The sequence below is a fragment of the Solanum stenotomum genome, chromosome 2, assembly GCF_019186545.1.
Source record: "Solanum stenotomum isolate F172 chromosome 2, ASM1918654v1, whole genome shotgun sequence".
Lineage (NCBI taxonomy): Eukaryota > Viridiplantae > Streptophyta > Magnoliopsida > Solanales > Solanaceae > Solanum > Solanum stenotomum.
The window spans coordinates 11,391,839-11,454,763 of NC_064283.1; the positions used below are offsets into that span (position 1 = coordinate 11,391,839).

The 62,925-nt window shown below is 32.8% G+C and overlaps 6 protein-coding genes and 1 pseudogene across 12 annotated transcripts; 2 read left to right on the forward strand and 5 right to left on the reverse strand.

Moving 5' to 3' along the window:
- Positions 1-2,431: 2,431 nt before the first annotated feature.
- LOC125855488 (protein PHLOEM UNLOADING MODULATOR) lies at positions 2,432-6,867 on the reverse strand. Of its 3 annotated transcripts, none has more exons than XM_049535210.1 (5): positions 6,455-6,867; positions 3,979-4,373; positions 3,546-3,742; positions 3,016-3,451; positions 2,432-2,689 (listed from the first exon to the last, which is right to left on the reverse strand). In XM_049535210.1, the coding sequence occupies exons 1-4, from the start codon at positions 6,760-6,762 to the stop codon at positions 3,056-3,058; spliced, it is 1,296 nt and encodes a 431-aa protein (XP_049391167.1). In that variant the 5' UTR covers positions 6,763-6,867; the 3' UTR covers positions 2,432-2,689; positions 3,016-3,055. The 3 variants fall into 3 exon arrangements, with proteins under 3 accessions (XP_049391167.1, XP_049391168.1, XP_049391166.1); XM_049535211.1 differs by having other exon boundaries at positions 2,457-2,698; XM_049535209.1 differs by lacking the exon at positions 2,432-2,689 and having other exon boundaries at positions 2,802-3,451.
- Positions 6,868-14,792: 7,925 nt separating this feature from the next.
- Positions 14,793-15,131, reverse strand: LOC125855680 (60S ribosomal protein L35-like). The gene has a single exon (XM_049535424.1). The coding sequence runs from the start codon at positions 15,093-15,095 to the stop codon at positions 14,793-14,795; it is 303 nt and encodes a 100-aa protein (XP_049391381.1). The 5' UTR covers positions 15,096-15,131.
- Positions 15,132-15,422: 291 nt separating this feature from the next.
- On the reverse strand, positions 15,423-26,864 carry LOC125855499 (sterol 3-beta-glucosyltransferase UGT80B1). Of its 2 annotated transcripts, none has more exons than XM_049535218.1 (15): positions 26,804-26,864; positions 25,755-26,215; positions 23,785-23,933; positions 22,604-22,840; positions 21,621-21,732; positions 20,476-20,646; positions 19,196-19,259; positions 18,309-18,366; positions 18,040-18,217; positions 17,596-17,726; positions 17,067-17,169; positions 16,369-16,445; positions 16,093-16,140; positions 15,816-15,965; positions 15,423-15,712 (listed from the first exon to the last, which is right to left on the reverse strand). In XM_049535218.1, the coding sequence occupies exons 2-15, from the start codon at positions 26,014-26,016 to the stop codon at positions 15,509-15,511; spliced, it is 1,944 nt and encodes a 647-aa protein (XP_049391175.1). In that variant the 5' UTR covers positions 26,017-26,215; positions 26,804-26,864; the 3' UTR covers positions 15,423-15,508. The 2 variants fall into 2 exon arrangements, with proteins under 2 accessions (XP_049391175.1, XP_049391176.1); XM_049535219.1 differs by lacking the exon at positions 26,804-26,864 and adding an exon at positions 26,631-26,701.
- On the reverse strand, positions 18,670-18,914 carry LOC125857286 (U2 spliceosomal RNA; annotated as a pseudogene).
- A 13,146-nt stretch (positions 26,865-40,010) lies between the features above and the next one.
- Positions 40,011-41,204, reverse strand: LOC125855566 (UPF0496 protein At1g20180-like). The gene has a single exon (XM_049535298.1). The coding sequence runs from the start codon at positions 41,195-41,197 to the stop codon at positions 40,130-40,132; it is 1,068 nt and encodes a 355-aa protein (XP_049391255.1). The 5' UTR covers positions 41,198-41,204; the 3' UTR covers positions 40,011-40,129.
- An 11,109-nt stretch (positions 41,205-52,313) lies between these two features.
- On the forward strand, positions 52,314-55,113 carry LOC125855402 (probable mediator of RNA polymerase II transcription subunit 26c). Of its 4 annotated transcripts, XM_049535123.1 has the most exons (8): positions 52,314-52,823; positions 53,039-53,107; positions 53,185-53,267; positions 53,362-53,420; positions 53,560-53,606; positions 53,694-53,769; positions 53,948-54,085; positions 54,905-55,113. In XM_049535123.1, exons 1-7 carry the CDS (start codon positions 52,506-52,508, stop codon positions 54,049-54,051), a joined length of 756 nt encoding a protein of 251 aa, XP_049391080.1. In that variant the 5' UTR covers positions 52,314-52,505; the 3' UTR covers positions 54,052-54,085; positions 54,905-55,113. The 4 variants fall into 4 exon arrangements, with proteins under 4 accessions (XP_049391080.1, XP_049391081.1, XP_049391082.1 ...); XM_049535124.1 differs by lacking the exon at positions 53,948-54,085 and having other exon boundaries at positions 53,548-53,606; XM_049535125.1 differs by lacking the exons at positions 53,694-53,769; positions 53,948-54,085 and having other exon boundaries at positions 53,548-53,606.
- A 3,591-nt stretch (positions 55,114-58,704) lies between these two features.
- LOC125856852 (G-box-binding factor 4-like) lies at positions 58,705-60,629 on the forward strand. Its single transcript, XM_049536499.1, has 3 exons — positions 58,705-59,699; positions 59,803-59,874; positions 60,478-60,629. Exons 1-3 carry the CDS (start codon positions 58,956-58,958, stop codon positions 60,496-60,498), a joined length of 837 nt encoding a protein of 278 aa, XP_049392456.1. The 5' UTR covers positions 58,705-58,955; the 3' UTR covers positions 60,499-60,629.
- The last annotated feature ends 2,296 nt before the right edge of the window (positions 60,630-62,925 follow it).

Sequence of the window (62,925 nt, forward strand, 5' to 3'; positions counted from 1 at the left end):
TATTTTGTATAATGATGTATAAAATACAAAAATAATATGATGGAAAAGTGAGAATGAAATATAAAATTGAAAAAGAATACGAGAATATTTGTTGCAAGCATTCTTAAATAAAATACATAACTAGTTGGCTTACCTTTTAGATGAATATAAATTAGGAACAAATAAAGATTCATAAACTATGCAACATGAGATTTTGAATGAACACAAATATTAATAGCATACATATTGGTTTGAATATGAATTGAGAAAGGATACAAAATTTTGAAGAAAAAACTATAAAAACAAAATAAACTAATAGAAAGTTGTTCTTCCTATAAATAAAATACATAACTAGTTGTCATATTTTTGGGATGAATATAAATTAGGAACAACTACAAGATTCATAAACTATGCAACATGAGATTTTGAATGAATACAAATATTGATAGCATACATACTGATTTGAATACAAATTGAGAAAGAATACCAAATTCTAAAAAAAACTATAAATACAAAACAAACTAATAGAAAATTGTTCTTCCTCATATTGGTCTTGAACAAGTTTTTCGAAATCTTCTGTAGCCAATTTTTTTTTTTTTATTAGTAGTGTTTTTACCTGCTGACATTGTTATCTTGAACTTGAATGCGGGTAGAATCATGAAGAAACTTAGATCTCCTCTCTTGACCCATTTTAGTCGCACAACCTACATTTTCGAATAATCCTTGAGTAATGCATAAATCAAAGACTTAAAATCCTCCAAAAAGTTGATGATTATATGTGATACTTCTTATAGTCCTCTTTGAATCAGACATTAGATTGCAATTTTTGTGTTTTCCCCTTATTTGAAATCCTAACTGAAAATAGGGAGATTGAAAAACACAAGAACACACAAAAATCTAAAAAACTTCAAACGAAAACATAGAACAGTAGAATACAAAAATAAAATACTTCATGACAATGTATTTATCTGTATCAAAGGTTGAAAATCTTTTGAATGATTACTAAGATTTCTTAGAAAAATGGAGGAATTTCAATTTAACAAGGAAAGGTTTAAGTTAATTGAGATGAGAGAATATGGGTAAAAATCGTGAGAGAAAGGAGAGAATGTGGGTAAAAAATTGAGAGAGAGAAAAGTGGGCAATGCAGTTTTTTTTTAGCAACTTTCACATATAGCAAACACAAAATTCATATTTGTATGCTTTAACAAAGTTTGCATAATTGCNCGTTTGTATAAAAAACGAGAGAGGCAAGGGAGAGAACGAGAGTGGCGAGAGAGATTCACTAGGAGAGAGGTGAAATAACAACAGTTTGCTATGAGGTACAATTAAATCAAACTATATTTATAGCATTTAATTTGAATTAATAGTTTGCTTATTATATACAATTTTCCCTTTTTTTCTTCTTCTTTGTCAACGATAATGAAGTTAAATTAAGTCAAACGTGGGCCCAAGTTGAGAAATAAAAGGAAGGTAAATGAATGGGAAAATTACGCGGTTAAGCAAACTTATACTACTTAATTACTCATCATAGCTATAGTTTGCTATAATTACCACTCACGACTAACATTATACATTAATTACGCGGGCTGACTTCGAGTTTGTATAATTAGTCATGTTTGTATATGTATAATTCGTCAGAATATACAAATACATATGTATAATATACAATTATCTAACCTATATACATATACAATTCACCTCTCTCCCACTCTCTGCCCTCTCTCGCTCGCGTCTCTCCTCTCTCTTCCAATCTCGCTCGCCTCTCTCCTCCCTCTCCCAATCTCGCTTGCTATAAATACAATTGCATATGTATAATATACAATTATCTAACATATATACATATACAATTCACCTCTCTCCCCCTCTCTCTCTCGCCTCTCTCCTCCCTCTCCCAATCTCTCTTGCCATATATACAAATATATATGTATAATATACAATTATCTAACATATATACATATACAATTCACCTTTCTCCACTCTTTGCCTCCTCTCTCTCGCCTCTCTCCTCTCTCTCCTAGTCTTGCTCGCCTCTCTCCTCCATATAACATGTAGCTACAAATTGTAATTATCCAACTATAGCTATGGAGAGTAATTAGACTATTTTTGAGTGGCTATATGTGAAAGTTCCCCTAAATGAATTATATCAGGATACACTTTATTTTCTAACATATTGACATTTTGACATTTTTAACAATTATTTTAAACTATAGATATTTTTAATAATTATGTTAGGAATATTGACTACTTAGCTAATTTTCCCCATCTATTGTTCATGAGCAGATCCAATTAATACGAAGAAGACAAAAGTGACTGGATCTCTCCATTTGTAAATAGTTTTCTGTATTAACGTACAAACTTGATCTTCTAATAAATAATATAAAAAGATGCGATTAATAGATTAAGTGCAAAAGCTGAATTGGCAACACGTGAGATTTAAGCAAAAGTCAAATTTAATAGAAACAGTAATTCTGTAAATGGATTTATTTGTGATGATTAAGTTGTAATATAGAGTACTACACTGCAACTAATTCGACATTTTGGACCAAACACATTTAAATTGTTTCTACAATAACAATATACCCGGTATGATCTCACACAAATGAGATTTTGGGATCCGAAGATAGGGTTGCAAACCTTACCCTCTATGTTTGTAGGGTAGAGAGGTTGTTTCTGAAAAATCCTCGGCTCTCTCCATCAAAACCCCCGCACCCTGCAGTCACTCAAAAAGGGGTAAAGCGAGTCCATCAAAATTATACGTAAAAGGGAAGTTTTTTACTATATCACAGGGGTCAAAAGCATAAAAGGGCCCTCAAGTAAACAATTTTAGTAAACAAAAGGCATCCAATAAAAAGTCAATTTTCTCTTCATATCTAACAGTAAATGAGCAGATACTATCTCTATTAATACCACTCCACCAGGAGAGAAAAAAATTGAAGCCAAACCATTACATACAAACAACAAAAACTCCAGTTGAATGCCTATTCCGGCCTAGGCCTAGCCTAATGTTACAAATTCTGTGTCTCGTAATCATCTTGCCTGTGGTAGAGCATTTTGTGGGAGTTGAAAGTTGGCTGTCTCATCCGTCGCTGGTCAATGTGAAGGCAAGAAGAACCATACTAAGAGTAAAGATAATGGTTCCACCTGAAAAGAGCCACATTGCTTTGCTACTGGAGTTTTCCCTAACATGGCTGCTCACTTCCACCTCCTTAAGAAGTTCACGTATTTCCTCTATATCATCGTCCTTTGCTGCTCGCATTAGCCTACCCTGAATCTTCTCGAGCCTACGAAGCCTCGTAGCCTTTGACTGATCCTTCATTGGCCAGAAAAGACCTGTCATCTTCCAGAGCATTATTCCCACATAGATGGCCACAACGACATCTACACTGTAATGATGGCGTTCTCGTATTTCTCTTTGAGCACTATGAATCACAAAAATCCAGATGAGTGCTGAGCTATAGCCACCATAGGCTTCCTGCATGTGTTTATCAAGTTTTAAGCCAGATGAGATTGGTTGGACACAGGAATTTAGACTTCAAATTTAGGGAATGACAGACGCATATATATACCGTCCATGCCATAGCTGTCAGCACGGCAACAAGCATGTGGCCACTATATATAAGGTCATTGCAACCCCCTGACGCTTTCTTTAGCAGATGATACCAAGCAGATGATCCCTCAGGAGCTGTAGGCCGAAGGAAATCAATCAGAAAGCTCATTGAACCCCAATCTGGTCGAAACTCCGGATCGTATTCCCCAGGATCAGCTGAAAGCGAAAGTAAACATAGAAATGAAAGATCAATACTATGTACTAGAATTCAACCAACAGCATCAAAGAGCTAAAAGAAAGTGGCTTTATGAGCTTTCGTGATCGCAGGCAGCATTTCTTATTGAACAAATGTATAGAGCTTTTTCAATTTTGGATCAATCTGACTGGCAGTTAGTAAAGAAGAACCAAGTAAAAATTTCAGGACAGAAGAGAGGATCAGAAGGGAGAAATACCATATGCTGTGTCCCAGTTTATGACGTTCCGTATGGCATTTGAATCTGTGGCATATGGTACATAATATTTCTGAGCCCAAGGATGAGGGTGCTGAGGAACAAGGAATCTAGCAGATGCACACCATGGTCGAGCAGATGGTAGAATTGTGGAGATAAAAGTTATGGCCCGAAGTAGCCTTCCGATTCCCATTGTGAACATGAATCTTGCACCAAGCCCAAGACCAGGAGCTTCAACCGATTCAAAGAGTACAGAGAAAGCAAGCATGATAAACAACATCAGAAAATGATGTAATCCAATTATACGAGCTCTCAATATATTAACCACTGTTTGAGGTAGTTTCTCATTCAACGACAGCACCAACCACTGACCAACATCAGGAAGAGGTGATGCATCACTGTCAATAATTTGCAAAGAGAAGAACTTGTAAAGACTATAGATGGTCATTTAAGAAAGAGAGATCAAATATAATGAAGCAAAGTTATAATTGCTATTTTTGCTTACAAAAGGAAAAAGATACAATTGAGATACAATTGTTAATTTTCTTTTCTGGACACAAGCCAAACATTATAAATTGGGACCAAGTATGCATCCTCTCTTCTAAACTTTCAATCTTCTAGGAGGCAAAACAAGGTTGCATGCCATGATTGATAACATAACCACTTCAGGGCATTCTGATCGTGTCTACATATATCCGTAAGACTTGTTGAAAAAAATGAAATTTATCCATGTTTCAAGAAACCTTTCACCACTTCACATTGTGCTTCAACGATAGACATATTTCTCAAAAACAAGAACAGAAAAGGAAATCAATGTCAAACTGTTAAACTTCTACTAGTGGTGATACTGGAGGCAAAGTTTGTTAATTGTGATGATGCAAGCCAGATTTTCCTTTATGTTACTTGCCTTAGACAGCATTTTAGAACTATCAATTCAGCATCTTGTGAAATTCTGCTATTAAGAAACATTGTCGTATTGTATCTCACTAGAATCTAGACCATGTATCCTTACACATCTAGATGACATTAGCATATCTAGAATCCCAAGAAAGATCACACCTAACCAATCCAAGCTAACCAAGACATGCAACATAGGTTCATTTATGATTTTAAATACAGCACAATTAGTTCTCTCTTTTGATTATGACGTTACTAGCTATCTGTTTTTATTTTGCTTGAAGTGTCTCAGTATAGAAGCTTTGGAAAAAGCTCAAAAAGATCCCTTTTTTTATCACCTGACATCTTCATCCTTACCCAGTTTTCTCTTTGCTTCCTTAGTTTCCAAGCTCCCTCTCCTCTTTATCAAATTTCTCACAGAGGTTCCCATCCTCGATTTCCTAAGCCTTATACCTTCCCGGTTTTCCTCCACTTCCTCTATTAGTTTCCAAGCTCCGTCTACTCATCTTGAATTCAGTCAGAGAAGTCCCCAATTTAAAAAATCCAAAAAAGTCGCCCATTCCCAAATTCTAACAATCTGGTGATATGGTACAAACTCAAACAACGTATGCTTTGTCATTTCCAAAAGATGTATCTAAAAAGCAACAGTGCCATGATTCCAGTCTTATTTGGATCACTTGGCAGAAGAATGTGAGGATTTAGTTAATGATGATCATCACGTACATAATTTAATTAATCACAAGAAAGAATTATACGCAAAATACCATTATTCACAGACACAAGACATACCAAGAGCACAAACTAATCCACTTAAGATTTTCATTACTTTTGAAATCTAACAAAGGACTACCCATACCAATGTACTGCACTATGTAGCTCGAACTCTTCAAAAATGTTGTCCGGATGCATGTTGGATCCTCCAAACATAGTGCATTTATGGAAGATCAGTCATGGGTGCGGCAGCATTTTGGAGAGTCGGAGCAACATAACTTAAGCAAACCGAAGCAAATAGAAATGCATCACTCTTAATTCTGTCTACAGGATAGATGAGATTGACCTATACAAATTTTTTTGGTCTGATCTATCAGCTTAATATTCCCAGTATAGAAATCCAAACCTTGTCTTTTTCCCATAAATGGATATTTGCAATCTTCAATATAAAAATTCAAAAGTATGTCTGTGTGATTTGGAAGCTAACTTAATACACAATTTCTTATCATTCAGAGTAAAAATGATGTAGCTCCAAATTCTCTCTAATAGTTCATCCAATTTCTGCATCTTGTATGTGAAGAACTCTGCTTAGATTTTACAATGTAACAAAATCTATAGAGCAATTGAGAAAAAACCCAAATTAGATCACATTTGGGATGCAAACAAGAAATAACCATTTCCATTTTTCACAATACAAACTCAAACTTACCATTAACAAGCTCAAAAATGCACTCAACCCCAAGTCAGTTCTCCCATCCAAATCTGAAACCCATTTACCCAATATACACAAATTTGCCAAAACTGCCAAATATTGAAACAAATCCATAAAATTATGAATAAAAAAAGAACACTACTTTAAGCATATACATACCTGTTCCATTCAAGACCAAGAACGGCAGTGACAGAGCGGACAGAAATGGCTTCAAAAAGAAGAGCAGAGAGCAAAAAAAGCATTGCGAAAATAAATGGTATAGCTGAACGGAGCTCTGATGACCAGTATTTGTAAAATGGAACCCGAATAATAGCAGCGATCGCCAATATGGTCCATAGCGCCGGCTGTAACCGGTCATGCCATGCCGGAGAAATAAACCGGAGATAGTCTACTCCGATGTAAGCAATTGCAGCAAATCCCAAACCACCTCCTCGCCGGTTTTTCAAGATCGCCGGCGACCGCTTCATTTTATCTTTTTGGTCGGTCGGTGCTAGTGAAGTACTAGGATTCTCGCTGACCGGAACAAGTTTGAAGCTTTCTCAATTTCCTTTTCCTTTTTCTTTTATTCGTGCATTATTAAATTAAAGATCTCAAAAAAAAATAAAAAATCAGAGTGTATTTTTGGTGGTCGTGGAGTATATGTATTAACATGAAAACCAAAATAGGTAGGTGAATTATATCTGTTCCTTTTTAGTAGTCATATTATTTTAGAGTCCAACAAAATAAATTTTAACTAATGTTTAAAAAGTATTTGATATAACAAAAAAATAAGTAATTTATAATACTTTTAGTATAGTTTTTAAATATTTAAAATTTTATTTTAAAATATCGAATTAATATAATCTAATTAAGTTTCGAAAGTTGGTTAAATTGATTTTTAGTTTAATGTACGAAAGAAGTGTATTGTGGATGTAAATGAGAGCTATAAAAAGAAACAAACTATTTTTTCTATTATAAAAAATAAAAAAAATATAAAAAAAGATGAAAAATAAAATTAACATGGTTGGGAGTGGGAGTGTTCACAAGTTGATTTAGGTCAAACCAATTTAATCGATTTTAAAATTGTCAAAATCAAACCAAATTAAATATAATATATATTTATCGGTTTGGTTGTTATCCATTTCAGTTTGGTTTGGTTCGGTTTTTCGGTTATTAATCATACACAAAAATAAAAGAAACAATTCATTCAAAACGTGAAAAAATGACTACAATCCATTCAAAATGAAAAATAGTTAAAATGACTGACATTACAGAACTTTCGATTACTGAATTCACTATGAATAAGACCTCTCATAATATTTGTCTATTATATTATCAATTTCTATGTATTTTTTAATATATAGACTTTATTTATGACACATTATCAATAGAGGCATATCCAAAATTTCAAGAATATTGGGTACCAATCTATCGTACTATATAGTTTTATTGAATATAACATTTGGACCAACAAGGGTTGTGATGGAGTGGTAATTATTTTTTCATCCTTAACTTGATACATAGTCGCTTGTTTGGGAGCTCTTTACCAATCCGGAATTAGTCGGACTCCAATATGGGTATCGGATATCGAGTGGAAAAGCAATATATATATATATATATATATATATATATATATATATATATATAACATTTGAATAGCTTGTATTGTTTTTCGTTGATACATAACGTCAAAAGTAAGATACTTAGTAGGCGTTTGGCCATGCGATACCATATCACGATATGGTATCGTGAGATGGAATCAACGTTTGGACATGCGATTTTACGCTGATTCCATCTCATGATTTCATATCATGAGATGTGATTCCATATTCTCCAAAAATCATGATATGGAATTATATGGTAATTCCATATCATGATTTCAGATATTTTAATACAAAAATTGATCCACGAGTTTATATTTTGTTAAAACAACCCCACATTTATATCTACTAACCATTTATTTCATAAGTAAATAAAATTTATAATCACATCATTACTTTTTAAAATTGATTATTCTCACCGACATAAAATTTATTATTCTCACCAACATATAGTCACTTTAACTCACACCAACCGATTGTTAAAGTGATGAAATATTTATGGTCTATGAGCATGAAAATATAGTTGCGGATGATATTGACCAATAAATGGCTCAAAGTAACAATGTTGGTTCGTCTTCTCGGTCACATGATCGAGAAATGCAAGTTCAGCGTGATGAAATTGTCCGTACTATGTGGGAGGATTATATTAAAGACTAGTACACTACAATTTATGTTCAATTTTTTTTATTAAATTAAAGTTAGATGAAACAATTACTTAAGTGGAGAACAAATAGCTTTGTAATATATTTATTATGCGATTTTATAAATTTTTGTTTATTTGATAAGATTGAATAAACAATTGGGGTTATTTTAATAGTTTTACAACTTATGAGATTTTTATGTTTATGAGAAAATATACAACACAAAAATTCCATATGACATGTCCAAACAAAACTTCAATTTCATCTCATGATTTCATATCATGATATCATATCGCATGGCCAAACGGGCCCTTAGTAAATATAAACGAAGGAAAACAAAAGAAAAATGAATTTGATCTTTTTAATAATGTTGAGTAGTATTGTCAAGTTATTTTTAGTGAGTTTTGGTGAACCAACAGATGGGTTTATAGAAGTTGCACTAACAGATGAAAAATTTGAAATTCAGGAACCATATGATATTCCACTTGAAAAATGTTATAGTTTCGAAAATGGAATTCATCGACTGTGGGTTTAATTTATGCGGTTGACAAGCCTCATGATCCTAATAGCCTTACTCAGCCTCGCACCGAATGAAATTCGGATTCATGTATTTATATTTATAGTATATTATTATTTTAAAAATATTTATATATAATCTAGACAAAAATCGATCCAAATTGAATTATGAAGGGACTTGATTAGGCAATTTGAGGGTTGTGCCAAATGGGACATCAGGAGCAACAATTGTACAAATTCATGAAGCCTCACATGGTAACACAACAATAATATTAAGAATTTATGATGAGTTATTATAATGGACATATTTTTGCTACTGGTCTATACGACCAGGTTAATTTGATTCATGACGTAGACGATGGAGCCAAAGTTACAGTTTTTATTGATGGAAAACAAGTATTTGAGACCAAAGATAAATGCCCTGGAGACATATTTCAAATGTGGAGTTTATGCTGCACCTGACAATATTAATTAGTGAAAATTTCATATATAACATATATTATAGTATTATTTCGAGCTATAGCAATAGAGTTTCAGTTTCAAGTTATAGCATTTAAAATTTCAGATTTTAACAAATTCACCAAAAAGAGAAATGTTTTATTAATTGGGAAAAAAACTGTAAAATAAATAAATAAACAAACAAACAAAATTGTTTTTTAAAAAACGGAATTAAAAAACAATAAATTAAAAGACTGAATTTGTGGGCTGTTATTTAATTTGAAATTATTATAGATAATTAATGATTAGCACTAAATAAGGAATCCAAACAAATTAACATTATATTTTATCCTTAATTAACTCAATTCCGTTAAAATTAAATCTAATCAGATCATTTCCTTCTTTTCATCAAAGTTTCTCTCTCTTCATTCTGCATCCAAAAAAAAAAAATCTCAGGAACGAATAGTTGAATATTTTTTTCATTGAAAAAAAATGATTTCATTGATATGGACAATTGCGTATCAATTTTAATTAAACACGGTGAAAGATGGGATCATTCGGGTAAGTATTTAGTATTGTTTATTGTTTGTTTTTAAGTTGAGTTGAAACGAAAAATTGTTTTGTTTAACTGAAAATGTATAATATTAGTGATTTTAAGTTTTTGTGATTGTTTTGTGTCTTTTTTCTTAAATTATAAAGTGATTGTATATTTGCGAATGAATTTAATAGAATTTTTGGAAAGAAATCTGTAAGAAAAATGTGTTAAGTTATATGTAAACAAAATTATTTGAATTTTTTGACAAATTGTATGACAAGTGGTTTTAGTTGGTATTAAATTCTAAATTTTACTGGATCATATTAGATGTTGTCATCGCTGAAGAAATTAGTGAGTTAGAAATTAATTATCTGGTACGATTAAAAAAATGTATTTGTAATAAGTGAGTAATTGTTGTATGAAATGTGTATTAAGTGTGTTTGAATGTTGGCATGATATAAGTTGTCTTTGCGACATGTGTATGAAATGTATATTAAGAAAGTATGAATTTCGTTTGTAGTCGTGTCTGACGAAATGTATGAAAAGTTTTTTTAATGTTGTATTGAAGGTGAAATTTTATGTAGACATTTGTGTATAAAGTTTTTTGTTATTAAATAAGTATTTGTTGTATGATTTATGTATTATAGTAGTATGAAAGTGCTTGGAATGTACTATTTGAATGATATTTGTAAGAATTGTTTGTTTAATTAAATATAAAAATTGTTTTGTAATATTATGTCTGTCTGAATGATATTTGTATTTCGAATTGTTTGTTTATAATCTGATACCTTTTTTTTTTTTTAATGAAACAGGGCATTATGTGAATTTTCAAATTGAAGGGGTTTTATATGATTCTTCTAGTCTTTATAGTGGTCTAGTAAGCGTGATAACATCGCAGCTTATGATAGATACTAATATAAATGATTTAGAGATAAAAATTTTAGTAGATGATCGATGTCCACCTGTTAGAATACACAATGATATTGGTGTGCGTGTTTTCTTAGATAAAAAGAAAGTTAATTTGGATTTCTTTACTAAATATCCATTGTGCATAACTTAGTTTATTCATTCGGTGATCATACAGAATGCATACTCTTATAAATTTAGTTTTTTTATATGTGTTTCAATTTATACAAGATTCTTTCATTCAATACACAAAATTCATAAAGTTGTTAATAAAAATTGTTCCTAATTAAATGTATTGTATATATTAGTAATACTTATAAAAAGTTACTCATGTAATTAATTCAAACACTATTTTATGGTTTAATCCATTGTTTTTTTATTTGTGTTTCAATTTATTCAAGATTCATTTATTAAGTACACAAATTTCATACAGTTGTTTCTAAAATTTGTTCCAGATTTAATGTATTGTATATATTAGAACTACTTATAAAAAGTTAATTATGTAGTTAATTCAAACACTATTTTTATGGTTGGGCATACATATATTAAGCATATTTATGTAATTCAAACACTAATTTTAGGGGTGATAAATGTATTGTAAATATTAGTAATACTTATAAAAAGTTAATTATGTAATTAATTCAAACACTATTTTTATGGTTTAATCACTGTTTTTTTATATGTGTTTCAATTTATTCAAGATTCATTCATTAAGTACACAAATTTCATACAGTTGTTTCTAAAATTTGTTCCAGATTTAAATGTATTGTATATATTTGGACTAGTTATAAAAAATTAATTATGTAGTTAATTCAAACACTTGTTTTATAGTTGGTCATACATATATTAAGCATATTTAATTCATGAGAAAATAAGACAGACGCATACACTGATCAAGTGATCATTGATTAATCATACATAATGCATATTGTAAGAATTTTTTATTTATACACTATTCAATAATACCAAATCTGTCGAATTGTTTATATTTAAAATTGTCTCATATTTAAGATATTGTATATATTAGTGACTAATTTAAGATGTGGTCATACATATAATAATTATGTTAAATTCAAACTAAAATAAGAAAACAATGAAAACACAATTCGCGTTTTTAATAGTAAATTCATAATCATATTGATATAACTGGTATTTCATACATGTTTCATACATTCAGTATACACATTACTGCTTAAAAGATAGTGTATCCGAACTGTATGAATTATGTATAGTATTTTGTCCTGAACTTATGATACCCAAACATTATATAAAAAAAAATCATACCAGACACTATGTGCACAGTGTTAACTATTTTATAACACTCAAACAAGAACAAAAAGGTGCAATCAATTGTTTTGATAACATATTGTAGTATATATCATCAAATACTTAAACAGTAAAGAATTATCCAAAAGTTAAACATGAAAATATTATCCAAAAGTTAAACAGAAAAAATTATCCAATCAACTATTTTGACTTTTTAATCAGTGATGTTGGTGTAGGATAATCGGTTGTATCCGGAACGTGTTATTTTGCTATCCGAGGTCCACCATATTTGCTAGCAACTATCCCCGTAACTTCACTTTCGCTGATCACGCCATTTTCAGACAGTATGTTAAAAGGATAGAGCATGAGCATCATCGATTAAGGTTTCATCAAATCTGAGGCTCTTTCTTGGAGTTTCCATCGATTTCTTAGACATGATTAATCGGTTTGATTTTGGATTGTTGGTGGGTTTTGGCGGTTTGATTTTGGAGAAGATGAGAAACAATGGAGAGAGAATGATAGTGGGTGGTGGGTTGAGGCGTGTGTGAGTGAAGAAACGTGTGGGGGTGGGGTGGGGTGTACGCGTAACGATAAACAAGGAAAAGATATTGAGTAAATCCCTAAATTTGGGTAACTGACATTTTCTTTTTAAAAAAGGAAGTAAAAATCAAATTAATTACCTATTATTAATTAATATTAAAAACCTATAAATATATTAATGATTTATTAAATAAATATAATTTAAATTTAAAATAAAAATAATTTTAACTGATATGTCATAACCAGTAAATATTCTGTTATAATCAAGCAATTTTTAAAAGTAGATTTAAAACTCGTAATATTTACTCTTAAATGTGTATATGGGATGATTTTTCCTATTAATTATGACATGGAATCAAGATGGAAACACATCAAAATATACAGAAAAAAAAAAGTATACTAAAAGATTGTCATCGAGTTAGTAAATAAATGATGGGATAAAATATCTTAGTATTTTGCTGAATAATCGAAAAAATAGAAAAGAGAAAAAAGATGTCTCTAAACTCTAATGATCTGTTTGGATGGTTTGTTACGTATTGTTTTATAATGTATTGTATTATATCGTACTGTATGCTTCAATGAATATAGTGTTCGTAGTAATAAAAAAAATTCAAATCTACCTACTTCCAAATAGTTTCAATTTTTTTTTGAAATTTCATATGGTTGAAGTTCATTCATTTTTATCTGACATTAAAGTACATATTGAGTAAAGTTCTTTTGCCTAAATCACAATCATATATGACTGAATTCAGTCAGTTTTGTCTATACTTCAATCATTTCACCTAAAATTCACGCATTTTTTGCTTGAACTTTATTTGTTTACTAATGAACATAGTTATTAATTTCTATGTGATTTTATGTAATTAAGGAGAGTAACAAGTGATGGATGGAAAGTGATTCTTAAAATAAGTATTTAGATAGAAGTACGGATAATAACGTAAGTACAAAGTTTAAGTCAAAATAACCACCTCTGTGACTCTATCCCTCCATTGTACACTAAAATGAACAAGAGCATGATGTTATTACAAGAATCACTATGAAAAAAGTAGTAATAAATGTCTATAAAGTTTTGCCATGTAACCTGCTTTATTATTTTACAAGCCAAGAAAAAAAAGGCGAAATGGTCTGGTGGACCCTTATACTTGTATCAGTTTGTATTATGAATCCTTTTACTTACACATTTGTCATCTGGACCCTTAAACTCAAATAAAATGAGACTTTTATGCCCCTCCAACCATGTGTGTAGCTCACTCTCCTTTATATAATTGGCATGTCATATCCACGTCACATATACTAATGCCACATCATAATTATTTCATAACTATTTTTAAAAATTATTAACCAAAATTATTTAATAAAATATAAAATAATAACATTTTAATTTATTATTGGCATTTCTAATTCTCCCTATTTTCACTATTTCACTACCAAAAGAAAGCCACCGGCGTCGCCATTTTTGCCGGCGAATCACATATACTTTCTCCCTTAAGTAGTAATCTGGAGCCTCGCCTTGGTCAATGAAAGTTCCTGAGGCCATTAAGGCAGCAATAGCAAACATCTCAGCAATAGCCAAAGACAAATTGGACAAAATCCCCAAAACTTTTCTAGGTAATTTCTTCACAATCTCAAAACCAACAACACCATTCTTCGTCTCCTCCACCTTCCTTCCACCATTTCCTACAGACCCTTCTTCCAATTCAACAACTGGTGGCGCCACACCATCAGAACCTGGAACTGAAATTGGTCTCTTTTCCTTGTTGGGTTTATTCCCTTTTACTGTTTTGAGCTTACATGTAAGAGTAAAAGCAAAAATACGGCCTTTGTTGCGGTAAAACACCAAGAATTCGAGAATTGTGGATAAATGGACAAACCTGCTCGTTACACCTCCATACATGGACTGAAGCAAACCTCTTGCCTCTGCAAATTTTTACCTCCAAAAACTCCAACATCAATGGAGACTCTCAAGAATTCATCAAGAATCTCACTTGTGCAACTTTCTCCCTCACCCGTCTTCATCTCGGTCGCATACCATCACTATTTTTCTTTCCTCCTCCAACCTCCATAGTAACAACAACCTAAGCCACCGCACAATTAGATCTGGCCACTGCACAACCAGATCTGGCCAAACTTTTTGTAAGAGGCAAGTACTTCTTGTTCTTGTAAACTTCTCTAAGAGCTGACTTTTGCCTTTGTGAGATGACAATCAAAACCTGTGCAATTGACAACCTTACCACATTGATTTTGGATAGCTTGTTAGGAGCACCACCGGTGACCTTTGCAACATGGAGAAGAGCAAGCTCCGCCTTCAGATCCTTCAACTGAGCCAAAAGGTTTGTCTTCAACTTGTTCCTCAACTCATGAACCTTTATTCTCGCCATAGCTGTTGCTCCTTTGAGGTTACTGCTCAGACGGCGATGAAGATAAGCAATTAAGCTTGGAAGAAGAAATAACTTTTTAATTAATTGTTTTCTTAAAAAATATATTTCTTTTATAATTTTAATATTTTCTTAACTTAAAAAAGTTGTTCACTCGTCTTAAGATGCGTGAAGTCACACACTTTCGTCAACTCAGCCATCTTAAATACACATAAGCTTGGTCAATGGTCAGAGGGATTTGTTAAATTGTGTTTTATTGAGTTTAAGGGTCCAGATGACAAAAGTGTAAGTAGAAGGGTTCAGAATACAAACTGATACAAGTATAAGGGTCCACCAGACCATTTCGCCAAAAAAGAATGATGTGATGAACCAATTAATAAATAAAATATGAAACAACTATGAATGCAGTATCTGAGCTAAGAACCACAAGGCAGGCAACAGATTCTTCCAATCCTTGTGAAAAGCCACTGTAACGGATTTGGACCATCGATATCCTCATGATAAGACGGGGTTGGCAATGGCATTTCTGAAGGCAAATGCTGGTGGAAAGCATCAACTGCACCTGCAACACCATCTTCGTTCTCTAATAATACAGCTAGTTCCATTACTCGTGATTTCACCTGTATAAGTTAATTTCCCATCAGCACGAGCATTTCCAAAACACGTTTGTGTTCTGCAGTGACCGATGTCATTAGGTAGGGAGATGCATATATAGACACTTACATCAGGTTGGAGCATAAATGTTATAGCATCAGAGAGTCCTTGTACACTAAGCTGGTCAATAGGAATTGGAGCAGGTCCCAGTCCCTTTTGATGAATTCTATCGCCCCAGAAGAATTGATCACCGAAGAATGGTATTATAGTTGTTGGACACTGGATTAAAACATTGCATAAGACCATCTGAGCTTTCTATATAACTCAAAGGGGAAAATCTGATTGACGTGTATGCCCTACACATTTAGAATAATACTACTGATATGAGATTGAGAAATAACATTACCCCAGCACGTAGTCCCACGGCTGTGGTTCCAGCTCCACCATGATGAACCTGCAAGCAGGTATTTCCCATGAGCACATCAGAAAATAATATTTTTCAATTTCCAGATATCGACAAGACTGGAGTTTAGAAGGTCAGTTATACTAGAGTCTGTAAAATCCCTAACAACCAACCATTGACCATCAGTTTATCAGAACCAATCCCATCTCCCAGTCTGCTATCCAGAAAAGCATTCAAAAAATATATAACATGAGTAAATTGTAAAGCAATGATACTCACAACAGCTGCGCATTGAGGAAAAAGCCAATCATGAGGGTACTCAGCAACAAGAAAAACATCTTCAGGAATATCTTGAACTGGAACAGAATAAGAGGAGAAAAAAAAACAAGAAAAGATGTTTCTTGGTGTTAGAATATTCTCACATGCAATCCAATCACAAATGAACGGAAATATCCACATTATTTACCAATACTACAGAATTGCACTTGTGTATGTGGTGTCCATCCAGTAATATAATGACAAATAAACTGTTCTCTTGATCTATCCACTTAATGTTTATGTTGTTGTGACCCCAACTCCATACCACCATCATAGGCCTCATATTTTCTCAAGCAAGTTATTGGCCTTGGAACTGGTTTTTCGGTTGTATGTTCGGGGTTAGGGGAAGGCCAAAGGGGGAGACTTATTGTGCCAGTTAAATAACTTAATAGAGAATTTTATTTAATAGACCATCCCCTCCAAGGTTCTTCTTTTGAGGTTCATCCAGGTCTTAACCCTTCTAGTGAACGCACAGTAGAGCACTAGAGCTTCAATATGCTATATGCAATAAATTAGGAGAGTTGGTGCCTATATCTTTTTCTTTTTTCAAAAAATTTAACTTTATTTTGCAACATACAAATGATCAATTTTATGGTCAGTCAGAAACATGCAGAAAGTAATAAGATGAACAAAAAAATGCAAAGGATGAGAGAACTTACGAGTACCAAGATCTCCCCAACCTCGGTCTAGAATTCCCCTCTGCCCAGTATTCCTTAGTGCCTCCAAAATTATATCTGTAGTTTTAATGGTATCTTCAAGAGGCTAAAAAAAGAAGAAAAGGAATGAACAAGTTGGATATCTTCAAAAACAAAAGTGAAGTAAGAGACCAAAGTGATAATAATTGATCAGATTGCTAAGATCTTAATTGACACGAAGCACAGCCACCTTACAGATCTATTTAACAATTTAAGTTGTGTGAGACGAAAATGCAGTTAGATTGATAGAAGCTGGTTTACATCCACTATTGCAAGTTTATCAAGTACGAATTAAATCATTCACAAACGGATACTGTCACTAGACTGCCAGTAGAAAACTAAGAATTCCACCTACAGTAATAAACCTAGTCATAAGTTGCTTCAAAATTATAAAAGACATCAGACTGGATATATCTTGCAAGAGTGTCTGAGTGGGATAAAGGATCATCTAATACTTCTAAGACTTCTGGGAGTTCATATTAGAAAACCTTACCATGCTCCCAAACCCAATATATACAGGTTTAGGCCCATTTTGGATCCACTTGATAAATTCTTCAGGAGGTTGGTAGTTACTCCCAAGGTTTAAGAAACAATAGCCAACAATATCAACCAAAGAGCCCCAATCTGCAAAAAATGAAATTGCTTCAATATTTTTTATGATAAATCAAGTGGACTGATGGTATGAGCACACATTATTACTAAGCCAATGGGTGAAGTAGAGCTAGAAAAAGAAGAAAAGATCTTTACATGAATTCAGGGACGGGGAAGGGGATTAATGGGAATGAAGAAAGAGAGACTAGCACAGAAATACTCCACAAGAAACTGATCCGTTCATTTTGACATTTATAAGTCATTAGTTTTGCTTCAACAAGAGAAGTGGAAATGACCAATATGACGAAAACAAGCATCCAAATACCATTTAGGAGCTGACATATACCTTTAGGCTTTGGCACAACATGTGGACTCCACATGTAGCCAGTTGGGAAGTGAGAAAGTGATCCGTGGTATGTACTGAAGTAGGCGATAGGAGGAAGGTTTAGCTTCTTTTTCCTAAACTCGTTGATCAAACCTCTTATGCCCCACCAGATCAGTAAATCCACGACTATGTAGGAAAGCTGAAATGTGCAGAAGACAAAATAGAGTTTAAACAGGAATCAGAAGCATTACTGGAAAAATATTTTTCAAAAGAAGAAACTGATAACATACCCAATACGCAGCAGGTTGAGGTACACGAGCCAACGGATGAGGAAATTCATAAGTTGGCCTGTCTATTAACAAAGTGTGTGAGAAGGTACCTTGTTGAAAATATTAAATGGGAGAATTTAATGAAGAATGACATTGAACTCAGCAACTGACTCACATTATATTCTATGTGCATAATAGTTCTTCCAATTGATCTATAAAACTTCCTAATTCAGAAGAACCAACTACTCCAGAAATTGAGCACTTGCATCTAATCTTTGTATGTCACAGACTAAGGTGTTCGATTTGAAATATTGAATAGCAGTTTCTGCAAAAAGTTTTTCAAGTTACAGCAAAAATTGTGTTAGATGCAGCTCCACCAAAGAAAAGTTTGAGTCTTTTCGAAAGTTGTGTTTCAACAAAAACTCCATCAAAATAAAGTAGCAAAACTCATACTTTTCTTTCGTGTGGTTCTTGTAACTAGAAGAATTTTGCAAAAACTGTTTCTCAATTTTTTGAATAAAATGCCATATGGTTGATATCATGTGGGTCAGTGGTCCATGTATCAGATATTAAGCTGGTGAGAACAGAAACTACACTTGATCTTAACCACAAGGCCGAGTAAGGTCTCAAACGCCACCTTATAATGGTCTATTCAACATCAAATCTAAAAAGCATTCACATAAAGAAGAACAATCACCTATTACAAATTGGCTTTTCTCAAAGAGGAAACTTTTGTAGAAAAAAAGAGAAATCAGATAGCGGTATTTTGTTTCATCAATGATTTATAAGAGGAATGGACATTACAAGGTCACATATTGACAAAGACAGCAATTGCAGGTGCATCCACTTGTCCAATTGTTAATACGAAATTTCCAATATAATAAAGTTAAGTGTCAATCAGAGCTTACGTCCAGGGCATTGTGAAGAAGATATGGAGGGGTACCCCAAGAGCTTCAGCAACGTGTGCATGTCCTGTCCAAAAAAATAAAACAATACTTATAAGTTGACTTGGACTAAATCGCATCCTGTTGACTAATCCTGATAAATGTTATTAACCAAAATAGCAGCAAGAGGTTGCTGATATCTGTACAATGATGGACTAGAATTATCTATGATACAACGAGTCTATAAAGTCCAGGAAAGCATAAAAATGAATATTGTTTTGGGGACCATTGAGGAAAACCATATAAAGCAGTTTATTTTATTCGACATTTATTTACAGAGCACAAGCTCAAGATTAGGTCTTCTTCCATCTAAGCTCTTTGTTTTCAATGATTTCCAAAAAATGGAATCTGCTTGTGCTGTAATTACTAAACCCAAACCGATATGCAACTTGCCAAAGCTGTGCAGAATACACACCTCCATAGATTCAGCTAATGACTTCTCCCAAAATAAGTTTTTTAGTTTGGAAGGGCTTTTACTTGTTCGAAGCAATTTAACACAGCTCGTGAATTTGATACAGAAAATACAATCAGGTGGATTTCTGTAAAGGCCAATAACGACATAGGTCTACTCTAATTGAAAAGAAGCAGAGGAGCACTGTGAAGACAGTGTGAGATTAAATATGTAACATACGAACAGTCAAACTCAGCTAAGGCGGAGGAGTAACTTTTCAGACTGAACTCCTCCCAAGGTCAAATCTAGATAGCTTCTGGTCTCCACATTAGAAGTGTCAAATGAGATTAAACTCGTAGTAAGTAAACAGAGTTATTTGGCCAAAGACATTTCAAACGATTCTAACCTGAGTATGATTCAAGGTTATCTTTGAGATTCTTGTGTCCGGAGCTTACAGTGACCCATCCCTCACTTCATACACACTAATATGTTCATTTAATTGATATTTGTTGACTTCATGTTAATCCTTTCTAAGATAAATTCCACAATGCGACTAACAGACCATCTCAGAATATAGTAGCTCCTCTACTTATAGTATCTCACAATATATCTTTCTAATTTAATCAAACATATGTTCTCTATGATGGCAAAATATGACCACCACCACCCGCCACCCGCCACCCACCCCACCCCCACCCCCGAAAAAACAAGAGAAGACAGAAATGTATCTTTTGGAGAACAAGAAATGATATTACAACTCCATGTGATAAATCATGGACGAAACATGAATTAGATGTCCAGATATCAAAAAGGTGAAATGAGTGGTGAGTACAGAGATTCCTTCCGAACTCACCATAAGCAGGAGGATTTGCAATAATCGCTTGTGCTCTGAAAGGTTCACCAGTTTCAATATCTGGCTCAGTGCAAGCCGGAAGAAGAGATTCAATTATAGCCTTTAGCTGCTTTCGTTGTACAGATATCTCTCGTGGTCCCGAAGGAATGAGACCTTTGTTCCTAGCCATATCTGCAATTCCACAGAACATACAAACTTAGTCCATATTAAGTTATTTTATCAGCAAACAGGAATTCCATATTACTACTTGTACAGGTATGTGAATGAGACACTTATTTCATACTAGATTCCAGTACAAATTTGACTGTTAAGTATGTTGAAAAGTTCCTAAAATTTTAAGAGAAATTTTCAAACTGTGCATTAAGTAACTAAAAGGAAAAAAACAGAAGCTTGATATAACCACAATTGCTCATAGGATTATGTTAGTGTTCATCATTGGTTGAAAGTGTGGCTATAGTCTCCTAGTGATTTGGGCAACCCTTACCGCATGAACCAACTTTTGAGATTGAGTTAGGCCTAAGCCCATCTTCTTAGCTTGGTATTAGTGCCAGCGTTGTCAAAGGCACCCTGACGCGAGGCTCAAAAGCGTTTCGCCTTGTTTAATGTGCAATTTTGTGTCCTCGTCAAGGCAATACGACATACTTTTTCTTGCCAATGAGCCTCTTTAGAAGAGGCGGCACTAAAAAATTGATATTTTACTTTATCATATTATTTTTTTCAATTTCTTTCTTCATATATTTGTCACACATTCATGCTTATAATTATTACACAGATTTGTATTTTTTTCTCCCTTTGCTCCTTTTTTCATTAAAGCCCACACTATAGTTGCACTTAAATCCCCAACAGATCTTAGAGATTGTTTGCGCTTTCTGCTTTTGATAACACTAATTAGAGCCACACCCATCACCATTGTTGTGTTACCTAATGTAGGGCACTATGTTATGATATCCATGCTTCATCTAGTCTTGGGCGTGCAGGAAGGGGGGGAGGGGCGTGTGCCCAAAATTGCAGAAAACTATGTTTACTCATACCGGATACTTCCCCACCCAGGCAGAAAGGCCTAACACATACCCATAGCAGAGTACACATAACATAGACAAAAACAAGAATGAGAAAAACAAATAACCATGCCAAAGACCTCTTACATCCTGTCAATACCCGAGGATCACCACCCAATGGGTAGAAGTCTATGCCTCCTGATTTGACAAAATCGCGGAAGTTAGAATGAGTTGCCAGCCTGACATGATGACCAAACGCCTGTCAATGCATAAAACTGATTAGAAAAGGAACAAACGATTTACTCTACAAATGAACAATTTCTCAACCAAAATACAAAGATATTAAGGTGCACAAACATCAACAAAATTCTCTAGACAGTGAGTGGAAGATAAAAAAACATACATAAACTACTACAAGAAATATGGAAACACAAAATCTATAGTCGAAATATAATCAATTATTTCACATGAAAGTCCAATATTGGCCACAAAAATGATGAGAATATTAAATAATAAGCAAATAAATAATTGTGCACCAGAAGAGGCAAACAGCAAGAAATAAAGCTAAACCAACCTGAGACAGGAAAAGAAATTAATCCAATGGTACCCACACTGGAAAGAGCATATTTAGAATGTTTTACCAGTCAAGCAACAAAAGACATCAGCTCTCAAGCAGACAAAATTTTCCTTGCGCAAAGTAATTGCAAGGTCCAAGTGACCTTTGTTTTTAATACTTGCTTCAACCATATAGGTCCAATTTCACCTCTAAAAATTCTCTCTGTCAACATATTCTCAAATGAAATCTCAATTGGTTTACCCAGGTCCAAGGGGCACAATCTAATCTTTTTACAGCAACTCAACAATCAATTTTAAAAGTTGGTGACTAAGAAGACTTGAAAAGTGGAGAAACTAAGTCTAGTAAAATAGAACTTAGAAGTCCATCTAACAGACCTCTCCAACAAAGTGTCATTCAAAGCCGAAATTTGGGTTATTCTGTAAAGGATGCTTGAAAAACATAGAATGCAATGATATAATCATAAAGGCAAGCACAGATGGTTAAGAAGAAAACGATACAGAACATATATGACCAGTACAGCTATAAACATGGTGATTTAGAACTCCCAACATGCCTGAAGTCTCTTGGCCATTGCCAAAAATGGTTGAACATCTCCCCTGGTTCCAACAATAAGCACAACGATTTTCAACTTTGGAACTGACTTATTAAAATCTGTGATAATCCTGTCTACAGTAAGAGTGGGTTCTTCAACAGATCGCAGCTCCAACAATTCAGAAGTTTCAGGCGTACTCGTAGTAAGGTCGACCTCTACTGTTCCATCCCCTTGAATCTTTATCAGCTTGAGCTTTTGCTGGTGACATTAAGAACAGAAGGAAATATGAGGAAATGGTAAGTGAATAACAAGGAGTCAGCAACTTAACGGCAAGAAAATGAAAAGGTATATCATTTTCCAGATGCATTAAGTAAAAAAACACATGTAAGTAATTCATGGTGGTTCTTTCAGACGCTGCAGAGGGGCAGTCCTGGTTCTCCATAGTCCATACTTACATAGGCAGATAGTAAGAATTCTTAGCCTGTTTAATTAGCTGCTACTTGTACATATACAGGCATGGACAACCTAATGTATGAAGCGGTGATTCAGGACGGAGACATGTGATTATGTGCAGAAAAAATTGACTTTATTAAAGAGGGTGGTTTTCTTTCAGCCACTTATTAAATAGCAACTTGACTCAGCAGAGCCCTACAACATACATATCAACTCCATCAGTTAAAAGTAAGAAACTAGCTCAAAAACCAAATGGTCAAAGTAAATTTTGCATCAGTAAGTTTAAATAAGTACTTGGTCAATACAATTGCCAGCTTCACATGGTCTAAGCATCATTTGTAAACGTAATGCTCAGCATTCTAGGATTCTTTTAAGTTTTATTGGTTTAGGTAAATCATATTTCTTCAGATAACAAGCAGTCTCGTTATTCATACACTTATCACTTCCCATATCAGCTTTTCTACTCCTTATCACTCTCCAACATTAAAGGATCTTTCCATGCTTCCAGTTTACAATCAAATAAAACAAATTCAAGCCAAAACTAGTGTCAAGGACAAAAGATTAAACTCTAACAAGTTGCAACAACTTTTGACACATTTACATGCATATCATAATCAAGACTAGTAATTCTATTCAACTCTTACGCCATGTTGACTATAATAGAATCTCACAGCAAAGCACTACACAATTGGTTGTCAGATAATAGGCACTTCAAAGCTGGAGACATCAATAAATTGTCCAAAATTTACCTTTCCACGTTCAGAAAGTCTATCCAATATTAGATTATGTCTTGGACTAACCCTCCTCTCAGTCAAAGATCTTGAAAATGCCATATCCTGGCCTTCAGGGAAAAGACCTCCTCCAATAGTCACAGGTGCAGTAATGCAGTGCTCCAAACCTACAAGTTAAACAAAAAAATAAAATGCAAAAGTCTTGTATGAGAAAGAAATACATCTAATCCAGTAAACCACAACGGTCAGCTTTATCCCATCAACATAGAGATAAATGTCTAAGCCCTTCTGAAGCAAGTACGGAAAAGAGAAGAGAAAAGAAAAGAAAAGAAAAAACAAAGAATCATATGCAGCAACGATTTCCTTCAATTGCTTATAGAAGACCAAATCAATATTTTCTTACTACTAAATTTTCAGAAAGACAACGCTAAGAGGTTCCCAAGTTTAATTCATGAGTATTTTGCCACTCTAGACATGAAATCATTGTCAGCAACACAGCATACTGGCAGAATATCCTAAATGTGATACAGGAGATAGCTTTTGCTTTGGAGGGAGGAAAGTGGAGATGATGTGAGAAGTGACATAGGAGGAAGTCTATAATGTACCTTAGCTTTGAGGGAAGCACAGAAGAAATCGTGAGCACAAGCATTTTTCTCTCTTGTATGGAGACAGAGCTGTTAAAGTAAGTACTCTGGAGACTTTTGGATATTTGATATTTTTCATGTTTGGTGTTAAATCATGGTTCCATCTTTTAGTAACTTGGTTTGACATCGTTATCCCCTGTCCTCCACAAACAATGTTAGTTTTGTTTGTCATTAATTTCGTTGATGTATTGATTCTCCTTTGTAGGGGTAGTGGTGAAACTTGGAAATATAGAGCACTGGAAAGAATTCTTGACATTTGGACCAAAAGAAGCAGGTGAATATAATTTACCTCATGAAACTCGAGCAAGACACTGCAGCCCCAAAAAAAGTTCAGTCTCTTCATAGAATATGTGACCCTTAAAGTAACTTGAACCACAATCAACAAGCAGATGGTAGATTATAAGGAAGCAAGACTTTCTACAGATAGCTGTACAGAGATGAATTAGCTCAAGGAATTCCAGAGACAGATAAGGATGACAACAGGCATAATTTCGACCTTGAGATGAAAAATGTCAATGAACCCTCCTTTTAGAATAGAGTTGTAAGATGAGGCACAGTTCTATACTTAAACTTAGAGCCAGAACACTTTTATTTATTTATTTAGGTCTATGACAGGAAAAGTTACTCTCATCTTTTCTATAATACTTGCTGAGTAATATAGGACAAGCCTTAATAGTCTGAGATTCACAACTAAGCTTACATGTCGATCTAGATAGGACTATTTGAACTCCTTCTAGGTTGATTTCATAGATGACAACAAGTAATGAGAGAGCATAATAAAGGAAAGGAACCAGCCCGTTTGGTGGGACAGAAAATAATAGTTCCATTCATCAAACTGTTAGCCAGAGGACAACAATGATGCTTAACATTGTAAATAAGATAGTTTCCTAGACCATTTTGTCATCCAAAATAGAATAAATACACAAACATGATTCACTTTTTATCAAACAGAATAAAGATACAACACAAGAAATAGTTTTACTATCAATCAAAGAAGAATTATACTTATTAGTATACTCGTCCCACAAAGACAAATTACACCCCAGTGAACAGCATTATGAAACAAAAACCAAAAAAGTTTTTTTTTTTTTTTTAAAAAAAAAACACAGGATCATTCTGAAGTCCTACTATCCCAGTCACTTGGCACTCGCTCATTCGTTTCCCCTCTAACAATCATTTACATCCTTGTCAATATAACATTTTGCCAAGATCATGACTCCTATTCTAAATTTATTGGTTTAAGAGAAGACTAAACTAAATGCACAAGGAAGAATCTGTTGCAGGTTTTCTCAAATTCATTAATTTATCAACAGAGAAAAGCTTAGGAAGATGAAAAGCACTAACCTCTCCGAGCTTGAGGTGGAGGACTAGAACTCCGATTATTTGAATCAGGATGTAGTAATGGATGTGTTCTCTCATATTTCATTTCTGGAGTCAAACACTCATCAGCATGCTCATCTGAAGACCTAATGTCCTTAAGTGATGAAGAACTTGTTCTCCAGTCATCTAATTCATCGGAAAAAGTAGCTTCACGCCGCTCATCAGCATTGTTCGGTACTTCTGAATCCCTTGTGCTCTGATTGCCATTAAGCCCATTACTATCCATTTCATCTGATGAACTCCAAAACCACTTAAATTCACCAAACTGACACACCTAGTGTTCTAAAATTTCAAGCTTCGCAAACAACTGTTAAGAGAACTAAAATTCAACTTAACTCCAGATTCAGCAACAAACATAAAAATCTGCTGACAACTTGCAAAATTCAGCAACTCCAGAATTCATAAACAATCCTGTGCATCAAAATCTGCTCAGAAATGGGAAAATTTCAGCAACCCCAAAATGCACAACACTTTCATTCAGCAACCCCACAATGAAAAACCAAATCTTGATCTAAAGCTAAAACTTTCCAAACTACACCACAAGCAATGTGAAAAGCTAATCTACCCTCTGCAACAACCAATTACTAGAAAAAAAGAAACACAACCAAACAGTCAACGGCACGCATTGTTTAAAATCAGCACAAAGTTCAAAAAGAGTAGTAATGATAACAACATCTACAGGAAACTGACACAATACACACCCTAATTCTATTTATTATCAATAGAGAACACTACAAACAACAAATAAGTTAAGAAGTTGAAACCCCACAAAACAGAAGATACCAAAAAGGCTTATTCTTTTGGCGATTCAATAATTAATGAAACTGAATACTCAACTACCAAGAAAGCAACTTTACTTCTTTCGTCTTATATATTGAAAAGAGTCTTTCCAAGTTTGAGCTTACTATCATCAATTATTGGTTTTTTTGGAAGCTAAAAAAAAACAAAGATGGTGTGTGGTTGTTGATAAAAAGAAGCTTCACTCCTTTGTTGAGTTGTGGAAGAACACTTACTTATTAAGAATGTTCATCACACAAACTATTCTTGAAAATAGTCCTAATTTTTCTCTTCTTTACTGTTCAATCCAAAACTTAAAAAGGATGTATTCTTTGCAAAATATTTCTTACAAAATACTTTCTCCGTTTCATATTAACTGGATTTTTTAGTATTCTTTCATTGTTCAAAATTATAGAATTGTTTATAGTTAGAAGATGGATGTTTTAAAAAATTTCATAATTATCCTACGCAAAAATGAAATTAAACTTGCGATAATAATGAAAAATATGATTTAAATTATGTTTTTGAATTATTTTTTTAAAATAAAAGTGCATTGCCCACAAATTCAATTAATATAAAATAGAGGCAGTAAGTTACTTAAAAGTGAGGAAAGTATTGGTATCGAAACAGAAAAATAAATTATATAAATGACATTCAAATTTATTAGTATCTCGTTACTACTCACATGCAACTCAACCCACGAGCTTGAACTCCCACTCCTTCTCCATCTCATCCTTATAAAATTTTACTATATTATATATAAATATATTTTTTAATTTATTAAAAATTATTATTTTCCTTCGTTCCAAGCACACTTGTTAGTGAACTCAACTTTGTCTTCCTCCTTTTTTTTTCTTTTTTTTTTAAAACTATTTTAACAATCTGCCAGATCCTTTCTTGTCCTTAGTGCATTTCCAATCTAATCCTCTATTTTACTCTCCAAATATAGAGTTTTCTATTTTTTTCAGACAATCAACTTAAACCCAATTCTCTATTTTACTCTCTAAAAAGAAATATTTTTCTCTCTCCTTAATATTATATTATTATTTCTATTTCATTCTTATTTTCTTATTTCATAATATAAATCATTTATTTCTTTTTCCCAAATAATTACTTTATATAATTTTTAATGTGATATGAAATTATATTTTATTCTAAATTTTTAAATAACATAAATTGCAAGAAAATATAATATAATACATAAATTAGGGGACAAATTCAAATAAAAGTGACATACAATTACATAAACATTCAATTTTCAAAATTATTATGTTGCTCCCATAAATGCTCTATTAATGCATTACAGAGTTCAAAATGAGCATTTTTGTCCTTACTTTTTTTATGTATAGCTAAATATTGTTAAAACCGGAGATTTCATCTACCACCATTTCTATAGTTGGAGTTGGAGCCTCTACGACATCTTGAATTGGTGCAGTATAATACATGTAGTCATTATATCATGTAGCACTTCCTTTCTCTAAAAACGTGACGGTCCTGCAATAATTGCAAAACGTGATTGCAAAAAGTTCGAGGACAAGGCTCTACTTTGCAATCATCAGAGTCCGAGGTTCCTAATCCTACATCACCTATAGTATCATCTCCTAACTTATCATCTTTTTCACTTAATTTAAATGAGAATTTTTCAGGTCATTACACTTCATCTGAACGACCTATTGGGGTGAAGAAATCAAAATTAAAGAGATCAAAAGATGAAGGTCTTTCGTCAGTTATGAAACTTTTCGAAATCGAAAATAATTGACTTGGGAAGATGTTATCAGAGTCTGCTACATCCAAACAATAGGAAGGCGAAAGGCTAGATAGATCTATCAAAGCCAAGGAATTTAGAGACGAAACTAAAATTTTAATGAAAATTTTAGAAACTATTAGTGATCCAAATGTTTGTGATTACCTGCAGCGAGAACAACAACGAATACTTGAAAAAAGAAATCGATAATCACAACCGCAGTCACAACCGCAATCACAACCACAATCACAACAATTCTCAGAATCATATCCTAATTTTTTTTCGAATAGTGCTAAATCTGGAAACGACCTACCGAATTTCTAAATTATTGTTGTGATCAATTAATTATTATGTTATGTATTGTATTGTATTTTATCTTGTATTTAAATTATTATGTTATGTATTATATTGTATTGTTATCTTGTACTTAAATTATTATGTTATATATTGTATTGTTATCTTGTATTTAAATTTTTATTGTGTTTATCATATCATGTATTGTATTTTTAAATTAAATTTTTTCATCTTGCCATTTTAATTTTGCGTTAAATTTTTTCATCTTGCCATTTTAATTTTGCGTATTCTTTATAATGAAAATTAATAATAAAATAAAATTTTCTTATTCACGAAAATTAGAAAAAAAAATTAAAATACTATTAATTTGAAATTAAAATAGTATATATTAAATAATATATTTTTAAAATATTATATTACATTTAAAAAAGAATTATGAATATTAGATATTTAATTAATGGAATTATATGTAAAATAATATGTTAATTAGAATGTAATAGAAATAATAATAAAATAATGAAAAAGTGAAATAGAGAGTGTGAATAGTAATTCTCCAAATTTGGAGAACTACTATTCAACTCTCTAAATTTGAAGAATAGAGGGTGATTTGGAGGTGGGTTGGAGTGTTCATTCTCTTTTTTACTCTCCAAATATAAAGAATGGAGAGTAAAATAGAGGTGGATTGGAGATAGTCCTACATCTTCAATTATTATTGTGTTTCTCTCTCTTTGGAAAATTAATTATATTAAAAATTGATTATTTTATTCTATATAGTGGTGCTATTTGTCACTACACCTTTCTGTCTTGTATTGACACGATTGGATTAAAGATTACAATGCCTTTTTGGCTTCAAAATCATCTAAATTTTCATCCAAAAACAAAATTACCTTTCACTTTTCTTTCTTATTTTCTTCAAATATCTTTACTTTCTTCTTTACTTTACTCATTTTATCTCTCATTTTAGGAAATGTTTCTCAATATTCTCATATTTGATTGGATTAAATGTTTTTCAAATCAACTTATTTTTCTTAAATTAATTTTTTTTCTTACCTCACTCCGTGCCCTGACCCTCCCCATTCAAAAAAAATTAAAATTTTTATTTTTATTTTTAAAAAATCAATTTATTGTGTCCCTACCCCCAACAAAAAAAAAAATTAACAACTTAAATTATTTTTTTGAAAAACAATTTAATTTTAGATTTTTTTCAATTTTTTTACCCCGCTCAACCCTGACTATCCCTACCCTCGCTTCCCACAAAAAAAATAGAAGTTTGTTTTCTAACAAAAATAATTAAATTTTCATTTTCTTAAACCCACACCTACCACCCTCTCCCAAAAATAAATAATTAAAAGTTTTTTAAAAAAATATATTTTTTATTTTTATTTTTCTTCCCTACCCTACGAGTCGTGTGTGATTGGGTCCATGTTCGAAAGTTGGGATCGAAATTCTTATTTGAAAGTTGAATCTTCGGTCTCGCATCTAGTGTTGGTTGTCGGGTCCGATGTTGATAAGTAAGTCGGGTCTTGATTCGAGTGTCGAAGTCGAAACCTAAATTGATGGGTCATGTTCAAGTTCGGGTGTCGGGGTCAGGTCCTAAATCGTATATCTAATCTCAATTATCGGGGTTTGGTCCTAGGTCGAATTTCAGATGTGTCGTCGGGGTTATGTCCTAGTTCGCTTGTTGAGAGGTCATGTCCTAGATTGATTGTCGAGATTGGTTTTCGGGTCAAAAATTACTTTTTACTCACTAGTAAAAAAAGATACTTGATTAAAAATGTTTTTCATTCACAAATGAAACACTAAAAAAAATTTCGGAAATCATTTCTGCTCACCAACCAAAATATGAAAAAATAAGTCAGAAATCCAGTTATTTTGCAGGAAAACATTTTTCCTTCATAACACTATTTAATAACTTTATCAAATTTGAAGTGAGACACATTCCTCTTTCAAAATGGCCTACGATAGAGTCCATATGTATCTACACACTTAAAACACACCCCTAAGTAGTCGTTTAGTCATGCGATATCATATCACGATATGATATCGTGAGATGGAATCAGCGTTTGGACATGTAATTTTACGTTGATTCCATCTCATGATTCCATATCATGAGAGGTGATACCATATTCTCCAAAAACCATGATATGAAATTATATGGTGATTCCATATCATGATTTGAGATATTTTAATACAATAATTGATCCACGAGTTTATATTTTGTTAAAACAACCCCACATTTATATCTACTAACCATTTGTTTCATATGTAAATAAAATTTATAATCACATCATTACTTTTTAAAATTTATTATTCTCACCGAAACATTTTGTCAGCTTGTTAATTTTATCAAACAAAATAACTTGTTGCCAATTGAGCATCGGACCACGTGGGTTCAAATAGAGGAGGCTTTGGGTATTTTTCTAACCATCATTGCACGAAATGATAGTCAACGCTACAAGTGAAACTTTTCAACATTCACTTGAAACAATTAACCAGCATGTTAAAATAGTTGTCGAGGCAATTAGCAAGATGGCACCAACATTTATACAATCAAAAAATATGACTGGTGTACATTTCAAAATTCGACATAATACTCGATTTTGGCCTTGGTTTAAGGTAAAATTTCAATCACATTAATAAATTTATTTTATGGCATTAATAAGTGCACATTTATATTTTATGTGTAAGTTATTAGTATTTAGTTACATATTTCCTATCAACTTTGTTTAAAGAGATAATATTTATTTTATGACTTTGCATTGTCTTGGAAGCACTATTTTTATTACTCTTACAAACATTATTTTTATGAAGTGCATTCTATACTGCTTTCAATTTATTTTATGTTCACTAAACTAATATTGATGTATTTTTTATTTGGTAGGATTGTGTTGGTGCGATTGATGGAACATATATAGAAGGGGAGGTTCCTAAAGCAGTGCAACGAGCATATCATAATCGCAAAGGAAGAACATCACAAAATGTCTTATGTGCTTGTGATTTTGATATGCAATTTACCTTTGTTGATGCTGGTAAGGTACTGCACATGATAGTAAAATACTTGAGAATGCACTTGTTGAACCAACGTCACAATTTCCATTTCCGCCACATGGTAACTTTAAATTACATCCTTAGAATAAATATTATTTATTTACACAAAGTTGTCTCATTTACGTCACATATGCTTTTAGTAATTCTTTATAAAATATTTTTTGGTAGATAAATATTATGTTGTTGATGCTGGTTTCCGAAACATAAAAGGATTTTTAGCTCCATACAAAGGACTACGCTATCATTTGCAATATTACCGAGGAAGTGAAAGAGAGCCTCAAAATGCCAAAGAACTATTTAATTATAGGCATTCATCTCTGCGCAATGTGATTGAACAAACTTTTGGAGCTTGGAAAAATAGATTTAGAATACTGAAACAAGGCACGAACCATTATGATATTGATACACAAGTGAAAATTGTCATAGCTTGTGCAGTGTTACATAATTATTTGAAGGAATACCAAAGTAGTGATGAAATATTTATGGTCTATGAACATGAAGATATAGTTGCGGGGGATATTGACCAACAAATGGCTCAAAGTAACAATGTTGATTCGTTTTCTCGGTCACATGATCGAGAAATGCAAGTTCAACGTGAGAAAATTGTCTGTACTATGTGGGGGATTATATTAAAGACTAGTACACTACAATTTCTGTTCAATTTTTTTATTAAATTAAAGTTAGATGAAACAGTTACTTAAGTGGAGAACAAATAACTTTGTAATAATTCTCCACTTAAGTAGTAATTTATTATGCGATTTTATAATTTTTTATTTATTTGATAAGATTGAATAAACATTTGGGGCTATTTTAATAGTTTTACAACTTATGAGATTTTTATGTTTATGAGAAAATATACAACACAAAAATTTCATATCGCATGTCCAAACAAACATTCAATTTCATCTCATGATACCATATCGCATGGCCAAAACGGGCCCTAAATCCGTTCAGTCACTCACCAATATTTGAATAAAATTAGAGCACTACAAAACAAAAAACAATGATTATTCAAGAAAGTAACATAAACAATCAAGAAAGCTTGGCATAACTTCTTTTACTAACTCACATAATCTGGAATTTTGTGGTGTATCCACTTTGTATATGAGTTGTACCAATGATGTATCTGAGAATATATTTGAGATATACATGTTATATCTTATATGTATTTGTGTTTGTGCATTTGCTGATTTTACTATGTATATGTCATGTATCTAAGTATGTACCTGATCTGTACTTATGGTGTATTTGACATGTATTTGAATAGCTATTTAAATTGTATATTCATGTATCTGATGTGTATTTGGACTCACGTATCTGTTGATTTTATCAAATAACTATTATCTATTTGTCAATTTTTGGAATATCTTAATAATACAGTTATAGTTGTTATTGTGACTCTCAAATATAACAAATTTCAATTAATAGAAAGAACGACACACAATTAGTAATTAGCAAAGAATTATTAGGAAGAAGCCCTGGAAACCTTCCTAATACTCGAAGTAATGGAAAAATTATTGGAAAATTTAAAGTTTGTTTGGACTAAGGATACAACATAATTGTTGTTAGTAATTTGTGTTTAAAACAGAATTACTGATTCCAATAAACTTTGCAGAAACACGAAGTAATCTAAGTTTTAATGAACCAGTAAGAACAGAAAAACATAAATTAATTAAGAACAACTAAAATCTGTAAAACATACCAGAATCTGGAAATAGACAGAACAGAAAAGATCAAGCCCACTGAATGCACAGTGTTCCCTTAAGGAAATTATTCCCCTCTAGTATCCGAGGTTTGATTTGGAATATGTCCTCCCAGGATAGAAAGATCTCAATCACCAGTGTATTGATACCCAAAACTCTGGTGTCAGCGAACCACTTAACAACAGTAAAGTACACAAAAAAACTTTGTGCAGAAGCAGAAATCAGAAAAATTTGTAAGGAAAAAGTTTGAAGAATCAGTGGTATTTACAGCCAAAAGGAAGTGATTTCGAAAGGTTGCAACCTTTCAGAATCCACACGACCATTAATGAAAGTTTGCAACCTTTCAAACGGTCATGGTTGTTCCTGAAAATTGCAACCTTTCAGAACAGTCATTTCCAACGGAGGGAAATTTAAATAAAACGGGAAAGTTTAAATAAAATGGGTCGCACGCGAAGCCGAGCCGAGCGACGACGACGCGAGGTGGGTCCCTCTTTCCAACCCTTTTAACAATTAATAGAAGTGTTTCTCTATTTAAACTCTTCTATTTTTCTTTCCACCACTGATGAGGGACAAATGTTTTTTTACTAAAGCATAAGAGGACTTTTCAAGTTCCCAACTTGACTTTTCAAGTTCCTCTCTTTTCATCTTCCCTCTATTTCCCATTAACTCTTGTTATATACCCAACAATCCCCACATGAATAGGGAATGGTTATAAGGAATGCACGGACGGGTGTGTACTTTACAAGAAAGAATCAATTGCATCTGGATAAGTAGGTTTCTCTTTGGACTTTCCGTAGTGCATATGTCGGATATACTCGGTCAATCGGTAGATGCAATATCTTTGAACCGTCGAGCTTTAGTGTATACCTAGACAACCATATGTCACACAATTAATCTTTTACCATTTATGGTTCTTACGGTTGTGTTCGTTTCAGCCATGAAAACCTCCTAGTTTCATGAATGTATAGAGAATAGGCTTTTGACATAAAATTCTCTTTGAAACGGCTTGCACTTCACACTCATATAGGTGATTTCTAACCGTGTCATCTCGTAGAGGCACTATTTGGTTAAATCTGCCAAACTTAGCAAATTATTAAAAACTTTAAGCTTTATTAACTCATTAACAAGCCTTAAAGTCTTAACCTTGTTCCTGAACATTGTCTTCATCATGAGAATGGATTGAGTTGATTGGCAATGTCGAACTGTCAGTCACAACTTTGTTTTTCTCCTTGAATCTAGCTCTTGGGATCTCTAGTCTGCTAGATAGAGTTACCGCCATGATGACTTGTCCTAAGCCGTAAACCCATTCCCTTAGATGATCTTTCAACTGTCTCTCTCACTAGGCCTTTCATTAGTGGATCTGACACATTATCGCTTGACTTCACATAGTCAATTATGATAATTTCACTAGAGAACAGTTGTCTTACGATGTTATGTCTCCGTCGTATACGACGAGACTTCCCGTTGTACATGACTCTCTCTGCCCTACCTATTGCTGCTTGACTATCACATGAATGTATGCAAATAGGTCCCACGGGTTTGGGGCAAAATGAAATATCCTCTAAGAAATCTCGGAGCCATTCAGCTTCTTCACTTGTGGAGCAAGCGATACATGTCTGTTTGGACGATTTCCAAGAGACTGCTCCTCCACCAAGTGAAAACACATAACCACTTGTGAATTTTACTTCATTTGACCTGGTGATCCAATTTGCATCACTATATCCTTCAATCATAGCAAAATATTTATTATAATGCAAAGCATAGTGTTGTGTATGTTTCAGATACCCCAACACACGTTTCATTGCCATCCAGTGAGTTTGATTCAGATTACTAGTGAACTGACTCAGTTTGCTAATAACACATGTTATATCTGGTCGCGTACAATTCATAATATACATAAAACTTTCCAATACTCTGGCATATTCCAATTAAGAGTCACTTTCACCTACATTCTTTTGAAATGTAAAGCTTAAATCAATTGGAGTTTTGACAACATTGAAATTTAAGTACTTGAACTTATCCAATATTATTTCAATACAATGAGATTGATATAATGCTAGTCCCTGAGGAGTTTTGAGAATCCTGTTCCCTAAGATCAAATCAGCAACTCTTAAGTCCTTCATATCGAACTTGCTGGACAACATGCGCTTAGTAGCATTTACATCGTCAATATCTTTACTCATTATTAATATGTCATCAACATACAAACAAACAATTTCATGATTCTGAACGTTTTTAATGTAAACACACTTATCACATTCGTTAATCTTAAATCCATTTGCCAACATTATTTGGTCAAATTTAAAATGTCATTATTTGGGTGCTTGCTTGAGCCCATAAAGCGACTTTACAAGTCTGCACACTTTCTCTTCTTTACCAGGAACCACAAACCCTCAGGTTGTTCCATGTAAATTTCTTCCTCCAACTCTCCATTTAAGAAGGCTGTCTTTACATCAATTTGGTGAATTTTACGATCATGCACTGCCGCTAGTGCTATTAACATCCTAATTGATGTTATCCTTGTTATTGGAGAGTATGTATCAAAATAGTCCAGACCTTTCTTTTGTCTGTATCCTTTGACTATAAGTCTAACCTTATATTTTTCAATAGTCTCATCGACTTTCATTTTCCTTTAAAAGATTCACTTTGATCCTAAAGGTTTATTTCCTGGAGGAAGATCAGCCAATTCCCAGGTATTATTACTTAATATTGATTCGATCTCACTATTGACTGCTTCTTTCCAATAGATTAACTCAGATGAAGGCATAGCTGCTTTAAATGTTGGAGGCTCATTTTCAAGCAAGAATGTCACAAAATCTGGTCCGAAAGAAGTGGATTTCCGTTGGCGATTACAACGCCTAGGATCCTCATTAGGTAATGTATTTTCCGTTGATTCTTCCCGTAGTCGTTTAGGTCTTTCACTTGTCGACTCACATTAAGTTTTATACGGATAAATGTGTTCAAAGAACTCAGCGTTATCTGAATCAATTATCGTATTAACATGAATTTCAGGATTATCAGATTTGTGAACCAAAAACCGACATGTCTTACTGTTCACAACATATCCAATGTATACATAGTCCACTGTTTTTGATCCAATTTTCACCCTCTTGGGTAAAGGAATCTCTACCTTAGCTAGACACCCCTACACTTTGAAATATTTCAAGTTAGGTTTCCTTCCTTTCCACAACTCATATGGAATTGATTGTGTTTTGCTACGGGGTACCCTATTGAGTATCTTATTAGCCGTAAGGATGACTTCCCCCAAGGGTTTCGCGGTGAACCAAAGCTGATTATCAAGGCATTCATCATTTCCTTTAATGCTATGTTTTTCCGTTCCGCTAAACCATTTGACTGTGGTGTATAGGGTGAAGTAGTTTGATGAATCATACCATATTCCAAACATATCTCTACAAAAAGAGATTCGTACTCTCCACCCCCTATCACTCAGAATCATTTTTAGCTTTAGATTCAATTGATTCTCTACTTCATTTTTGTATTGCTTAAATGCATCAATTCCTTCATCCTTACTGTTAAGTAAAAATACATAACAAAATCGAGTGCAATCGTCAATAAAAGTTATAAAATACTTTTTTCCACCACGAGATGGTGTCGACTTCATATCGCATATATCTATGTGAATTAAGTCTAAAGGCTTTGAATTTATTTCAACAGACTTATAAAGATGTTTAACAAACTTACTTTCTACACAAATTTTGCATTTCGATTTATCGTATTTGAAATCAGGCAATACTTCTAAAGTAACCAATTTTCGCAAGGCTTTGTAATTTACATGTCCCAAACGGGAATGCCATAAATCATTTGACTCCAATAAGTAAACAAAAGCAGAATTCTTATTAATACTGTCAACAATCATTACATTCAATTTGAAGAGGCCCTTAATGATCTTTTCCTAAGAACATCTCATTCTTACTTATTACAGCTTTATCACTAACTAGGACACATTTAAACCCGTTCTTAACGAGCAATGCAACAGAAACTAAATTCTTTCTAATAGTAGGAACATGCAGAACGTTGTTCAAAGTCAACACCTTGTCGGATGTCATTTTCAACATTACTTTCCTAGTGCCTGCAATCCTCATTGTTGTTGTGTTCCCATGAACAAATCTTCCTTGAACTCAGCAGGAGTGTACATTGCAAAGGCTTCTTTCGCAGAGCAAATATGTCGAGTGGCACCTGAGTCGAGAAACCACTCCTTGGGATTTCCAACTAAGTTGCACTCTGAGATCATTGCACAGAGGTCATCTGCATCTTCCATCTCTTCCACGATGTTTGCTTGACTTTTGCATTGGTCTTTGTCTTTGTTTTTTCTTGGAGCACGATAGTCAGAAGACTTGTGACCAACCTTACCACAGTTGTAACAGTTGCCCTTGAATTTCTTCTTGGCCTGTTCTGACTTCTGTCCGTTGGACTTCTTTCTCCAATATTAACTCCAATTATTGTCGAACTCTTACAAGCCTTCTTTTCAGCGGTCTTGTTATCTTCCTCAATCTTGTGCCAAATCACAAGATCTTCAAGCTTCATTTCCTTACGTTTGTGCTTTAGATAATTTTTGAAATCGTTCCACGAAGGAGGCAACTTCTCGATCATTGCAGCCACTTAAAAAGTTTCATTTACTACCATATCCTCAACAATCAGATCATGGAAAATCAGTTGAAGTTCCTGCACTTATGATCCAACAGTTTTACTATCTCACATTTTATAGTCTAAAATCTTTGCGACCACAAACTTTTTCAAGCATGCATCTTCTGTCTTATATTTCTTCTCAAGTGCATTCCACAATTCTTTCGAAGTTGTCATTGCACTATAGACACTGTCTAAGTCATCCTCTAAAGCACTCAAAATATAGCCCTTACATAGGAAGTCTGCATGTGTCCATGCTTCAATAATCATGAACCTTTCTCTATCTGACATATCAGCAGCAGACACTGGAGTTTCTTCATCGGTTAATTTCTGCAGACCAAGAGTGGTAAGCCAGAAAAATAATCGTTGCTACCATCATTTGAAATTCGCGCTAGAGAATTTTCTCGATTTCTCTGCTGATGGTACAACAGTTCGGATTGGTGCAGCAACAACCACTGTAACATTGTTGTTTTCTATTTCTGATAAACAAAAATCGATACAGATTTAGTAAGCAATAACTTTAAATTGCAAACAGAATAGGAGTATAAAACCACAAAGATTTTTGTCTCCAACAGAAGCACATATTAACAAATAAAATAATTTTCTTATGATTGTTAGCAATCTGTGTTTAAAACAGAATTACTATTCCAATAAACTTTGTAGAAACACGAAGTAACCAAAGTTTTAATGAACTAGTAAGAACAGAACAGAACAGAAATTAATTAAGAACAACTAAAATCTGTAAAACATACCAGAATCTGGAAATAGACAGAACAGAAAAGATCAAGCCCACTGAATGCACATTGTCCCCTTAAGAAAATTATTTCCCTCTACTATCTGAGGTTTGATTTGGAATATGTCCTCCCAGGATAGAATGATACCCAAAACTCTGGCATCAGCGAACCACTCAACAGCAGTAAAGTACACGAAGAAACTTTGTGCAGAAGAAGAAGAAGAAGAAATCAGAAAAATTTGTAAGGAAAAAGTCTGAAGAATCAGTGATATTTATAGCCAAAAGGAACTGATTCCGAAAGGTTGCAACCTTTCAGAATCCACACGACCATTAATGAAAGTTTGCAACCTTTCAAACGGTCATGGTTGTTCCTGAAAGTTGCAACCTTTCAGAACAGTCATTTCCAACTGAGGGAAATTTAAATAAAATGGAAAAGTTTAAATAAAACGGGTCACGCGCGGATCTGAGTCGGGTCGGAAAATTAACTAATAAATTGAAACGTTTTGGCCATTTAATTTAATTAAATAAATAATTAACTAAATAATTAAAACAAACTTTGTCCAAAAAAATAATCTCTCGATCATTTTCCAAAGCCAAAGCCAAAGTCGAGCGAGCAACGACGACGGCGCGAGGGGGGTCCCTCTTTCCAACCCTTTTAACAATTAATAGAAGTGTTTCTTTATTTAAACTCTTCTATTTTTCTTTCTGTCACCGATAAGGGACAAATGCCTTTTTACTAAAGAATAAGAGTACTTTTTAAGTTTCTAACTTGACTTTTCAAGTTCCTCTCTTTTCATCTTCCCTCAATTTTCCATTAACTCTTGCTATATACCCAACAATTGTTAGACGTGTGATTACTCCTAGATTAGTGCATTCCACTTACATTCTAATTTTAAATATGATATATAATTGGCTAGATTAGTGTGTTTCAGTTACATTCCAATTTTAAATAGATGTATTTGCTTCGCATGTAACTCATCTTTATGCGCCAGATACATGCATATAATGACCAAAATATGGTACAAAATGCAGTGGCGGAGCCACATGTAGTTAAGGGGTGTCGACCGACACCGCTTCGTAGGAAATTTACATTGTGTAGCTATAATAAAAATATTTTTTTTATGTATATATATTACATAGTGACACTCATTGGCTTCTACACGATTTTATTTCTTTATATTTTGACACCCCTTTGACAAAATTCTAGGTCCGCCACTGACGAAATGTAATTTCAAAAATTTAAGAGAAGACATGTAATTAGACCCTAAACTAGTGTAATTTGTATTATTTGCTTCTTTCTCCTCTTTTTTTTTTCATTCAAGAAGCTATATACATGAATAACTCATATTTACAAATTTAATCAAAGAATAATATCATCATCATATACAAGCCTTTTTTATTGGCTACTACCTTGACTTTTATCCCTACATGATTTTGCAATTTCCTTAATTACCAAAGCTCTTGCACGATTAATCGTTAAAAGACATAAATAAACATGTTCTTCAAGTTCCTCCACTTGTTTCTTTAATCCAATATTACTCTTCTTCAACTCCTTCAACACTTCCAATGAAACTCTATCTTCCCTTTTGTCCAAACACAATTGTATCATTTCCTTATTATGATCAATTTCATCATGGAGTCTATCCACAAGCCTAGAAATCATGTCAAAATCTCTATTCAAAATATACGTACCTTTCGTTGCAACGTCAAGTTGATCTCCAACTTTTCTTAAAAATCCACATTTGAAGAATGGAAAACTCATAAATTTTTTCTTAAATGGCTTTAAAGGTAGGGTTAAAATCGCCGGTCCCATGACTATTGCTGCAAATGTATGTGCTGCTAGTACCAATGCTGCCACAACAACTAGTCCACAAGCCACTGTCACACATACCCCTGAAGTCTTGTTGACACATTTGATCAATTTGATTTTCCTAACCACCCGTTTTTTCTTAGACTTCAAACATTGTAACACTGATGAATATTCATCGTTAATTTGCGTAAAATCTTGTTTTTTAAGGTCAGAAAAGGGGTTGTTATGAATAATAAAAGTTCGAAGCTCGAGTACTAGATAACCAAATTGGTCAAAATTGGAACAATTATCGACCGAGTCAAGGACTTGTTCGATAAAACCATAGTGAGATTGAATTTGGCTAATGCTTTTAAGGATTTGACTGCAGAATTTTGATGCATCCGCACTTATATTAAAGTAATTTGTAAGAAGGGATTTGAGATTGTATTTTTTGGCTTGAAAAATAGTTGTTTCAAGAATTGATGTAATTTTTTCTTGGCTTGGATCAAGGAGGATTTTTGAGAAAGTATTAACGTGACATAATTGAGAATTAGGAGATGATGGTTCATTTACAAGTAATTGAGCCTTTGTAATGAAATCATCATATGATTTTGTTCTTAATGCTCCAAGGTATTCCTCATTTACATTTAGGCTTCTTTGTGTGTCTCTTGTCATTTTCTTCTTATCTGGAAAATCAAATAAATTCACTTTATTCAAGATCAAGATATTTAAAAAAGAGAAGTACAAGTAATAAATAGAAAACAGTTTTAAATTTTTCACGTAGATGCATTTACACGTATTTGAATAACGTAATTTAATTTGTTATAACACGTTGTTTGTTTTTTATATTTTTTTAAAATCTAACTAGTTCCACTTATTATACACAATAGTTATCGTTTAAATGACTTGATATTGTATTTTTTTTTTCTTTTAGCCTATATAGAAGTTAAACTTGATTTTTTTGTAAAAATGAGGTAAGGAAGAGGAAATGGGGAGGGGATTACAAGGTGGAGAATTGAATGCTCACCAAGAAAATTCAGATAATCAACTAACTGAACTACTAAGAATCGTGAATCTTGTGCAAAATTAACTCATGAAATTCGTAATTAATTAATACGATGAGACATATAGAAGGAAAATAGGAAATTATAGCTTTTAAAAGATTTAACTATAATAAAAGTCTAAAAATAATTCTTAACTTGTGATGTTAGAATGCATTTGTTTTGTGTACAACATATATGTTTTTAATGTGACATCTGATTAATTGTATCTTTTTAGAGTTCTATTAATACGATAGAAATCTTGCTAAAACCTTCATTACTTCAAAAGGTGAAAGTTGGATACTAAAATTTCCACATATACAACAACAAATTAAGTAAATAATCGTCAACAAGAATTTAGTAAATTAATTACCTTTGGAAGCTTCACACGTTGCATCTCCTACCACCATCTTCAAAAATCCTCAAGCTATCTATCAAGTTTCTTCAATACATGGAAAGATATCAAAGAAATCGTGAGACCAACTCATCAAGTCATTTTTCTTTTCTAAAACCTTATATTATAAAATAAGAGAATTGATGGTACACAAAATTAGGCAAGTCCAAAGTTAATTGTCATGAGCAGTGCCCTTTTTAAAGCCCCACTTGCAAGAAAGACATACAGTTTTAATTTAATTAAGGATGATATCTTACGTTTGCTAGCTTTAAGGCTAATATGTGACACCTTTAATTTCTTCAGATGATGATATATGATATGATCATATCTGGTGGTTGTTATATGCCTTTTTTTGACTTTTTCCAATTTATTGCCATGATTTATTATGTAATAAAAGTACTACTTTCTCCGTCTTGACACAATATTTTTATATTTAGTAATAATTTAATTTTAAAATGCTCATTTATCCTTAATACGATAATTTATATATAGTCACTCAAACATCTATATATAACTTGTTTTAGATCACAAGTTTCAAAAGTTTTTTTACATTATTAAACGTTATGTCAAGTCAAGTCAAATAACATTACATAAATTGAAACAGAGAACATTGTTAAAACTATCTATTCTGTAGTTGATATATGCATAACAAAATTTTTGGAACCATTGTAAGTATACATACATACAATCATATATAGGTACATGTATATAAAGGTTTGTTTATTGCGTCTTCCATTTCTCAGTACTTTATATTTCTCCTTTTTTATGTCTTGTCGATATTTATTTTCGGTGTCTGGTTGTGCAAAGTCACTAAGTACATAAAATTCCCCCTGAATTTGACAAGAAAAATTACTTTAGCAATTTAACTTAACGAGCAATTATTTACCTCCTCCCCCGAGGCGGACCTATCTTATTAAGTGGGGGAACACGCGGACCCGTTAACTTCGAAAAAATTCATGTGTATATATGTATATCTATTTTGAGAAACTGACAGAAACTAGGATATAATTAACTATCCACCCATTCAAACATATGAGGTGTTCTTGTGTTGTTGGCGTAAGGTATGGGAACTACCTGTTAGACTAGGATTTGAATCTAGCTAAAGTGCTAATTCATTATGTTTATTTTAAATTTTGCTTAGAGATCGTATTTGCTGCATCCGAAGTCTTCAAATCCTAGGTTCGCATGTGCCCCTCCTTCCCCTAATCTCTTTTTAAGTTTTGTTGATCTGATGACACGATATATGTAACTTTTAAAAAAAAATAAAAATTTAAAGGTACTAGAAATGCATGGTTAATAGGCAAGTATGAATGAAGAAAGTTGCAAGCAAAGTAGGAGAAGGATGAAACATATGACATAATATTATGTTAGAGAAATTTAAGGAAATACTGTTATGGTTACGAAAACAGTTACGCTGCTTCAAGGATATTACTCCCCCAACGTAACTTTACATTCCATGCATCTGTCTACGTGTGTATATATATATATATATATCTTCCTCTACGCAAACAATATATAATAATACACGTGGCTTCCTCATATAAAGACAAGTAGGATCTAAAAAAATACTACTAATTAATTAATTGTGGGAGTTGAGTGGAGGTACAATGTGGTTGTCATAGCTGATGAAGTTATTAGTGCTTATCGCAAAACAGATTCAAAATTTCAATTCTATAATTTTAAGTGATTTTACTTATTTTTTAATTAAATATATGTTCAAGAGAAATCAAATCTTTATACATGATCTATACAAAAGATATTGAATTTCCAAAACTCGTTCACCGCTCTAAATCCGCCCCTGATTTATCAAAGTGTACATTTTTCACACGTCTTCTTTCTTTAATTAGGATTTGTGCTTACATAATTCCACGTTTTTTCCTACGTGGCATCCATGTCAGCGTCCTAATCCCCTCCCCTTTTTTCTTTAGATATAGCCAATAATCATTATGAATTAAAATAAATAGCCTTACACTTCATATATTACAATAAAAAATTATCTCTATGAGATGTTTATATAAAATTATATTAATTTATTATAGTTAAAGTAACAAATTAAGATGAGAATTTAATTTGTATGAATGATCTACGATTTAGTGATAACGGGATATGTAAAGATATGTAGCATAATTTTTTCCTTACAAAAATATCCTTTGGAATTGTTAGAAATTGAAACACAAACTAGAATTTTACATGGAAAATTAAGCAAATACCTATAAAAGCAAAATAATTACAAACATATACCCCTTTACATTCATACCCTAAATAATTACACTATATACCCTCAACTAATTTCGCTTAACTGATATTAAATCAATATCATATATTGTATTGGGATCATTAAGGTTGATAATTTCGCTTAATTGATACTAAATCAATATATATATATACTTGTCACGATCCAGACCATCGTGATTGACACTCACACTAACCCTCCGGTGGGAGAACCATTTATGCTAATTAGCTAACCAACTAAATAAAAAATATTAAGGCATTTAAGTTACAGAAGCAAGTTAAATGTTAAGGAAAGAAATAGAGAGTTCCCATAAACTCCAAAACAATAGTCTAACAACTAAACAAATGCGGAAGTAACACCTAGAACCTGAAAGTCAATGTACCAAAACTCTAACAAGATCCATAAATCTAAACAAGAAGGGTTACAACCTCAAACTAATGTACTAATAACTAACTAGAAAGTCTAAGTCCGAAAGGTGGACATAGACAGAAAGAGAACTTATGGCAGCCCGGAAGCACTGCCTCACCCTTGAATTCTAAGCGATCACTAATCTTCTAAGTGAGGTCTGTCAATAGCAGCCTGAAGATTCCCTGTACTCAACAAAGAAAGAGCAAGTGCAGTATCAGTACACAACCACAGTGTACTGGTAGAATCACGCGGCTATCCCACTAAGTGCAACATAAATAAGTCAAAACAACAATACAATAACATGCATACACCGAACATATACAATATCATCATAATTTTACGAACAATGAACAATTTTACATTTACCAAGATATACAGTTATGTCAAGTCATTGGTCCTCTCATGGAACTCAAACCCAAACTGTTAGCATACCAGAATGTGGTACCCGATCCAATGATTATGTCATAACGTGGCAACCGATCCCATAATTATGTCGAAACGTGGCAACCGATCCAAGTTAGTGTGTCAAAACGCAACACCCGATCCATTCAACAAGCCACAATCACAATCACAAAGTACATTCTTATAATCATACAATCAAGTCATGATTCATAGCATTCATTATTCATCTATCCTCGTTTACAATTAATTAATGTGATCAATAATGCAACATTCGCATACATACATGTATCATAGTGAAGCAAGAATAAACATACATCACACAATCATAAAATCACAACCATCACCTACCTTGAAACAAGCTTAGCTTGAAACCCTAAGAAACTTGATCCTTCCCTTTAATTTCCGGATTCGTTACGCTTGTTCTTGGTCTACAAACAATCAATATAATACGAGAATCAATAAACAATCACTAATTACTCAGATTACTAACAATTATAACAACCCTAGATCATACTCATGATCCCAAGTATCCAAATTAGGACTTTTTCCACCATAGATAATAGATCAAAACTCTCCCCCATCGAGATTTACTCATTAGATTACATTCTACGTACGGATCAAAAAATGGATTCAGGGAGTTAAAACCTTACCTTTAACCTCAAGAATGGTGAAAAACTGTCAAGAATCTCTTGGGGGATGTTCCTTAGCTCTAAAAACCGAAAAGTTCAGAATAAAGACGTCTTGGGGTTTATTTACGACTTTAAGTTGTGTCTGGTTCGCCACACCGGCCCTCACCCCGCTACAGCGGCCCCGCCAGAGCGACCAAAACCACTGCCAAAGAGGCTTGCACGAAACAGTGAGCTATTTTAATAATTCCAAGACCCCCATTTCACAACACACCTTTAACCAACGACGCTAAAAAAATATCATTCACGCTAAGATCGATTCCGGGAGTTCTACTCACCCGAATTCAATTCCGTAAAGTCGTACGGATTCTTTAACGACTTATCTAACTACTCATGTAATCAAAATCATAAATAAGTCACCCGATTGTTACCAGATTTCCCCACACCTTAATGACTCTGATTTCGTCCAAATTTGGACTAGGTTGGAAAATCTCAAGATACTACAAAAAAGTTTTCGGCCCAAAATTTTTCCCCATTGGATTTTCTATAACGACGGAACCCGGTCGTTACAATACTCCTATAGTATCATTGACTAATGAGTAATTTCTGAACAAAATACCTTAATGATACCACAACAACAATATACATATACTCTTATAATATCATTGACTAATGAGTAATGAGTAATTTCTGAATAAGAAACCTTAATGATACCAATACAATATATATATACTGATTTTGTATCAGTTAAACAAAATTATCAGCCTTAGTGATACCAATACAATATATGATATTGATTTCATATCAATTAAGCGAAAATTATCAGCCTTAAAGAATAGGTGTATGGGAAGTAAAATTCTTTTTAAAGAATGTGTATTTCTTAAATTACTTTGAATTGAAATATAAACATGTAATTATTTTAAGTTTTATGGTTATTTATGTAATTTTTCCAATTTTTTTACATATAAGAAAAACGTTAATTGACAAATGACAACTAGAGAAAAATCTGAAGTAGCAAGGTAAATAAAAAAGGGTCAAATTAATAATTAATATTTTCTAATTATTGAAGATTTTTGTTGGGTTTTTGTTCTCCATCGACACTACAGTTCAAAAGTGAGTGAAAAGCTAAAAGGGCCGCATTATAACTTACAGAAATTTTACTAGTTTATGAGCTAATTATTTAGATATATTCTAATTTATAATATTATGAATCTTATCAGATTCTGCATCCATATACATTTATCTCAGAATATATAAATCAAAATTAGATGTAATTTGTTCTAGATACATTGTATCTAGATTCACAAGTATGTAGAATAGATAGACAAATCTCGCTTGCCTTCCTCTCATCTCATTCGCCGCTCTCGTCTATCTAGTATTTAGATACATGTGAATCACACCAGATACATACAAATACATATATCTAGTGTGTATCTAGTATGATTCACATGTATCTACCAAACTGGGATACATAACTATCTTCCTCCCCATCTCGCTCACTTCCCTCTCAATCTCACTCGCATCTCTCCCTATTTTAGTGTATTTAGTAGCAAAAAGACATGTATGTAGACGTATTTTTCTCAATATATGATAGAAAACTCTTAATTAATGGTAAGATACATAATAATTTAAAAGTATACGAAGAATTTAATATATATGATATGAATATACATCTAATAAGGTAATTTTCCCATTAAATATTACCTTTTGAAAAGAAAATGTAAATTGCATATGTTTGTAACCACACGTAAATTAAATATCATATATTGTAAGTTGTAATTATCTTTACATTGAAAGGAAAAAAGACAAAAAGATCGTTTGATTTGAAAGAGGGAAAGGGGACAATCATATATTTTGAAACGAAATGCGTATGTTTTATATTAGAGCAACTTTCACATATATATAGCAAATAAAAAAATTATATTTGTATGTTATAGCAAAATTTGCATAATTGTGCTTCATAGCAAACATATATATGTATAATTCGCTATACATATACAATTGAAAGCTATGTCTATTTCGCTATACATATATACAAAAAAGAAGCAATTGTATGATTCGTTGGCTCCTCTTCAGATTTGTATAATTTTGTTGGCAGGCCATTTGTATAAATTGTTGTTAGCCTCTCGTTTGTATAAATTGTTGACAAAAATATTTGTATATCAAAAATCGCTCTCTCTTTCGCTTTATACAAACATAAATTATACATTATATTTGTATAATTTGTGTTTGTATAAAACGAAAAAGAGAGAAAGGCAAAAGAGAATTAGACAGGGGAATATTTTTATTGTATGATTATAAGTGTATAAGACGAATATATCTGTATTTGCATGTGTATATACAATTTTCTCTCGCTTTATACAAACAGAAACACAATTTATATATTTCTGTTGTATAAAGCGAGAGAGGCGAGCGACAGAGAGAGCGAGCGAGAGAGAGAGAGTGGCGAGCGAGAGTTTGAAGGAGAGACGCGACTGGCAAACAATTTGCTATAGGGCACAATTAAATCAAAGTGTGGTTATACCATTTAATTTGAATTAATGGTTTGCCATTATGTACAATTTTTCCTTTATATTATATGTTTCTCCCTTTAAAATTACGTGCAATCATCTTTTAAGACTTAAATATATAGATATTTTTATAAAGGAACTTTCGCATATAGTCACTCAAAAATAGCCTAATTATGCTCCATAGCTATAGTTTGTTAATTACGATTCGTAGCTACATGTTATAGGGAGCAGAGTGGCGAGCGAGATTGGGAAAGGGAGGAGAGAGGCGAGAGAGAGAGGGATGAGAGTGGGAGAGAGGTGAATTGTATATGTATATCGGTTAGATAATTGTATATTATACATATATATTTGTATAATCTGGTGAGCCAGATTGGGAGAGGGAAGAGAGAGGCGAGCGAGATTGGGAGAGGTGAGTGAGATTGGAAGAGGGAGGAGAGAAGCGAGAGAGAGAGGGAAATAATTTATATAATTCGCAGGTACATTTGTATAATTCACGTGTTTTTGTATAATTGAGTAAATATAAAGTCTAGAATTATACAAATATGATAAAACTCGAAAAAAATGAATTGATACAAACATAAACATATGAACTTTAAACAATTATACAAAATATATTATACAAATTACATTATATAATTATATTATACAAAATCCGAAAACTACACGTTTATACAAACTTTAAAAAGTTATACACAAAAAGATTGAATATATATGATGACAAAACTGAAAACCAAAGGAAATCATCGTCATATACAAATACAAACCATCGTATACAAATACAAATCAAACGAAGAGTTGTTAGTTGCGAATTATACAAATGTGGCGAATCTTACAAACGTGGCTAATTATACAAACTCAAAGTCAACCCTCATAATTAGTGGTTAATGTTAGTTGAGAGTGGTAATTATAGCAAACTATAGCTATGATGAGTAATTAAGTAATATAAGTTTGCTTAACCGCGTAATTTTTCCTTTTTTATATTTTTAATGTCAAAAACAGAAAGGAGGCGAATCCATTAAAATGTACATACAATGGTAGAGAAAGGGTGAGGAAAAAATACCTAAATACACAACTTATTTTATCATGTTCTCTAAAATTTTCTACTATTTGAAAAAATTACAAAAATCCCTATTGTCTCCCTACTCTTGGATGCATCACTTTACGGCCCTGTATCGGTCAAATACATCACTTTACACGATGTATCGAGATGTTGAGTGATTTATTCGAAATCGAGACGCAATGTATCGGGATGTTGATCAATGTATCCGAAACCGAAACGCGATATGTCAAGAACGTTTTGAGATGTATCCGGATTCCACCAAATTTAAGGGATTTTTGTAATTTGATTAAGAATCGGAATATGAAGTAATTAATTTTTAACACTATGAGATTTGTGTAAAATTTCCGTTTAATGGACATAAAAATAAAGAATAGTCAAGGATAATTAATTTGATTTTTGCGGGTAATTATGCAAGTATCCCAATTTATATCCAAAAGTTGAGCTAATTTTCAGCCAAGATTGTGCCCAATTTTGGCTGAGACCATAAAATCACCAATTGACCCATTTCGATACCCAACAATCCAATCCAATTCTTCTCTTCGCATAAAAACTCCTTATATCGAAGCCGAACTCTAAATTTGTTTGATACCTAAACTCGCCACATAGTACCTTTTGAGGGCACATGAAAGGGCCCAATACATATTACCTAATTTTGAATTTTCTTAACGTGACTCATTTGACGATTCAATACATATTTTTTACATTTTCAGATTATGAACAATCATAGCACCTCAACAAACTCATAGACTAATGTCTAAAAGGGAGATATCGATAGTAAATTGCACCCTTGTTGGGTGGATTTAAACTCGTAAGTTATTTAAAGGTAGGACTAACCATCCATGCAGTGGCGGATTCAGAATCTTAGGCTCGTGGGTGCTCAATTCCCTTATTATAAAGTTACTATAAATCACATTGTATAACCATATAAGCGTACAACTCTTTAAACGTTATAGTTAAAAAGTCTTCATTTCTTAAAAAACTAAGAAATGAAGTCCAAATTTTGCTAGCTTCTCTTACCAATTACAACTAACAATTCACTCTTGCAAGCACCCTCATTTATTTTATGTTAAAGAAATGAGCACTACACAACCATTACAAAATTCATCATCTATACTATTACGAAGTTCATTTTTGATGTACTTCATGAACAAAAAAGCTCGTTCCACAGAAACAGTAGCAACACGAAGAATGAGAGTCAACTTGATAAGCAAATAAACAAGTAGCCAAGTTTGATGCAAATTTGACTTCACCAATACTGTAGCAAAGTCGGTAATTTCCTTCACGTTGAAGAACCTCTAGTCAGAATTACAAGCATAAACTATAAAATTATCAAGTTGATAACTGAGATCTCGAAGCTTATTGCTATCAAACTCATTCATATTAAGCTCTTGAAGATGCAAATTAATAAAGACATAACAAATCTCAACACACAAATGATGAGAATATATAACATTAAGAGATTTACGCTTGGACTTTTCTGGAAAGTAGCTAACCATTCATGAAAATGTAATATCAAGAAATGCTAATTGCCGTTAAAAATACACATTAGCAGTAATTAAGCTATTATCACTAATTAATTATCACTAAAAAATATTTTTGTTTTGTATCTATACATATTGATACATAATTTGCAAATAAAATTTTAAAATGTTATATCAGATGTTGAACACTTACTGCTAACTCACGAGTCAGGCAAATCACTCTTTGGTAGGGGTGGGCAAAATCAATCCAAATATTTATGATCAGTCTAATTCATTTGTGTTTGTATAAGTTAATAATCCGCTTATTTTATTATATGGACTCATTTGATCTATTTATTTCATCTCATTTTAAATTTGGGCTAATATAATGCAATTCAAATTGATTCATGAGAAATTACAAATGTATTTTTTAAAACATTCAAATAAAATTTCTCATGAATCAATTTGAAATGTATTTTATTATGATATTATAAATAATAATTTATTTTATGTACAATAAAAATACATGATGTGAACGAGGAATATGTTTTTAAAGATTACTAAGGCTTCATTAATTAATTTTCAAGAATGAGATCTAACTTCCAACCTAAATTATGCAGTGTGGTCAAATTCAGCTAAAAAAAGACTATGGAAAAACATTTATGAATGTCGTAAAAGGTTGAGATCTAATTGTCAGAAAAATGTTTAATTTATGAGGAAAAATACTTGAGCTGCTGGCAAGATTCGATACCTCAACCTAGCAGTCCCCGCACACATGACTTTAAGATCTAGCCCTGAACCAAAGCACCCATCAGTGCTTTTGTTCAAATTTCAATGGGTGCTAATATCTATTATATATTAATTTTTGCAAATTTTCTATATAAATATACAAAAAATTTGTCGGGGTCAATGGGTGCTCGAGCACCCGGCACACTCCACGTAGATCCGCCCCTGCATCCATGTGATCTTATTATAAAAGAGAAGAGTTATCACAGTAGACAAGTTGCTTCTCTAATTTTCGAAACTAAAAAGTTCATGGCAAGAAGACATTAGGAAATATTGCTGAAACAAATGGAATGTGATGATAAACTCTTATCGATAATTCAGAAGAATAAAGTTGTTGGTGCATTATAAAAACTAAAATTAGCAATGAACTTTGTCATTAATTCATTATTAAATTTCTTAGCTAACATAATTTTTCAATAATACATCATTAATCCATCTCTATATAAGATCAACAATAAATTTTTCGATTTAGCTACATAATTTGTCTGTAGCTATTTTAAAAAAATAAAACAATAGTGTGTATATATATAAGTATAGATTGAAGTTATACAACATTTTATAAGTAACTTTTGATAAAAATGAGAGATTTATAATCTTGAAAATAAAACATAGTGCATATTATAACAAATACTATCTGATATTTGTAGAGAATTACTTATTCTCATTGAATATTTACATCAAATTATGTTGAACCTATCATAATTAAGTGTTGGTGAAAATACAAGTTAATTAACTATAGTTAAGTTTTTAAAAATTATGTATAAAAAAAAACACATATCATGCATTTATTGATTTGATACAAGAATACAATAATTATTTATTATTTATAGTGTAGACCTCTTAGTATAGTAGAAACTAAGCAAAGAAAATATTGTAGTAGTGATTAATGACAAAACAAAAACATAGAATGTGTTCCAAAGCTACAAAAAGCCTTTTAAAACTTATTCACATTAATATGTTCCCATTTCACACTGTCCCAAACTCTGTTTTCTCTCTTTCCCTTCTGCTCTGTTTCTTAGTAGTAAACACATCTTCTTTCTTATAATAATTAAAACAACAACAACATGGAATTGGATGAATTGCGTTCAATCTTGAAGAATTCAAGTGTGGACTTATGGAGTTTAATTGACACAGCCATTTCTGTAGCTATTCTTGATCATGGAAATGAGCTTCGCAGTCGAAGAGACGCCATTGTTGAGAAACTCTATGCTCCTCTGCTTTCTAACAATTTTAATTCTGATGGAAATTATGAAATCACAAAAAGCATTGACAGAAATATTGATGATGATCACAAGTTAAAAACAGAGGAAAAAAGTAATGAAGAAGATGTAGAGATCAACAAAATCCTCAGAATCAAGAACCATTTTGAAATCCCAAATCAGGTTTCTTTTTTAGTGTTTGGGTTTTGTCAAATTAAGTTTCGAGACTTACTCACACCCCCAAAAACTAATTCAAAAAATTGTCAAGGAGCCCACGTTCTTGGCCCGGCCCGATGTGGAATCATCATTAGTTTTTGGGGCGTGACTTAGGCGTAACACCTAATTTGACGAGCTTCATTTACTTTTTGCTAAGATTAAAGTCCTTTTGGAATTTTCAGTCTGACAATTGCTTGGTTGATCAGCTTCAAAGTCTTGCTGAAATGGACATTAATTTCAAAGTTCTTGAGGTAATTTAATTAACTATCATGATTTTACTAAAAAAAAATTAATTTTTTATATATATATTTTTTTTTATATTTTTAAGAAAACGGATATTGGAAGGCATGTAAATAAACTGCGAAAGCATTCATCAAATGAAGTAAGAAGACTTGTTAAACTACTAATCAGGTTTCTTTCCTTCTTCTTAACACTTCTAATTTTATTTTCTTCTGTATAATTAACTTAAATTAAATATAGAACCAATTTTTGGGTAATTTTGTAGGAGATGGAAAGATATTGTTGATGAATGGGTGAGATTAAATACACTAGTGGAAGACACAGGTACATAATCATAATATTAGACAACATTTTAATTTCCCATCACTTGGTGATGAAATTATTTACATTTTTTTCATATGATCTCGAACAATCATTAATTTTTATTTGAAAATTTTTAAAACTCCTCAAGATGATTTCAAAGATGGAGCGAATATTTCGAATGGTTCATCATCTTATTACGATCATAAGGTATTTATAATTTTAAACACAATATTTTTTTAATTCCAATTTATTATCGTTCGAATTTTGTAAATATTAACCGTGAAATGAAAATAGCATAGCGTAGAGAAGAAGAACAACATTAGTCCATCGTCAAAACGCCTACGTGAGGATTACCTAGAAGAACACTATGGTATATTCTTTTTTTTTTTAATAAACGACAATTGTCATTAATTACTTATTTATTATTGTTGCATTTAGTTTATTTTTTTCTACAAAAGCCAAAATAAAAAAAGAAGTGAAGAAATAAAGTTTCTAAATATGGCATATTTGGCTTAAAATAGTGGTTACTTTTTATATGATACTAAAAGCCAAAATAGGAAGGAGTAGAGAAGTGGACCTTGAAGACGTAGGCAAACCCAAAAACTCAGTGGTTGCTAACAGCATTTCTGGATTTGAAGCAAAATACTGGTAGACAATTAATTCCCCTACTATATAGACTGCAAGTGGTAAGTAGTACCATTTATTTCATAAACATAATTATTGCATTTTGACTTTTAATTTAGTTGATCACACCCTTTCAATAAAACTCTTTGTGGTAAAATTGTTTCACCCTTAATTAGATGTTTTGAATTTAAATCTTGGGTATGAAATTTTTTTTTGTTGGAAGCGTCACCCCCGAATAGACCCTACAGTGCATGAGATCGGATTTGGTCTAGGCTTCAATATGAGCTCTGGGCACTGATTGGGAAACCAAAGAAAAACTCTTCATTTTTGAAAGAAAAAAATTTATCGCTAATAAAGTTAGTTTAGTATTCAAGCATCTATCAATAAAATTAGTTTAATAAGATATACATTTAATTAAAATTTTCTTAAGGGATGTATCGGGTCAACAAGGGTTAAGAAAATAGGTAATGACGGAGTAGTACATATGACTTCTTGGTTACATAAAAATCCACCCATGCTATAGTGCTTAATGAAATGAGTGAGGACCTAAGGAGTTAGGTTCAAATTCCAGTCTTCTTATCTATTTTAACTTTGATGGACAAAATAACTTGATGTTGATGAAAGGTAAAAAGATTTTCTATAAAATTAATCAAAGTGTGTGTAAATTTGTTAATACCATAATTTTCTGACCAAAAGAATTTTTCCTATGGATAAATTTGGAAAAGAACGACATAAATAGTATTTTCTTGATGGTGTGAAATACCATTCATTTTGAATTAAAATAAAAAAGTAAAAACATTATGACCGGATGGATGGCATGGTACTACTCCATACAGTTCATGAACTTATGGCCTATGGGAGTATATTTATCAACTTTGCAGGTACAAACACTTGATGCAATTGGGAGAAGCAAAGACTAAAGCTACCAAATGATGTACATGCCAAGTTCTTATGAGGATATATATAATTGGTGTTATGTAACTTTGTCACCAGTCATGTACACATGCAATGGACTGAGCTAAGTCACATGACATTAACTGACTCTAAGAAAGAAGAAAAGAAGTTTGATAAATTATTGTGACTTCTAGTACTTTTTATGTAGTTTATAAATATATAAATTTTATTTCAAAAAAAATTTGAAGATTTATGTGTAAATTCTCGATCAAATCTAAACTGTATTCTTTAAATTAAAAAAAAAAAAAATCTAAACTGTATTGTTTGACTCTCGAAAAACAAGACGTGTCACATAATTTGAGACATGGAATATTATTTAATTTGGACTCCAGCCATGTGATGCATTAGTTGATTAGTGAAGTTATTATTGTGTTTTCATGACTAGATGCATTGCTCTTCTTCATGTGGACTACTAGCTACAAGATACTTATATAGTAGTAGTAGTTGCTTTGTAGCTATAGCCTATAGGGGATGGGGGATAGTAATATGGAAGCCACTTCACTATATGCAAGTGTACATATTTTATTATTTTATGGAAACCCTACCTTGTTCATGATTAGGACTAGTTGTTTCTATTTGACTATATGGAGTTCTTGTTTAATATCTACTCTATGAAGAGTATATGTTCTCAGTAAATAAGTTCTAGGAGCTTGTTATAGGGTTATTTATTTTGCACAAAAGTGAGATATTATGGTGATGCTATATATATATTTAAAAATTATCTTCAATTGTAGTATTTGTGTGAAAATGAGTCTTTTTAAATCTAATAAGTGAATTTCAAACAGAAATATCCTTAAGTTAAGCGTCACAGATGAGACATGAACTAATTAAAATTGATAAATTACCGTCTGCAGGTCATGAGAGATAGATCGATATGACTTTATACTACATTTAAAGCTAGCCTATATCCATAACATATGTTAAAAAATTATATTTTCTGTAGAGTAGATCTCAACAATTTCTAACTAGAAGCTCAGAACTCCTACCTAATGAAATGATAAATGATAACTAGAGGGACAAAATCATGATTTGAGTTTTAAAAATAAAGATGAAATTTGATTTAAAATTATTGAGTTCGATTAAATGTATAACTGATAAAGTAGCTTCGCCCCAATGATAACAACTTGGAAAAGAAACAATTGAAAGGCAATATATAAAGTGGGTGGAAGTGGTTTTGACCTCTAAGGATAAAAAGAATGTGCGGTCAAAACAAAGTTAGATCCCAATTACTATATCTAAAAGATAATTCTACTACTGTTTGGCCTGGATATATATATATATTATAATATTAATTAGTGGAATCGTACCCTTTCTGTTTTTCTTTCAGGACGTTAATAGGAAAAAGTAATAATATCGATTCGTGAAAAAGAAAACAACGACTTTGTAATAACTTTGAAAAAAATGATAACAAATGGAATTCAAAGTAACGATTAATTAGTTCAATCAGTTCATCTATAATAAGATGGAAATATCTTGACCATTGCATGTTTGCTTAACTACCAAATATGGGGTACGTAATATAAATTATCAAAAAATAAGATCACTACAATTGATTTTGGAGATTCTTCTCCTTATTTTTAATCGTTCTTTTAAATAAAGGGAAAAAGGACAAATATACCCCCGAACTTTGATAAATAGTACGTCTATACCCTCCGTTATACTTTTCGTCCGTCTCAACCCTTGCCGTCCAATAATCGGTGCACATTTGCCCCTCCCACTAATGGCACCCTCTTTGTGTACACGTGGCGAAAACCTAAGCCACTACCCGGTTGACCAATTCTTTTAATCCAAATCTGAAGAACCCACCCCATAACCCAATAAATCATTCGATTTGTGGGTAAAATATACTCTCTAAAATCTAAAGAAAAGACTCAAATCCTAAATCATTTTTCGTTCATCTCACAAACCCTAACCTAGTTCATCAGATTTTAGAGAGTTCATCGGTGCAATTGCTGCCTCAAATGCCGGCGATTTCTTAGAAACACACATCAGTGTATCATTTTGTCCAGCCTCGTCCTTAAATGCCGTCAAAGGGTTAGAGGATTCATAAGCTAAAGTTGGATGTCTGCTGCTGCTGCTTGTGGTGCCCAGATGCGAAAGTTGATGCCTGTTTTTGTTGCTTTTGTTAGTGAAGATGTTAATGAATTGGAGTCTTTTTCGGTAAATTTTACTAATTATTGAGTGTAAATTTTACTAATTATTGAGTTTAAAATCTAAAGAAAAGACCCAAATTTTAAATTTTAGAAGGTATATTTTACCCACAAATTGGGTGGGTTTATTGGGTTATGGGGCAGGTTCTTAGAATTTGGGTTAAAAAAGTTGGTCAACCGGGTAGTGGCATAGGATTTCGCCACGTGTACACAAAGAGGGTGCCGTTAGTGGGAGGGGCAAATGTGCACCGATTATTGGACGGCAAGGGTTGAGACGGACGAAAAGTATAATGGAGGGTATAGACGTACTATTTATCAAAGTTCGGGGGTATATTTGTCCTTTTTCCCTTAAATAAATAACCTTATTGTTGTTTTGATTAAAAAAAAAACACATTAGCATATGCATTTCTTGCACTTCTTTTTTAAATTCAAAATCTAACCTTCACTGAAAAAGTTGATGATATAACATGTCAACTTATGAAATTATTTAATACTTTCCCTTTTTTATTCGCGGTCCAAGTTGGGCAATCTAGTACCACTAGGCTATCTCTCTTCTTTGATTTAGGTAGTTCAAAATCAGCATGTGTACCAATATATAGACAATCTTCTCTATACATATAATTAATGTTTTATCGAGAGGGCCCATGAGGTCAATAGCGGATCTAGAATTTTCGTTTAGGGGGTTCGAAAAATAAAAGTATAAACGTGTATATAAGCCAACAAAACAAAATTTCAAGGAAGTAGTAGTATATAGTTTTAGTGGTGGGCCCTTGATTTTTTTTGGGTTTAAAATCACACTTTTAGCATCTTTTATAAAATAAAAAACTAAAAAAATGTGAAAAATGGAACTGAAAATAAAAAAGAAAATAATAAAACGTTAACACAAGGATTTGAACCCTTGACATAAAGGTTAATTTCAAGGGGACCTACCACTAGGCTATTAGTTTCTCCTTGTCATTAAAGGGGTTCAAAATATATATATCTACATAAATACAGAAGATTACCTTATATATACAATGTAATTTTTTGCCGAGAGGGTTCGGGTGAACCCCTGGAACCCATGTGGGTCTGCTCTGCATGAGGCTATGACAACCACGTAGGTACGCCCCTAAACATAAATGTTAGAATTAAGATCATGTAAAAACACTCACCAATCATAAGAAAGATCGAGAGTTTTCATTTTCAAATCACACAATCATGATAATTTCTTTTATGTACTTGACTTTCATTAACTTCAATCTCCCGAATCATATTTGAAAGTCACTCAACTTAATTAAATATTAATTTTTTAAATAAAATTTGTTGACATAATTTTTTTTATATAGAATTAAAGTTTTAAAAAAGATATTTATTTAAATCATTTAATGACTCGTCAATGTTAACAAAAATCTTGATGTAATTTAAATACATATGTAGAAATAAGCATTATAATTTACAAGTGTCACATGGACTAAAGTCGAAAATTTGTCAATAACTAAACTTACTTTACTTTTTGAGAATGACAAAACGACATGAATGTACATTCAAAACGACGTTTGGGAATGAAAAAAATTGTTGCCTCGTTTTTCCAATTTAGGCAAAAAAGGAAGCCAGAACCCTCTTCTTCTCCTTCTATCTGTCCTTGCCAATTCTGGAACTCCATTTTTGAAAATCCCACTTTTCTCCCTCAAATCCCCAAAACCCCCAAATTACTCGAAACCCTAGGCATTTCTCTTCTCCCCATCGCACATTACACAACACAATCATCACCTACACAAACCTCTATGTATATACACATTTGAGGATTTGATCCAACCAGAACAAATTTACGATTTTGCCCCGCCGGAAAATGGCGTCAACGAAACTGATGGCTTCATCGGCCTCGCGGAATTCCGATCGAAGGAAATCGTCGGCTGCCTCGTCGTCTTCATCCTCTACGATGCCGAATGATTTGCACAATCAGCAGTATTCGAACAACGGGAGTAATAATAGTAGTAATTTGGAGGCGACTTCCATGACGGTTGATGGAATTTTCCGTAATGTGTATGGGGAAGGTCAGGGGACGGAGACTAATACTTTGTTGAATGCGAATATTACGTTACTTGATGCTGTTGGAGCGATAACGCCGATCAGTGATTCCGAGACAGCGACGGTGAGTGGGGTACCTTTGGTTAGGAGGACGGTGGATGATGTGTGGAGGGAAATTGTGGAGGGGAAGAGGGAGCAGAGAAGAGCGGAAGTTGCCGGCTGTAAGGAGGAGGCAGTGGATGAAATCATGACGCTGGAGGATTTTCTGGTGAAAGCTGGAGCAGTTGAGGAGGAGGCACTGGCTGGGCAGGGGACAGTGCAAGGTGAGGTGAAGGTTGAACTAGGAACTGAGAGGTTGAGTGGTGGAATTTTTGCATTTGATTCCCCATACATGGCCACGCCGCAGCAGAGCGTGCAAGGATATGGAAATGGAATGGATGTGATTGGAGGTGGGAGAGGGAAGAGGAAAACCATTTTGGAACCTTTAGATAAGGCGGCTCTGCAGAGGCAGCGGAGGATGATTAAGAACAGAGAGTCAGCTGCCCGGTCTAGAGAGCGGAAACAGGTAAGCGTATTGTTTGCTAATTGAAGTGATCACTCTTAGTCTTTTCATCTATTTAGCTTTTTGATTGTGCGAGCTGAATTTGGATTTTTGTTTATGGATATAGGCCTATCAAGTGGAACTTGAGTCAATAGCAGTTAGATTAGAGGAGGAGAATGAACAGCTGTTGAAAGAGAAGGTAATGCATTTTAATATTTTCCGGCAGTTAGGCCTATGTCTAAATTTAAGATGACAATTGAATTACTTGCATAAAGGTATATGGAAAAATACCTGTTTGCATTGCTTATTCTGGGACTCTGAATTCATTCAGGGGTCGTTTGGTTGGGAACTAGTTATCCTAGGATTAACTATCTTGGGGTTAGTTATATCCTGGGATAACGTATCCCACCATGTATATGGGATACCTTATCCCATCACTATGCTATAAATGATGGGATAAGTTATCCCAAACATGTCAACCAAACAAGACATCTAAATTTTATCCCAAGACTATTTATGCTTATCCCTCACACCAAACGAGCCCTCAGAGAATGAAGGTTTAATGCTAATTCAATTGGTTAGGTATATCATATATCAGCTTCTTAGCATAGCGAATAAGAGATAGTCATTTGTCTACTGCCACATCTGTTATATATTTTAAAGACAACACACCAATAGTCTAATTTTGCAGCTGCAAGTTTCGATTTTTTCTATAATTTTTCAAATTTGTATGTGTCGTCTCCATAGGCTCACTGAATCACTTTCTTTTAGATCTAATAAAAGCGCATTAACAATGAAATAGGTGAACAAGGAGAATGGTTGAGGAGGGGAAAGTCTTCCTTATGTGAACTTGATGAAAATCAATCTTCGTGACTTTTGGTAAAAAAAAGATGAGCACTTTATTATAAACACATTCCCAAGTAAAAAGAAAAATTGAAAGTGGGATTCTCCAGTAGTGCTGCAGGTGCAGGATGCTACTTCTAAGAGGATGATATAGTGATATTTTGTTTCATCTATTCCAAAGATTTTTGTTCAAAGTATGATCTTTCTGATGGAGTATATCCTAGCATCTGGATTGTCGTGCTTATCAATCATTTACAAGTACTTATTGTGGCAAATTGTTGGTTCCAGTTCTCGAAGGGAATTGAGTATTATTATTTGCAAAAAACAAAAAAAAAAATCCATATTTTTTGTCTTGTGTTCTCGATGGCTGTATGTCATAGTAAAAACACGCTTTTATGTTAGGATGTTCTATATAAACTTGTAAGTCATATGAAATGGTGGCAAAGGAAATGTCATAATTACTATTTAAGGGCCGTTTCACGAACTAGTTATGTAGGGACTACAATACAAGGATCGTAATGCGACAATTAATATGTAGAGCTTGTTATGGGGTGAATAATGCAGGGATTTTCCAACGATGAATAATAATACAATTATACTGGAATTGTCTATTTAGGACATTTTTGCCTTTAGATACTTCTTATACAGGTGTTGGTAATACACATACTCTCGTTCTACATTCTATTCACATATATAAGTTATGGCAATATTAATAATACAATATTTAATGCCGGAAACCAATTTAGGCTATGCAAGGTTTATCATAAATCAAACCTTGTTTGTTTGGATGGTTGTTATGTATTGTTTCATAATGTGTCATATTGTATTATACTCCATAGTTTTAATGAATACAACATTTGGATAGATTGTATCGTTTTCCATCATTACATATATCACACATCAACAATTTGAAGGATAAACCTACAAGAGAAGTAGGGGATATGGTAGAGCTACTATAAAAAGGTATGGTAAAGGATAAAATAGTATTATTAAATTATAAGTAAAGACAAAATGAGAGAAAAAAGGGTAACGACGTGATCACACCAAATCTATCGTTTCACAAAAGGAAACTTTTCATCGTTACCTATGATGGATTTAACGATACGATACAATAAAATTTAAGTAACAATCAAAACAGACATTGTATCTAAACTAACAATACAATATAGTACAACATGTAACAACCATCCAAAACAAGCTGTGAGTTATTCAGAGATTACCTTGGTAATGCAAACTTTTATGTTGCAAATGGAACATTGTACTATAAATCATATGTAATTTTGTACGGGAATTATTTTTCGTTCTGCAGCCCATTAAAAAAACTCTTACTTGATTATGAGCGCTTCCAAAGATATATGAAAGGACCAATATATGCAAATGGAATATTGGTATGACTGTAAAAATACTTGGGGAAATATTGATGTAATGGTGATCTTGAAGTGGAAGTTCAATGATGGTCTTCTGTTCTTCTTGGACTGCCTAAAAAAACTATTTGCTTATAATATTTTTGAGGATAGCTAGCCTTCTGTAAAATGGTATGACTTATGAGCATCAAATTGTGAGAAATATATGAGAAGAATATTATTTAATTGTTGTTGTTTACATTATTTCATTGAGACCCTATTTATAAACCCTAGAATACAATCCTTTACCAAGTAGGATACTATTTAGTATTCCTATTTCTATTTCTATTCCTATTCCTGTTCTAATAGGATTATATAAACTTATTCCTGTTCTAATAGGATTGTATAAACCTATTCCTATTCTAATAGGATTGTATAAACCTATTCATATTCTAACACTCCCCCTCAACCTAGTGCATACAATTCATGTACCTAGCTTGTTGCAAATGTAATTAACACGAGGACCGATGAGGGGCTTGGTGAGATATCTGCAAGTTGATCACTCGACTTCACAAATTTGACAATCAATCTCAATGGGCTTGGTCTTCTCATGAAATACTGAATTTGATGCATAATGCTGATAAAACAGAGAGTGATAAAATTACAGTGTTGAACTTCCCAAACCAAACTTGCAAAGACTGTTTCAGACCATAGAGTGACTTACGTAATTAACATACAAGGCTACTAAACTCTCCCTGAGCAACAAAATTAGGTGGTTGCTCCATATAGACTTCTTCACAATGCAACGGTCGCCGAAAGTGCTCAAAATCTAGTATAAAGTGTATGGATCATGTTGGAATCAATAGACGTGTCAATATTTAACAAGAAAGTCACCAAAAAACTGGCCGGAACATGCTCATATGCCGGAGTATTAGATTTGATGGATAAAAGTGGTCACAATCTAAGAAATAAAATTATATGGGTAGGGTCGGAATGATGTCACGACCCAACTAGAAAATAGAAATTATATAGGATCGTTCGAATTGATGGAACGACCCCCATTG

Excerpts from the sequence above, each read along its gene's own strand:
- LOC125856852 (XM_049536499.1), top strand. The coding sequence starts at position 58,956 with ATGGCGTCAACGAAACTGATGGCTTCATCGGCCTCGCGGAATTCCGAT. Across the intron at positions 59,700-59,802 it reads GGTCTAGAGAGCGGAAACAG|GCCTATCAAGTGGAACTTGA; the intron begins GTAAGCGTATTG and ends TTATGGATATAG. Across the intron at positions 59,875-60,477 it reads AACAGCTGTTGAAAGAGAAG|GTGAACAAGGAGAATGGTTG; the intron begins GTAATGCATTTT and ends ACAATGAAATAG.
- LOC125855488 (XM_049535210.1), bottom strand. The coding sequence starts at position 6,762 with ATGAAGCGGTCGCCGGCGATCTTGAAAAACCGGCGAGGAGGTGGTTTG. Across the intron at positions 4,374-6,454 it reads CTTGGTCTTGAATGGAACAG|TGATGCATCACCTCTTCCTG; the intron begins GTATGTATATGC and ends AATTATTGACAG. Across the intron at positions 3,452-3,545 it reads TGACAGCTATGGCATGGACG|GAAGCCTATGGTGGCTATAG; the intron begins GTATATATATGC and ends AAACACATGCAG.
- LOC125855499 (XM_049535218.1), bottom strand. The coding sequence starts at position 26,016 with ATGGATAGTAATGGGCTTAATGGCAATCAGAGCACAAGGGATTCAGAA. Across the intron at positions 20,647-21,620 it reads TCCTCGGGTATTGACAGGAT|ATATGGCTAGGAACAAAGGT; the intron begins GTAAGAGGTCTT and ends GTGGAATTGCAG. Across the intron at positions 17,170-17,595 it reads ATATTGGGTTTGGGAGCATG|CCTCTTGAAGATACCATTAA; the intron begins GTAAGGTTTTCT and ends TTCTTTTTTTAG.
- LOC125855402 (XM_049535123.1), top strand. The coding sequence starts at position 52,506 with ATGGAATTGGATGAATTGCGTTCAATCTTGAAGAATTCAAGTGTGGAC. Across the intron at positions 52,824-53,038 it reads ATTTTGAAATCCCAAATCAG|TCTGACAATTGCTTGGTTGA; the intron begins GTTTCTTTTTTA and ends TGGAATTTTCAG. Across the intron at positions 53,108-53,184 it reads TTAATTTCAAAGTTCTTGAG|AAAACGGATATTGGAAGGCA; the intron begins GTAATTTAATTA and ends TATATTTTTAAG.
- LOC125855566 (XM_049535298.1), bottom strand. The coding sequence starts at position 41,197 with ATGACAAGAGACACACAAAGAAGCCTAAATGTAAATGAGGAATACCTT.
- LOC125855680 (XM_049535424.1), bottom strand. The coding sequence starts at position 15,095 with ATGGCGAGAATAAAGGTTCATGAGTTGAGGAACAAGTTGAAGACAAAC.